Consider the following 72,089-nt stretch of genomic DNA (forward strand, 5'->3'; position numbering starts at 1 on the left):
GCCGGGGTTCTCAAACTGGGGGTTGGGACCCCTGAGGGGATCATGAGGTTAGGTGGGGGGTCGCAAGCTGTCAGCCTCAACCTCAAACCCTGCTTTGCCTGCAGCATTTATAATGGTGTTAAATAGATTAAAAAATGTTTTTAATTTAGAAGGGGGGCAGGGTCATACTCAGAGGCTTGCTATGTGAAAGCGGACACTAGTACAAAAGTTTGAGAATCACCACCTTAGAGAGAGAGATGGTAGTATACAAGCCTCTGAGTTTGACTTCACTTCTTACCTAACTTCACACACACCCAGCTCTCTCTGCTTAAAGGGCCATTTTGCCAAGTGATTTAAAAGTCAGTTTGTATTGTGATTACTTTATGCATATGGTCTTTTTGGACCTACCAGAAAACTATGGGCAGCATCCACTTAAAAAAAAATATATATATATATATACACACACCTGGGCTGCCCTTGACCTCATCTAACATCTGCCTTGGTGCTCTGTGTACAAAATCACTAAGGGCCCTGTGAGATTTAAAAGGAAAGATGATGTAGTGATTTTAGGTAGTAAACTGCAACTAGAATCCTGACCCCCACTTTACTCATCTCAGGGCTTCTACACAACCACTTCTGTCACTCAGGGGTGTGAATAAGCCACCCCCCCCCCCCAAGTGAGGTAAGTTACAGTGACCTAAGCATAGTGTGGACGGTGGGGGAGAGCTTTGCCCGGAAACATAGCTACCCCCCTCTCCTGGAGATGGCTTTATTATGCCAACAGGCGCGCTCCAGGCTGCCTTAGGGCATGCAACCCCTGATCCCCACCCTGGGCTGGGGGAAGCGCCACTCTGCCTTGGAGCAGCAGGTACCCGGCCACGTGGCACCACGGGCAGACTGCCTGCCCGTAGCCTTAGCCACGACACCGGTGGCGGGTCAGCACGTCACGACAACCCGGCCGGGCTGGTGCTGCGGGCCCCACAGGGGCCATCGCTATATCGTCGGAAACAAAGGCCCCCACCACCTGCCCGGAGACGCCGCTGCACTAGTGCGCCGGGAGGGGTCCCTCGCCTCACCACTGGGCTCTCACACTGAATCGGCCCCGCCCCCTGCCTATCTCACGGCCGACTCCGAGTCGCTGTGCAGTGCGCGCGCGCAAACAGCAGTACTCATGCGCTGTGTTCAGTCTCGTGGCGGCTGTCCTTTCTGCGCACGCTCTATGTGACGCACACCCAGCCCCTCCCCCAAGGCGGGCGGACGCACGCACGCACGCGCAGCGTGTCTGGCTCCGGGCGCTGGAGCTGTGGGGGGAGGGAGTCTGGCCAGGACTGCCCCGTGCTCGCTTCCTCCTGTAGCGAGGCGTGTCGGGAGTCGGGGCTATGGCGGGGGGCGGCCGGTGACAGACACCCGAACCGCCGCCGCTGCTGCTGGGAAGGGGAGCCCCATGGCCGGGCGGCGGGGCGCGGGCGGAGCGGCCCCCTTGGCGGAGGCGCCGGGCGGCGGGCCCACGGCGGAGCCGGCCCGGGAGCTGTTCGAGGCCTGCAGGAACGGGGACGTGGAGCGGGTTAAGCGGCTGGTGCGGTCCGAGAACGTGAACGGCAGGGACACGGCGGGCAGGAAGTCCAGCCCCCTGCACTTCGCCGCAGGTACCGGGCGCACGTCTGCTCTGGCGGGGCCGGCGCCTCCCGCCCGGGCCTGTGTGGGAGCGAGCCCGCTCCCGGCTGTGCCACGCACCTGGCCCGAGCCCGGCTTGCGCCTGGGTGCCTGGGGACTGCCCGAAGCGCGAACCCCGGAGCCTGGCCCTGTCGGACCCCCGTGATTGCTACTTGTGGCGGGGCTCCGCTAGCTGCCAGCGNATCAACCCAGAGATAGTGATCGACTGGTCAATCCTGGAGCCTCTACCAGTCGATCGCAATCTCTGGAAACTAAAAGTCTGGTGGTGCATCAGGTCTAAAAAAGGCTCCCTGCCTGCTCTGGCCCTGTGCCGCTCCTGGAAGTGGACAGCATGCCGCTGACTTCTTGGGGGAGGAGGGGCAGAGGTCTCGGTGCGCTGCTCCTGCCTAAGCACCGCCTCCGCAGCGCCCATTGGCCGGGAATGGAGAATGCGGCCAATGGGAGCTGCGGAGGCGGTGCTTGCAGACGGGGGCAGCATGCGCGCCATGTGCCTCGCCTCTCCCCAGGGGCTGCAAGGGCATGCTGGCCGCTTCCAGGAGCGGCGTGGCAGGGAATCTGCCTTAGCCCCGCTGTCCAAGGTAAGTGCTGCCCAGCAGGAGCCTGCACCTAGCACCCCAAGCCCCCTCCTGCACCCTAACCCCCTGCCCCAGCCTGGTGAAAGTGAGTGAGGGTGGGGGAGAGCGAGCAACAGCAGGAGGGGGGAATGGAGTGAGCAGGGCAGGGAAGATCCTAGGTTGCACTTAAATTCAGAAAGTGATCTTGTGCATAAAAAGATCTGAGACCACTGATCTAAGTCTATGCTTACTGGAGATCATACATTTTTATTCTTTTTCCTTACTGTTGTTACTGTTCCATTAAATTAGTGCTTTCAAATATATGACCATTTTTTTACATCATTTGGTAGTGTTTGGCTGGTCAATTGACTAGTTGCTTCTTGACCAGTCAAAGGCCCAGCCCTAATGAAGTATATATTCTTTGTATATTTCTGATTATCTCTGGGGACTATGAATGTTCTTATTTTTCATTGGCCAAGTGAAGCAAGGTCTAATATGCAGCTCCATAATGTGTGTGTAAATTGAAATACCAGAAAAGCATGAATCACTGGAAAATCAGGGCACCCAGACTGTCTGGTGCTGCACGCAGAGGAAATCATTTTGCTGCCTCCTGATGCTGCTTGCATCTCTCAGAGGTAGCAGCTTAACTAACTTGCTGCATGGAGATCATGGTCTTTAGCCTGGGCTCTATCAAAAATGAGAGCCTTCGAGAGGGTTTTTGGGGGTGGGGGAAGCAGGGACTGGAGTGTGAGAGTCCACACTATGGGGCTTGTAATGATATAGTTGTAGTTGTGTGTGTAGACAAGTTCTTAGTGACTTGCCCAAGCTTGCAGAGGAAGTCTGTAGCAGAGCAGAGAATTGAACCTAGTAGTTTCCTGAGTGCCATGGGCATCTTAGGCACTCAACCATCTTTCCTCCCTAAGCTTGTCAATGTACTGCACTAATGTTACCTGATATTTTCAGGTTACAACGGTTTATCCTAGCATTTCTAACCAAGACAGCTGTAGTTACACGATATACTTAGGTATAGTATCAGTATACTCTTTAGCATTACATGTAGGGTTTTTAATACATTGGTTTCAATAAAAGTATTGCTGTAGCAGAGAACTCAGTTGTGGTTTCTTCTATAGTAGTTTCCCTCTTTAATTGTCTTGTTTTTCTAATTTTAATCTTGGCCTGATTCTTTTAATGCCTAGTGGTTTATACAGAGTCATCTTTTTGTTTTAGGTTTTGGTCGGAAGGAAGTAGTTGAATATTTGCTTCAGAGTGGTGCCAATGTCCATGCACGAGATGATGGTGGCCTCATTCCTCTTCATAATGCCTGCTCTTTCGGTCACGCCGAAGTTGTCAATCTTCTTTTGCGCCATGGTGCAGATCCTAATGCTCGGGATAATTGGAACTATACTCCTCTTCATGAAGCTGCCATTAAGGGCAAGATTGATGTCTGCATAGGTATCTTTCAGATTTCCCCCTCAACTGACTTCTGTGTGAATTAAAACCATGCGAAGCCCAATTCTTCATTTTTTTTTTTTAATCAAGCTCTGCCCATCACTAAATTCTAGTTTGTCAGGTGCACACTCACAAAAATGAAAAATTTACTGTGAGCTGAAACTTGACATATAAAAATCTGTTGACACATACCTATAAGTTACAGAAATGCAAAAATCCCCCTGCTACCTTATATGGTTCTCTCTTAGGTGGAGAGAACTACATGGTGGGGGAGGGGAAAAGTAGTTATGTGAATTCGATTTATTTTATAAGTAGTATTTTGACCACTAAGTGGTCTTTCTCTCTTCCCACATTCTGTCTATCCTGCCCTGCTGCTGTGCCTCATAACACATGGAAGCAACAGAAACTTCTTTAACATAATGACTTAGTTCTGGTCTTTTGTGCCCGTACCCCCTCTAAATTAGTCAGAGGCATCAATCAGTCTTCACCCAAACCAACAGATTAAATTGAATTTGTGTTTTAACTAGGCAGTTATGAGAGCTATGAAGAGTATTAAACAGTTAGTAAAGTGGTCAAGTAGTGAAATATGTGTCTGAGCCCTTATCTTCCAGTTGTCTTGTCCAATTTGCCAGAGGCGGTTTTGATAAGTTTACCTTGGCATAAGAGCATGTCTGACACGTCAGGGATATTAGTTATGACATAGGTGGCCTCAACATATGTAAAGTTTGGGCAAGGGAGTCAAGAGAGTCCCCAACTGGGCCATTGTGTTGATGGGTCTTGGTGGGATGACAAGCCATATTTCAAAAGCCTAGTTTCTATCAGTGTTCTTTCACATAAAAGATTTTGCTACTTTATAGTACTGCTGCAGCATGGTGCTGAACCAGCCATCCGTAATACAGATGGACGGACAGCTTTGGATTTAGCAGACCCATCTGCAAAAGCAGTGCTGACTGGTAAGTGGTGTTTTTTTAATCTGTAACTGATAGATTATGGCTACCATTGCTCCTATTCCAAAAGTAATATGCTGTTCTGGATTTTTCTTAAATATTAGTTTAATTTCTGTTTGTGGCCAGACCCCAAGTATAAATGACAGAACCTATCAGAATTTCAAGAGCACAAAGTGCTAATTATTTTAAAGAGGGGAAATAGCTGGAGACTCAGTGTTCTCTAAATACTGAAAGAAGAGAATAAGCAGAAAACTTTAGATTATAAAAACTTTTATCCATGAATTGTATGTTTTTGATAGGTAAGGAAATCATTTTCTTTTCACTTTCAGGTGATTACAAGAAGGATGAACTCTTAGAAAGTGCCAGGTATGTATTAAATGTAGAAAACAATTTGCACATGGCAATATTTTCAAAATAACCCACTTTTTAATAACACATACAAATTAACTTTAAGATTGCTTTCTGAGTACGTACTAGGCCTTGGACAGTCATTTTTGGGTGAAATTAATAAAACAATTATGGCACCCTTACCTCAGGGCCTTGTCCTAATGGAGTCCCAGCAGCTAGCTCAGGGCTCCTTCTCACTCTCCCCAGCTTCTGACAGCACTGCCCTGTCCAGGGTTCTGTCACTCCATCAACCACCACACTCCTACAGCTCCAGAAAGGAACTAAACACCCTCTGCCCCTAGAGCTGTTTTCATAGTTAGGCTGCTGGGCCCTGATTGGCTGTGTCCCACACAGCCACTCTAGGTAGCTTGGAGGAGCCTCCAGCAGGGGGCCTCAGAGGGTCTGGTATACCCCCTCATAGGTTCTGCTTAAAGTGAAGAACCATAGGGTTCTTTGTTAGGCAGTGTTGATGAAAACAGCCAATTAATGTTAGACAAGATGTGATGCACAGTAACTACTGGCTTGTAATATGTCAATGTTCATATTGTATCATTTGAAATCCTTTGTAGAAGTTGTTTTTAGTAGATTTGAAACATTCCAAATAGCTGTTTTGTTGTTTGTTATTTGTGCAGCACTGTAAATACTGAAAGCAACTAAAGTTGTTTTTATATGCAGTATCAGTTGGCCAAAATGTGTTTAAACCATCTTTTTTTCCTAGGGGTGGTAATGAAGAAAAGATGATGGCTCTTCTTACACCATTAAATGTCAACTGTCATGCAAGTGATGGCAGAAAGGTATTTTAGCTCAAAGCCTAGACATTTTGTTTTGAAATGTTAACATTTATATTTAAAACTGCCATTTGAATCAGATTTTTGGTATGTCATATTCAACTTGTACTTAAAAAATTGTATGTGAAGACAGAATGTACCTATGTGGCAACTGTCAGATATGTTTTCTTCGTTGCTTAAAAAGAAATATATCCACTACTTTTTGCATTTATCATCTGCATCAAAGAGTAATGGCAGAACAACTTTCTTATGTTGTCTGACCTTTTTTGCAGCTGTGCTGATGTCATACTTACAACAAAGGCCTTCCTTCTTTGATCCTAATAATTGCCAAGTGAGTTGAAGAGTTGTATCCACGCTCTTCTTTTGCACCACCAAAACTTGGTCCCCAAAACTTGGCACTGGCTCTGACATTACCTCTTCTTACAGTAGAGTTAACGCTACATTTACAGGGCCTGGACTTATTTCTGGCAGGGTAAGGGTATCTTGGCTAAAAGTGCCAAAATTCCCATCCAAAATTTTTTGAAATTTCTTCAGTTTGAGCCCATAGCTTTCCTGAAGGTTCAAGTCACTATCTATGGCCCTGTCTTATTAGATATTTGCATGGGCTCATTCCCTTAAGTTTCTAGGTTTTCCCCAAGCCAGTGTCTTACATGTTACATCCTGCAGTTGGATATCTGAAGCTCTCCAAAACTTTTAAGTGTCTGAGCATCAGTGCTACTACTTCTCCCTCCTTGTGGAGTATAAATCTGGTCCAGCTGTGCAAACCCCTCAAGTTGATGAACCTATCCACTTCTTGAATGAAGAAGATAAAGATCTCTGTGCAAATCCTGTTGCTTCAGGCCTTTTGCTGGGTACTCCTCTCTAAAAACTCTCATGCCTATTGACTGGACAGCTCATAGAGCAGTCATCTGCCTTGGGAGTTCAGGTGGAGGATAAGGTGAAGTTTTTCTGTTTGTTCTGCATGTAATCACACTCTTCTCTCCAGCAGTTAGTCGTCACTGTGGCTTATTTCTAAATTTAACTTCTTACTTGGTAAAGAGAACTGTTCATAATCTGGCAATATACTGGTAACAGCCAAGTCACAGTTGGAGCCTCAGGGGGAGGGCTTTGGCATATCTATGGAAGGACTAAACTGGGAGGAAGTGGGAGCTGGCTGCAGAGCCCAAAAATCTGTCACAGTGGTTGTCGTTTACTTGAATGTATTAGTGGTGAGTAAAACCTTGCAATGTGTATTGATGGTAACTAGATGACAGAAAAAAAAAAAGTGAGCAGGTAAGGAAAAAATGTCCTTTGCACAAATACTTATTAAATAACTCTTAAAACATTCTCTCTACTGATACAAATATTTTGAGGACTTAGATAACTTTATTAGTTGTATTCCTTTCACATTTCACAATGCTTGATTAGTTAATAATTGAACTTATAATTTTGGTGCATTCTAAATCATTCTATCTTTCCAGTCAACTCCATTACACTTAGCAGCTGGGTATAACCGGGTTAAGATTGTGCAGCTGTTACTACAGCATGGAGCTGATGTACATGCCAAGGATAAAGGGTGAGTTTTCTTTCACTTGTGTTTAGAATGTATCAATAATGCACTTTTACATGTAATAAAGAATTCTAATGTTAAAAAAAAAACTTGACCTGGATCAAATGCCAGAAAACTCAAAGTTGAAGCAGATGTACCATCTCTAACTTTATAACTGTGACCTTCTAATTTTTGGTCACAACCTTATGAGAAACCTGCAAAGCAATAAAACTAATACCAAATCATCCATAAAACATATTCATTCTAAGAGGTGAACTGCCAACCTGTATATCTCCAAAAGACTTTAAAAGGCTTACATTTTAAAAAAATGCTTTCATACCATACCTATCAAAATTCAGTACACATCTGTGGTTGGTTCAGCTTTCATTTTCCTTTGAAGACTCCCTTTCACTAAAAATAGTTTTCTGATTGGATTCCCATGATTTCTCATTTTTAAAAGGCTATACTCATAGGAATAAACATCATTTTTGTTTCCCAGATACTGAATTTGGATAATGTATTACTCCTGAGGGCATTGTGCACCAAAAAATAAAAATTTCTACACACAATATTTTAAAATTCTGCAAGTTTTATTTGTCAATACATAAATGCAGAGGCTTCAGCATGGCAGTGGGAAGCACAGGCCACTGTGAGGCTGCACCCAATCCTGACAAAGCACAAGGCCTGGGCCTGCCCCAGAAATACCCTAGGGCCATGCCCCTCTGCGCCAGGCGCACCAGGTGTGCGGCAGGTCGGCTCAACCAGGCAGGATTCAAATGTCGGGGAATCCAGGTGTGGGGTCAGAGGATTCTGTGTGGGACAATCTGGGTGCAAGCAGTGTGGGAGGGTCTAGGTCAAGGGTCTCAAACGCAAATAACCATGAGGGCCACATTACTGACACCCCCCCCCCCCGCTGCCCTCGGCCCCGCCCCTGCCCCACATTTTCCCACCCCTTCCCTGCCCCCATTCCAACCCCTTCCCCGAAATCCCCACCCCAACTCTGCCCCCTCCCTGCCCCCAGGGGGTGCAGGAGGGGTGTGGGCTGTGGCGGGGGCCCAGGGCAGGAAGTTGGGATGTGGGGTGCAGGACGAGTGAGGGGTACAGCAGGGGGTCAGGATGCAGGAGGGGTGCAGAGTACGGCAAGGGGGTCGAGGTGCAGGACGGGTGCGGCATGGGGCTCGGCAGTGGGTTGGGGTGCAGGAGGCGTGTGGGGTGAGGCTGGGGGCTCGGCAGGGGGTCGGGGTACAGGGTGTGGCTGGGGGCTCAGGGCAGGGGGTCGGTGCAGGGTACGGTAGGGGGTCGGGGTGCAGCATGGGGCTCAGGGCAGTGGTTGGGATGCAGGAGGGGTGCAGGGTGAGGCAGGGGGTCGGGGTGCAGGAGGGGTGCGGCATGGGGCTCAGGGCAGGGGGTTCGGCTGCAGGAGGAGTTCGGGGGGCAGGATCTGGCCCGGCGCATACCGGGGGCAGGGCAGGCTCCCTCCCTGTCTGCCTGCCTGCCTGGTCTGCCCTGCCCCCACGCCGCTCCAGGAAGAGGCTGGAACGTGGGGAAGGGGGGCAGAGGGGCTGTGTGGTGCTTCAGGCACCGCCCCCAGCAGCTCCCATTGGCTGCGGTTCCCCATTCCCGGCCGTGGGCCGTGGGTGGGTGCTGTGCCTGAAGCAACACACAGCCCCTCTGCTCCCCACGTTCCAGCAGCTTCCCGGAGCGGCGTGGGGGCAGGGCAGGCAGGCAGGGAGCCTGCCCTGCCCCCCGGTGCAGGTCCGGCCGGAGCCGCTCTAGGTAAACACTGGGGGAAGGTGGGGAGGCTGCGAGGGGCTTGCAGGCCGCAGAAAATAGCCCCACGGGCCACGTGTTTGAGACCCCTGGTCTAGGTGGTGGTGGTGGGGGATCTGGATACACAGGGAGGAGCGGGGGGTTCCAGGTGCAAGGAAAATGGGACTCTGCAGGGGCTTCCAGGTGAAGGTTGTTGGGGTTCAGTGGAGGGGTCTGGATGTGGGAATCTCAGCAACGGGGATCTGGGTGCTGGTAGAGTGGGGCTTGGTGGGGTGGGGGTCTGGGTGCAGCTAGATGTTGGTCAGTAGCGTGGGGGTCTGGATGTGGGGGCTCAGCGTTGGGTACATCAGGGTGGGACATCAGGGTGGGAATTTGAGTGCAGAGAGCTCAGTGGGGGGTAGTCTGGGTGCAGGGATGGGGGTCTGGAGGCAGGGGGTCTGGGTGCAGGGGGCTCCAGATGCAGGGGTTGAGGTTCAGTGGGGTTGGGGTTCAGATATGGAGGGCTAGGGGAGTTCATGGATGTACCAGGTAAGGCGTGGCAGGGGTATCTGGGTATGGGAGGTCCGGATGCATAGGAGTTGGGTGGATGGGGGAGCAGCTCCCTGTATAGTGACCCTTCCCTGCACAGCTTCCTGCAGCTGGGGGAGGTTTCTGGGGGTGGGTCTGATACAGACCCAGTCACTCCTTGCAGGGCAAGAGGAAGTCCTGTCCTCTCCTGCCTCCAGCCCAGTCAGGACTAGCAGCTGAACCCCAGCCCTGCAGTGATTTACCTCGCTGCCAGGTGCTCCGGGTGCCTGAAACGTTGTACCTGTGCTGCTAGGGAGTGGTGCGTGACTGCTCTTGCAGCTTCCCCTTGCTTCTCTGTCAGAAAGTCATTTTTCTGCAGGGAAGCAAAGAAATCTGCGGGGACCATGAATTCTGCTCACACACAGTGGCACAAAATTCCCACGGGAGTAATGTATTTCTAAGCATTCACTTAGCATATAAGGGACTTTTGCTATTGCTAAGTATAGAATTGCTAATTGAAACATGGTAAGTTCATACAAATTTACAGAAAATATTTAATCTCTAGAAACCTTTTTTTAAAATTGTGAATAAATAGGCTGAAATTATAGAAAATAGAATCTTAAGTCTTTATTCCCAACATATCACTTCAGGGTGCATAGAACAGCTGCCTGATCAAAGGGTTGCAAGGCCCTTGTAAACTTGAAACCTTTGTCAGTCCTCCCTTGCTATCCTTGCAATGAGATTGAGTCTCCCTGGCTGTCTGAATTACACTAGCCAGCCACCAGAACAGCTCAGGATCAGGAGGGAGCAGAGGTGGTTTAAACACCTTAGTTTTCCCTCCCTGTGGAGGTGAGGTCTGTGCTGTGTTCTTAGGTGTATAGTACAGGATCTTGCTCAGTGATATTAACACTAAACCAATCAGACTTCTTTAGAATGCTAAAGAGATTGTGCAACAAAACTTTTTAGGGATAAAGGAAAGATTACTGTCTTCTTTGAAATAACTTCTCCCAATACAGTGCTTTCCACTTAGTGTAAGTACTGTTTAATTTAATAAAATCTCTGGAACCAAGTCACTTACAACAAATACAATGCAATTTCCATGTGATTATGGAATTCATTGTGCAATTTATTGTGATTATGTTAAGTAGACATTGATTTCAATAACTTTGGAGGTTATTTTCTCATATCTGTTTTCCCCATCTCTTTTCAGTGGGATAGCTGTTTTTTTTTAATTTTTAGAATTGTTTGAATGCTACATATTTTTATTTGTAATTTACTGAGTTTACATACTTCTAATCCAAGCATATATAATCATGTTCTTTCCCCCCCCCTCCACCTGCTTAGAGATTTGGTGCCACTTCACAATGCCTGTTCCTATGGTCATTATGAAGTAACAGAACTTCTAGTAAAGGTTGGTATTTAATTTCATTCCTCTTTCAAACTGGGTGAGATTCTTCTATTGTGAATTTTTCCTGGTTTTTGAGTGTCACTTATCTTTTTGTATTTAAAATCGTTTTTAAAAAAAAGACAGTAAGGTTTGATATGTCAATTTGATATATGTACACTAACTTCACTCTCCCGCCCAGAATAAGTTAGAAGCATGACCTGTAAAGCAGCTTATAAAAATGCACTGTCTCTTTAAAACGAACTGTTCATGTCAAGATGAAGTTGCAGTGGAAGTCAGCAATTGGCTAGGTAAATACCTTTCACTTTCAAGTTACGGAGGTGTCATGATGGCTTGTAAGATTAGTGTAGGGCTAGGATTATTAGGGTTTTAAAATATTGTAGAAATACCAACCCAGTAGTTCTAGCACTCTAGATGTAAACAGAGATTTAGCAAAGCTTTTTAAAAAATTGTCATCTAAAGAGATGATTTGTAAGCCTTGTTCCAGCCCTGTACAAATTAAGGCACCAATCCTGCAACTGTTTGCATGCAGGCACAACAGTACATATCTGTGGAGTCCCATTAAAGCCGCTGGGGCTCTGCATTGACACAGTGTGCAGTGACACAAAAATTTGCAGAATTGGGTCTTGAAAAGAGTGAAGTTCATCCGTCTCAGACACAAGTATTACTAATAAATGAAATGACACTGTCAGTTCACTTGCAAAAATATTTAACTTAATGTAAATATTTATTTTTTATAATAGTCTCTGAGTCTTGAAAATATTCCCTCGGAGCCTAAAACTAGATTTGTTAAAGTAACTATCAATCAGACAGAGATAAAGGGAAGAAAAAAGAAAAATTGCGTAGGAAAAAAGATTAACCGTAACTACTTGTGTATATATATTCTGTATATACTCCAGACATAACGTTTAAACAATTAGCAATCTTTACAAATTTTATTGTATCTAGAGAATATAAAAATTTAGTGAACTGAAATGTTGAGAGATGGCTCTATATCTGCAACAGTTCTGACATTTTGAACTTTTTTCCTAACTTCAGCCACTGATTAGTTTGCAGGGTTATTAAAAACATCCTTTTGGTCTCCATTTCAGTGGTGCAGAGTTGGGGCCTAACTACAGAATCCTTACTACCCCTTGTGTATTATCTGCTTGCATGGAAATTTTATTCTTACAAACACTCTTTCCCTCCCTGCCGTCCTCTTTTGTACCCCATATTGAATGTTTGTTGGCACTTCCAGTTTCTTCAGTAAAATGAGAGAAGAATGTGCTAGAAGTGCTGGCAAGACACTTCTGCACGTGCATACACAAACCCTCTCTCTTCCAGGAGAAAGCAGAGCATGAAGGGTCCATGAAAAAATTCAAGTTGTAGTTGAAATTGCAAATATTTAATTAATGTTGAATCCCTGAAAAAGTCATCAGTCTCATGTGGAAATGAACAGTAGCACCTTCACTCTGACCCTGTGTCATTGCACACAAACCACTCCTCCCCACCTCCCTCAAACTAGGAGATAAATGTATTTACTTTCATTGCATCAGTGACTCAAAATATCAGGGGTGGCATGGTAGTTACCAGAGGTGTTTTTTACCAGTAAAATTGTGGTTGTATCCACCCTAGGAAAAACTAATCCCAATTTAAGGCATTTTCTGTTTTAAAAACTGCTTCATAATTGCACTTAGATTTAGCTATATATTCAAGTTGTGGTTAATAAGGTAGGGTTGTACAAATGAAAAGTAAAATTGCAGTAGGTGTAATGTAATTATAATACTGAACATCGGAATGTCTGCATTTTAGTTTGGTATTTTCTCAAGGAAGCTATACATGTCATGATTCATATTTCAGTTTTCAGTGTTATATAAACATTAAAAACATTTGATTATATGAAACGACAGTAATGCAGAGTTGTAGGCTTGAAGCATTAAGCAATCAGAAACATGCAGAATTGCAGACTACCAATCCAGGTCCATTTGACCATGCTGCATTGTGTATCAGAAGACCAACTTTGATGTAGTGGATAGATGGAGCCTATTCCTCAATTTTGAATGGATGTATCCAAAGTTTGAAAGATTTGTTCTGTGCTTGCTGAAACTTGCTGGACACTGATGCAAGTATTTTTCTCAGTTTAAGATAGTATTTACCAGTGCCCTGTCCTACACCATAGGAAATAGTCAGCGTTGCCAAAACTTGAAGTGGTTTAACTGGATTATCTTACTCTTGTTGTTAGGCTTATTGTCTGCTGCTAAATTGTAAACTGAAACATTGAAACTGCATTCAGTAGTTTAAAATACACTTAAGCAGGTGTGCACTGTGTTTACATTATAGAAAACCGTTCTTGCCTTCTTTAAGAACGTAACTAGACCACTAGGAAAAGATAGGTTTCCACACCTTTTCCGGAATACACCATTTTGTATATCAAATGTGGTGTTGTATTGTGAGACTTAACATGGATGCTTATATCTGGGTGTACAAACCTTTTAAGAACCAAACCAATACTTAGGGTCATACCAGATGGTGGTAATAATGCTTACATAATACAATAGAACCTCAAAGTTACAAGCACCAGAGTTATGAACTGACCAGTCAACCACATACCTCATTTGGAACTGAAACTACGCAGTCAGGCAGCAGCAGAGACTAAAAAAAAAGCAAATACTTTTTGCTGCAATACTGTGTTAAATGTAAACTAAAAATAATAAAGGGAAAGCAGCATTTTTCTTCAGAGTAAAGTTTCAAAGCTGTATGAAGTCAATGTTCAATTGTAAACTTTTGAAAGAACAACCATAACGTTTTATTCAAAGTTACAAACATTTCAGAGTTACAAACAATCTCCATTCTCAAGGCGTTCGTAACTGAGGTTCTACTGTATGTACATGTAAAAAACCAGAAATTTCAAAAATTCCTTGACTTCACAGGCAAGCAATATAAAGAGGATTTTTGAAGTGTTTTTTATGAAAAATTACATTGAAATGTCTCTATCTTAGACACAGATGTTATGGTTCTGTGGAAGGCACAGGTCTGGCATCAGACTTAAGGCTTAGTGGATGACTAAAAATGCATTTGCATGTTTAAGATTTTTAGGTTTAACCTTAACTTAGGTTTAACCTTAACTTGGCATTACAGGATTTTTTAATACAATATTTTAAATATTTTTCCCCTTAAATAACTGATAACTATTTAAAACCTTAATTTAGCTTAGATTTTTAACTGGAGATGTTTTTTATAGTTTAAAATTGCAGGTAAGTATAGAAGTATGTACAGAATTACTTTAAATTTTTAGAAGAAAAATATGTAACTCAAGTAGATACAAAATACAGACTATTTTGTCCTGGGCATACAGACACAACTGTGTTTCTAATCCCAAACTACTACATTTTGATGATTTGTAGGGGAAAGAATCTGCAACTCATTTTGAAATATATGTATTTTAAAACTAGTTAAAAGTTCAAACTATTAAATAAGAATTTTCTTGCTGCGTTAGCAGATTTATGTTGGTTGACAATTTGTGACAAAAAGTGCTTCTCAGCATTTGAAGGCAAGTGACAGGATGAGGATTAGTGTTGCAATAAACTTTTTGTTAGTATTTTGTTATGTAACAAAAATGTTAATTTTTAAAAAATGTGACTCTTAGAGTAAATAGAAGTTGCCTTGAAGCAACTGAGTTTATAAACATTTTCTTGTGTTCACAGACTGATTTATCATTTTGTCAAAAACTGTCAACTTCCTCTTGGGAAATGGTAGCTCTTACTTAGGCTAAAGAACCATTCAGTTATGTAGAGAATAATGATGGAAGGATGATAATATAGTTGTGATAATAGTGAGAGGAAGGATGATCCAGTGGTTAGAGAGCTAGCCTAGAGTTTGGGAGACTTAGGTGCAATTCCCTGCTCCGACACTGGCTTTCTTTGTGACCTTGGGCACATCACTTAGGGCTTGTCTACACTTAAAATGCTACAGCAGCACAGTTGCGCCGCTGCAGCACTTCAGTGTAGACCAGGGGTCAGCAGCCTTCGGCATGCGGCCCATCAGGGTAATCTACTGGCAGGCCATGAAATGTGTTTAGGTTGACCATCTGCAGGCACGGCCCCCACAGCTCCTAGTGGCCACAGTTTGCCATTCCCAGCCACTGGGAGCTGCAGGGGGCCATGCCTGCTGTCAGTCAACCTAAACACATCTCGCAGCCCGCCAGCGAATTACTCTAATGGGGCGCGTGCCGAAGTTTACCGACACCTGGTATAGATGCTAACTGGAGAGGTTCTGTTGTCATAGGTAATTCACCTCCCCAAGAGTTGAAATTCTTCAGTCGACTGGGACTTAGGTCATCCTAACTGTGCCACTCAGGTTTGGATTTTTCACACCCCTGAGTGATGTCATTGTGCTGACTTAATTTTCTAGAGTAGACTAGGCCTTTAGTTTCTTTGTATCTCACTTCCCTATCTATAAAATGGGGATAGTAATAGTGCCCTACCTCACAGGTGTGTTGTAAGGATAAATTCATTACAGATTATGAGGCACTCTGATGGTATGGTAATGGGGGCTGTATAAGGATTTACAATCGATATTTCTGGAAAAATATCTTGGAAACTGTATGCATATATATACTTATATATTTATCTTGCTGTCTGCTTTGTTGCAATTAATAATTGCAATTTTTCTCTAATGGTCTGCTTTGTTTTTGTAACTTTCCCAGCATGGAGCATGTGTGAATGCTATGGATCTGTGGCAGTTCACTCCTCTGCATGAAGCAGCTTCTAAGAACAGGGTGGAAGTGTGTTCTCTCTTGTTAAGTTATGGTGCTGATCCAACGCTGTTGAACTGTCACAATAAAAGCACCATTGATTTAGCCCCAACACCTCAATTAAAAGAACGATTGGCATGTGAGTATAAAGTGAATGTGAAACTGAATAGGATAGTTGGCATTTCATAGCTCATCTCCAATTGATCAGTTGTTTTTCTTTGTAATATGTGCCTTAAGTTTCATAAACAGTATCACACTGATATCAAGTTTGGGAGAAAGTGTTTACATTTTGCAAACAATTGTGTAATGCCTACCTGAAAATATTATCCTAAAACATGAAATAGTTTCAAATATATACAACTAACAGGCCCTTTTGAACCTAGATTTAAAAACAGATTTTAGTTACTCTTCAACAGTCTTGTGGCTGTAATGGCTTGTGTAGATTTTTCATTCCTGGAATCCTGTTTTCTTCCTGCTGCTTCCCCACTTCTCCCTATGATCTTTCCAAAAACTTATTCACAGTAACACCATTTTTCTCTTCAGCAAAGATCATTTGAACAAAAACAACAACAACAACAACAAAACAGCATAATTACTTAGAACTCTGAATACGTTTGTTCTGAAGATGAAATGCTACCGCTTTCTCTCAACTTCTAAAGTGGAGAATTGAGACATGAGTTCTGTCTGGCATAGCTAAGGAATCCTCATGCTCAGCCTATGCATGGACAAAGTAGTAATTTTCTGGAGTATATAGAGTGCTGGGTTACATCCATATAATGAGCCCGTTTACAGTAAATTACTAGAAATGGCTTTCTAAGGTCTCTCCCATGCACTGAAAGGAGCATTTCCCTACTAGAAGCAAACAATCCCTTTAATACTTTCCAGACCTATAAAGAATATAATCTTTCTTTTCCAGATGAATTCAAAGGTCACTCCCTGCTACAGGCGGCACGAGAATCAGATGTAGCTCGCCTCAAAAAATATCTTTCTTTGGAAACAGTGAATTTCAAGCATCCTCAAACTCATGAAACAGCATTGGTAATATTTCAGATGTATTAGTGATTTAAGATGTGTGGAGGCTAAACTAAATATGTTCGGCAATGCTTTAAAACAAATTCCAATTTCTGAGAACTTGACTTTGATAAAGACTGGCAAGTCAACTCTAGTGTATAAGAAATTATTAAGTTAACACATCTAGAGTATCCTTTGTAATTTAAACTTTTCACATTCCTGTCAAGTCTTGCAGGATAGTTCGCTGCTACCATATCAGCGAAAGGTTGTACCCAATTTGTCTATTTTCTCTAGGTCGTGTCTACCACTGTTTGTCATCTTTCTCAATCCACTGAATACTTGAGTTTCTAAGTTTTCTTCTACATATATTAGCTTACATTTTTTTCAGGTTGAAACACACTTACTGTCTGCTCCTATTTCTAATCTCTTCTAATGGCTTTTGTAGTTCTATCCTTGTAGGTGGTTTTTCACTTTTCAATGTAATTTCATATGCATGTTTCATCAGTGAATTGAAAGAATAAAGATAAGCTCAGTCTAATGCCAACTGCTGCAGCACTGCAGTAGGCAGCTTTCTCTCTGCCTCTATTCCTGACACAGCCATTTATCCTAATTTTTTTTTTGCTTAGAATCCAGCCAGTTTTCAATCTATATGAAAAGTGTTTGGCGCCTTCATCTAGAAATTTTAGTAATTGTTAAAATAAGTCAGACTTGTGTGGCTTGATCATTACAAACTCATGCTTGATTCCCACTCTCTTGCTTTTGATTACTTTATTCTGATAGTTGTTATATGTTGAGGGAGAGAGAGAGGAAATGGCAAACAAAGTAAAAGGAAAGAGAGATGAGGAAAGAGAACAGAAAATGCTATTGTGTAATATCCTTTATGTGGCCCATGGTAAAAAATTCACGGCCATGAAAAATGCATCATGGACCATGAAATCTAGCCTTTTGTGTGCTTTTACCCTATACTATACAGATTTCACGGGGAAGACTAACGTTTCTCAAAGGGGTCCTGACCTAAAAAGGGGTTGTGGGGGGCGTGTCACAAGGTTATTTTGGGGAGGTCGTGGTATTGCCGCCCTTACTTCTGCACTGCCTTTAGAGCTGGGTGGCCAGAGGGCGGCGGCTGTTGGCCTGGCACCCAGCTCTGAAGGTAGCGCCCCGCCAGCAGCAGCGCAGAAGTAAGGCTGGCAATACCATACGATGCCACCTTAATTCTGCACTGCTGCTTTCAGAGATGGGCAGCCAGAGAGTGTGGCTGCTGACCGAGGGCCTAGCTCTGCAGGCAGCAGCTTAGATGTAAGGGTTGCAATATGGTACCATGCCATCCTTACTTCTGCACTGCTGCTGACAATGGCTCCCGGCGAGCAGTCATCGCTCTCTGGCCACCCAGCTCTGAAGGCAGCGCTGCTGCCAGCAGAAGTAAGGGTAGCAGTAACTCAAACCCCCTACAATAACCTTGTGACCCACCTCACAACTCCTTTTTGGGCCAGGACCCTTACAAGTACAACATCATGAAATTTCACATATAAATATCTGAAATCAAGAAATTCACGATTTTTTAAAATCATATGACCATGAAATTTGAAATTTAGTAGGGCCCCAAGCATGACCTAGTTACAGTTCCTGAAAAGCGTTTTTGCCAGAAATACTGGATTACATGGTCCAGATTCAATCAATGTAACTCCCTTGCCTTTTTCTTGTTCAAGGGATGAATTTAGTCTAGTAAAACTATTCGAATATTAAGAGCCTGAAACTAGATTTTCTAATATATTTATATAAATAATAATTAAATAAATTTTGTTGCTAGCTATTTGAGTGATTTTATAAGTTCAACCTCCAAACCTAAAACTGCTGTTACTATACTGATTCTCAAGTCAAAGAAATAAAATGGGTAAAATCCTGGCTCGATTGAAGTCAATGGCAAAACTCTCATTAACTTCACTGGGGCCAGGATTTCATCCAATATGTACAAATTATTGATCCATCTCTGTAATTAACATAGACTTCAAGATTATCAAAGTCCTAGGTACTGTTATACCAAACTTTGTCCGCCTCAGTTAAGTGGGCTATACTAAGAATCTTCTCTCATACACTAATATTAGAGTTTTTAGTTTGTTTTTCTTTGGCTTGGTATCAACCTTGGTATCCTTTTTATGGGTTATCAATCAAACATAGAAACATAGCTCTTCGATAGTTATAGACCCCATACTTCAACCCTGGTTGGTAGTTGTAATTTTCTATTCTGGAACTGTTAAGATGGAGACAGACCAGCTTGTGGTTAATTGTTGGGGTGTAGAAGTACAGGGGGTCTAAAGGTAAGATGTAGGGTGAGAAGTCCAGAAATCTTTTTTGTATTCCCTCTGGTCCAGATGCCCATGTGACATTAAGCAAGTCACTTAATCACTGTCTGCCTATTTCCTCATCTGTAAAATGGAGATATTTGTTTTACCATGAATATTGAGACTAAGGCCCAGATATTTAGACATTGCTGCACTCAGCATTGCAGCACCTAAGTCTCATGTTCAAAAGGGATTTAGTCACTTAGGAGCTAAAATCTCTTTGGCCGTCAATGGGTTTTTGGCTCCTAAATCTCTTTTGAAGATGAGACCTAGGCTCCTAGATCAGTTAGGTGTGGCAACTCTGAGCACAGCAACACCTGAATACCTTTAAAAATCTGGGCCAGATTCCTTGTTTTAAAGCACTTCGAGATCAGTTTCATTTAAGTGCTCATATACCTTTCATGTATTTATGTGCCATAACTAGAGGCATAGGTTCTAGAAATTAATATATTAATTATTAAATCCCTCAGGAGTAGGATACTATGTAAGCTTAAAAGTACTGAAGTCTGCTCTCTGGCTGAAGTAATCAGTAGGACTGTTTTCCAAGCTAATCTAAGCATAAAAGGACAATCGTATAATAATAATTGTTCTATTATTGCAGCAACATCCCGAATGTACAGTGACAGTCTTCTTCAGCTATTTAGTTGGACAGAACTCATTTCATTGTAATAGGATATTGTTACAGGATAATGTCTTCCACTTTAAAAGTGTTTCTCCCGAACTCATGTATCAACAACAGTAGATTTGCAGTATCACATGTTTTCCACTGGTGAGAGAGGACTCTACCCTTAAGATATTTTCTCCTCTCAAATGTATCTTCTTGTTACCAGTTTTTCTAACTGCAGTTGTATTAAGCTAACAGAGGAATATAGAACATGTTATCTACCTGTTTTTTAATTTACTGGTTCTGTGTTCATTAATTTCCCCAACATTATTATATTATACTGGAAGTCAGAATAGATAGCCCCTTCTGGCCTTAGAATCTACAACTTAGTGTTAGAAATTTAGTTAAATGCTGTGTTGGAAAATCATGGTACAAACCCACATGTAGGTCCCATTGAAATTAATAGTACTCTGCATAGGTCTGTTCTAGCAGTTCCTGACACAGGATCTTGCTTTAGTTTGCTGTTCATTAGCAACTAATAAAATGCTGTATATAACAAGAGCATTATTAATGCTGCAATTTTGAAATATTTAGCACTGTGCTGCTGCATCTCCTTATCCCAAGAGAAAGCAAGTCTGTGAATTACTTCTGAGAAAAGGAGCCAACATCAATGAAAAGACAAAAGAGTGAGTGCTACTGATGGATGCTATTGATTGTTCAGGATAATTTTATAGCATACAACTTAATTGTAATATTTATTTTTTAATAAAGCTTCTTGACACCTCTCCATGTGGCATCAGAAAAAGCGCATAATGATGTCGTTGAAGTTGTTGTGAAGCATGAAGCTAAGGTATGACTTACTTCCTGTATTTCTTTGGCTAGAATTATCTATAAGATTTAACATTGTAGCACAAAGTTGACAGACGGCAGTTGTAAATTCAGTATTGTGCATAGAATTAGTTTTTGTAAGTATACATGTTTACATATGCAAGACAGAGATGATACACACACTTGTATAGAATTATGTATATAGACTTCATACATTTGTAAAGTTTTAAGACACAAAACCCTGTAGTTTGACTAATTACTACTACTTTCACTAAGTATGGAAAAAGATGTATTTGGTGCTTAATTATAAGCAATAGAATTGTGAAGGTGTTTTACAAAAAACACAAAGAGAGGAGGTGGCAAATAAACTAGTTAGAAGAATAGTATGTAAGAGATCTGGGGCTTAAATTCAGAAAGATAAAATGGAGAAAAATTTAAATGGTGTCACTGGCAATAAAATTAAGATCATGTCAAGATGTTGCACAGCTGCACTGCATTTTGGTCAAGTTTTCACATAGAAAGTATGGAAATAGGGTGTGCCACTTACAGTAATCACATTGAACAAGACAGCTAAAATAAAGACTTAGGATTCTGATTTTTGGAACTTGATTACAGGCTGACTGCTGTAGGACTTCTGACATGGCTATTGAGAGAAGCAGAGAAGAATAGAAAGCTACTTGTTATAGGATTGAGTTACTGAATTTCTTAATTAGTTATTAGAAAAATTCAGAGGTTCTCAAATCAGAATAGCCAATATTAGCTGATGTAGACAAAGTTGTTCTGTACATCTTATTTAGTAGTTAAACAGTGACAGAATCGTAGAAGATTAGAGTTGGAAGAGATCTCAGGAGGTCATCCAGTCCAACCCCCTGCTCAAAGCAGGACCAACCCCAACTAAATCATCTCACCTAGGGTTTTGTCAAGCTAGGCCTTAAAAATCTCTTAAGGATGGAGATTCCACCACCTCCCTTGGTAAGCCATTCCAGTGCTTCACCACCCTCCTAGTGAAATAGTTTTTCCTAATATCCAACCTAGATCTCCCCCACTGCAACTTGAGACCATTGCTCCTTGTTCCATTATCTCCCACCACTGAGAACAGCCTAGGTCCATCCTCTTTGGAACCCCCCTTCAGGTAGTTGAAGGCTGCTATTAAACCCCCCCCCCTTCTCTTCTGCAGACTAAATAAGTCCAGTTCCCTCAGCGTCTCCTCATAAGTCATGTGCCCCAGCCCCCTAATAATTTTCGTTGCTCTCCGGTGGACTCTCTCTCCAATTTATCCATATCCTTTCTGTAGTGGGGGGGCCAAAATATGGCCTCCCCAGTGCCGAATAGAGGGGAATAATCACTTCCCTCGATCTGCTGGCAGTGCTCCTACTAATGCAGCCCAATATGCCGTTTAAATTCCTTAAACTTCAGTAACATACTGAATATTTGCTTATCTGCAGCGTAGTAGGAATGTATTACTGCAGTTGAGAATTTTTACAATTTCCTTTTTCAAGTCATTTCTAATGCATTCTAGGCCACATTTTAGTGGTCTAACATACCTTCAGCCTTACTGAACTTGTATTAATAAAGCAGTAAGATTTTCCTTTTGAAGCTGTGGTACTTGCCAAGAGCTGTTGTTAAATGCTGAACTTCAAAGAAAAATGCATCCTCTTTTAGCCTAGATGCTGTGTTCAAGAGCAGACTAAATATTTTGTGTTCCTTTTTTAAGTCTTAGCATTACCATTGTCAATTAAATGAACTATTTGCCATGTGGAGTGAGAATTGCTACTCTAAGCCATCTTCCCTAATAACTCTCAACCCACCATGTTTATTCCTCCCTAGCACTTCACAGAGCACTCTCTGGGTGGCTCCCCTACCCGGCAGAGGTGTGTCATATTGAGGCTTCCAGCTATAGGGCAAACGGGTGAAGAGTGGGTCCCCCTTTATGGTGGACAGGGTAGTCATTCAGGGAATGTGCCCCTTTTGTATCTTGAGGCTTTCTGGTCTACTTTGGCTGATATGAAAGGGAAGGAAAACAGGCTTCCCTTGCATGATGTTGGTTGAAGCAGAGCTCCAGACTCCTCCCTGGTATTGGCTCTTTAAACTCCATGTTGAAGCTAAAGGTATGTCTACACAACAACGTAAGCCTAGGGTTAGTGGGACTAGAGTCAGTTGACCCATGTCAGAGAACCCTGGCTTGAATGTTAACACTGTATTTTAACCCTAGGCTTAGAATTTTCTGACCTGTGCTCGAACCTAGGGCTCTGGCATCCACACTGCAGTGCACAGATCTCAGTCAAAGTAACCCTATCCCAGAGTGGGTAGCACCCCGCTTCCCATTGTCAACATTCTAGCCCTACGAATGTGTTGCACTGTGGGAAAACACTACTGCCCACCTTGTTTCCTAACTGTAGTGGTGCCATTGATGGGACTCAGGTGCCCATAAGGAGTCCACGAGTACATAAACTTCATAACTAGCTCCTTTGGTGGCTGTCTCAGGAGAATGACTGCAGTTTGAGGAGACTTTATACTGAACTACCATCTAATCTGAGAATTGGGCTCTCTACCTCTAGGCTGAGTCACATTGTCAGGAAAATGCCCATTTGCACCTGTTCTCAGGATAATTAGGATATCAGTGCCCACGACTTTCAAACTATCAAAATTAAACTTTGAAATTCTTCATTTTTAAAATGGGATGTTTAGCGAGGGTGTTTTTGGTTGGTTTTTTATTTATTTTTGTCTGTTTTGATATTTGACGTAAAAAGTAGGTTTCAGAGGAAAATTGCGCATACATCCCAGCCTGGCTGCTGCCAACTGCAGAGCAGTGAAGTGCATTCCCCAGGGCTTGGGTTGCAGTGTACTCCAGCACCCTCCTGAGATCCCTTATCCCTGCCCCTGCTGCACCCTGGGGGGCAGGGATAAAGGATCCCTGGGTAGATGTGGGAGAGTTTTGAGGCTGGCTTCCACTCTCTGCCCTCACAGCACACATTTCCCAGGCACCCCTGCCCAGGATGGCTGGGGGGGGCCAGGAGCAAGGGCCAGAGAGTGGAGCAGGAACTGCCCTACAGGGAGGCAGATCGGCAGATCTGGTTTAGCATGGCCAGGGGAGGGATGACCCTCAACAGCCAGGAGCTGCCTCCCACCTGTCAGCTTTGCTCCTGCTCCGAGCATGTTCCACGCAGCAGCAAGGAGGAGCTGGAGCAGGAAGTGGGAGTGCACTTGGCCAGGCAGTAATGGCTCTTCTGCTACCGGGAACTCTGGGATACATCTGGAGGACTTCCAGGACCAGAGTTAAGCAAGGGTGGCATGCACACAGGAAAGCAATAGGGCTCAGACCCTCCATCCCTGCAAGGTCCTGGGACCCTAGATCTGAATCCTGGATTAGCACAATTGGTGTGTGGACACAAGCGTAGTTAAGCTTGAGTCCAGGCTCAAGCCTGGGTTTACATTGCTATGTAGACATACCCTGAGAGGACTGCCAGGTTGGAGTGGCTGATGGGGGGGGAAACATATGGAGACTGAGTAGTGTGTTCTCCTCTAGTGCTAGTGTAAGATGCAGTAGTGGAGTTCCTCTTACAGCAGCTTCTGTGGCAATGGCAGGCACACTCTTCGCAGAGCAGCTGTCTGGGTTAGCAGCAGGCTCAGTACCAACTTAAGTGAGGGCTAAAATTGTTAAGCATAGCTGCCCTTAAGATTTGGTGAAGGAAGGGTCAGCAAAATAGCTTGTGCCAACACCTCTAGCTACCAATTATTCCTGTCCATCGTTCTGACTGCTTTGCACAGGCATTGCCTAAGGATTTTGGAGAGGGTTAGTGAAATAATTTTCTGGGTAAAACCCCAACTTTACTGATTCATTTTAAATAAATGTACTGGAAGTTAAGGGTTGCGGGATCCTTAGGTCTCTGCTACCCTTTTTCTGTAAAATAAAAGCCCAGCTGCTTGTTGTTTTCAACATTCCCGACTGGCTTACATTTTTCATATTTGCTAGGTTACCTTTGCAGGGCTGGCCCACAACACTTTGGCACCTGAGGCGGGGAGCTCAAACAACGCCCTCATGCCTCCTTGCTTGGGCCAAAACTTTGAAAGGTCTCAATTCTGCCTTCTTCCTGTTCTTCTCCTCTGATGGTACTGCTCTGCTACCTACCCCAATAAAGGAGAACTAACAACTTTAAAATGCCTTGTTCAGAAATTTTAATTAACACTTAACTTTCAAATGCCTGAACAGCAAATGTAACTTTTCTTGTCTGCATAGTAAACACTGGCATTTTTATCTGTTTGAATAATCAAAGTGGTGCTTTCCGTGTCGTCTTGGTTGCAAAGATTTGAACTGCTTCCTGAAGGTCCACAGTCTGGGCCAGCTCATGCTCTATTGAGATGGTTGCAAGGCCGACCAGACTCTCCTGTGTCATTGTGGAGTGTAAATGTGTTTTTATTAACTTCAGCTTGAAGAAGCTGCGTTCTCCATTGGCAGCTGTTACAGGAAGTGTTAGAAGTATGCGCAGAGCAACAAAAGCATTTGGAAAGAGGGTGGTCATCTTATTTGTGCACATATATTCCAGAACAGCTTTTGGAATTGATCCTGCTGAAATGTATCTTGAAAGGGCTTTCAGTTCATCACCTAAATCACTCACATCAATATCGCGCAGGTCATGATGTGTCAACACTGTTTCTAGTGTCCTGCATTGTTTGTGTAGGTCTTCTTCAGGTATAGTGAGGAGTTTTGGAATATCATGCAACATCCCAAATATACTGCTGTGTTCCTGGAGCTGCATGAAACATTCTTCAACTGACTGTATTGCACAATCTAGCACCTGGTTAAAGGATTCAACTTTGAATTGTTGTTTAGGGTCTCATGGGATTATCCCATACCTCGTAATCAAAATGTCTTATTCAGTGACTCTTGTATTCTTGAATGGGTGGGAAAATAGTTTCAGTGTGAAATTCCTCTGCCAACTTCTGTGCACTCTTCAGAACATTTTGAAATCCCTCATCTGACCAGTAAGACTGTAGTTATGACTTTGCTTTGTCCAGTTGTTCCATTGCTCCAGATATATCAAGGTCAACACCTTGGAGTCTCTTGCTTACAACATTTATTTCAAACAGTATGTCATGTCACCACACTAAGCCACACAGAAATTTGAAGTGATGTATGTTTCTGGTGATTCCATTTCCCTCTGCCACTGTTCTCCCATGAATAGTTCCTGTCATAGCAGCATCCTCCATAATGGCAACTATGGCATCATCTATCTTCCCAGTTTGATGTTTGATAGGCTTTATCGCCTCCACTCAACTTTCTCATCGTGTGGCACTCAGTGGTTTCAGTGTCAGAGAGGATGTTCCCAGATGTTGCTTCAAAATTTGCCATCAATGAGTTGATGCAGAGAAAAATACATAGATGCTTTGAATTACATTAAAAATTCAACAGCTTCACTAGAAACTGATGCTGCATCACTGACCACCAAGTTCAATGAATGAGAACTGCATGGGACAAAAAAAGCTCAAGGGTTTAACTCTCACATCCATGTCTGCGCTCCTCTGTTCTTTCCTCTCTTGTTTGCACCATTATCGCTATCGCAATTCTTGTATCTTCCAGCTTTTTAAGAAGCACATTTGTCATACCAGCTCCTATAGTATGAATGTCAATACATTCTAGAAAATGCTCTCTGACAGTCACCCTTGCAGGGATATTTTCACTAGGTTCTGTTGTTGTTGTTACAAAACGCACCATTAAAGTCATTTGTTCCGTATGGCTGATGTCAGGTGTGCAGTCCAGAATAACACAGTAATATCTTGCTGACTTCAGATCTGCCACAAATTGTCTTTTGTTGCCAGTAACTGTGTGATCTCATTTTGAATTGTTTTTTCCAAGGTAGTGGGGTGTGTACATTTCTTGGGTGGTGACTCTTCTTAGATGCTCCTGGAGTACAGCATCAAACTCAGCCATCAGCTTCACAATTTTAAGGAAGTTTCCATTGTTTGGCACATACAGCTGATCTGAAGTGCCACGCAGTGCTAGGTTTTGGGCAGCAAGCATTCTCACAATGGCAATGAGCCTTTTCAGAACATTTTGCCAGTAAAGAGACTCTGATGCAGTTTTCTCATGATGCTGATCATCTATGGTTGCCTTTAACCTTAGTCTCATCTCAAGCTCTTTCCACCTATGGAATGCTCTCTGGTGATTTGCTGCCTTCTCATGGCATGCCAGATTTCTAGCCAGATTTTTACAGTCCTTTGTTCCTGTAGAACCCATTGTGGCTGGAACATTAGACTGGAAGAGTTTGCAACAAAAACGGTATGCAGCATTCTGGGTTTTTGAGTACATAAGCCATGGCCTCTCCCCATTGTCACCATTGGGGATTTCACGCCAGTAATGTGTTGGATGGAAACTTCTATTTTCATTGTCTTTGGGGAACATGAAGTTTTTCACTTGCTGTGGCCCATGCAGTACAAGGAAGTCCCTCAGGCTACTGCTCAAGTGGGTCCACGGTCCTGGATCATCTAGACTTAAGGAACTAAACTCAGCAGCAGCTATTTCTTGCACTTCCACCACACGCTTCGCTGATCTACACTTTTCTTCAGGCGTGTGCATGGTTACATCCATTGGAGATGGAGATATGGATGCTGCAGTAGCTGCAAGGTCACCTGCACTCTGACTAACTGGAAGATCAGGCATCTCCTCACACTCGCATCCTCACTGGGGACGGAAGGCTCACTGTGAACGCTTGTATCTATGTATCTCAGGAGAGCTCCTTCCTGCTTAGATAGAAAAGCTTCCTTTGCTTTCTTTCTTTTTCCAGAGGAGTGTTTTCTTCTTTCACTCATGACTGCTGTTCTGTGCCAGCTATAGTGGCTCTCAACCCTCAATTGAAGGGGACAAATAAGCAGGCTGGTAGCAGGGCCTGAGTGAGGGAAAATATCAGCATCTTAAGGACCTAACTGGCTCCTACTACTTCAGTTGACTGCTTGTTCTCCTCAAGTGGGTTCAGGGAAACAGCAGGAAACAGGAAGCTCCCCGAGAAGCTGGTTTTAATCAGTCCAGGCTCCTCGGGGTGCTAGAGAGGTACATAAGAGGCGGCTCCTCCTCTCTCTCTCTCTCTCTCCCTGCAACTCCTGCTGCTTTCTGTTATTCCCTCTCACCTTTTCTCCTGCCTGCCTGTTATGTCGCTTGTGCCCTCCTTCCTCCAGCGCAGCACTCCACCATCTCTGTGCATCTAGAGCAGAAAGAATACATATGCACCAGCAGCAGACACAATTTTCTACACTTTGGGTCCTAGTGGCGCCCCTCCCCACAATCTGGCACCTGAGGTGGCCACCTCAGTTCGCCACATGGTAAGGCAAGCCCTGTACCTTTGCATGGAAATGAGTTACAAACTTTTTTTTTTATTAAGTGAAAATCAAGATTCTCCTTCACGGGTCCAGAGGTCAGTTCTGTTGACATAAGTGCTCATTGTGAATTTCTACCTGGTCATTTGTGAAAATAAGGTCCTTGATGTTTTTAAATCCTGTAAAACTACATTCTTAAGATTCTATGTTCTCTTTAGGTTAATGCATTGGACAGTCTTGGTCAGACTTCTCTGCATAGAGCTGCACATTGTGGCCATCTGCAGACATGCAGATTGTTGTTGAGCTCTGGATGTGATCCCTCAATTGTGTCACTGCAGGGTTTCACAGCTTTACAAATGGGGACTGAAAGTGTGCAACAGTTACTACAAGGTACTATGTTTGTTTTAGGAAATAAGTCCATTTAAAAAATGGTGTCATGTTTTGTTTCATTTGCTACATCATCAGCCATTAAGAAATAGCAATATTTTATATGCTTGTGTCATCTGCTAACTGCTTCTCGGTATATTTAGTAGACCTGCCACTTCCAATCAGTTTGGAGAAACACTGAAAAGAAATCTCTTAGGCTAAAAGTGAGGATCAATTTTAACTATTTTTGTTTTGCTTTTGTGACCAGAGATAGATAGATATATACATAGCTTGGAGATTTTTTAGGTGGAAAAAAAACATGAATAATAAATTTTATAAGCGAAACATATAAGCTTTTTAGGAATAATTGAAATTCAAAGACTGAATAAGGAAGTTTGACTGGTTCTGCAATATTCCAAAGTACAATGCAAGGGGCAAATTAACACAATTTTGGAAACCTATGAATTAGAGGGTATAACCACAAGTTAAATTTTGGGGATTATATGAAAAGCCATACATTGACTAGAATTTCCTGATTTACTTAAGAGCAGCCCTTGAAGTACTATATAGTAGTCTGATCTTAAATGTTCCTTTAGTTAAATAAACTCTAAAAATACGAACAATTACTTTCTTTATAGCCCTATTTTCTTTTGTAGAAGGCATCCCATTAGGTAATTCAGATGCAGATCGACAGTTGCTGGAAGCTGCAAAGGCAGGAGATGTGGATACTGTAAAAGTAAGAATATGCAGTTTTAATATTTACTATCATGCATATTTTGTCAAACTACATTTATGTTGCTTAAAAAGAGGGAGAGCCTTTCTCAGTCTGAGTGCTGTAGACTCATGATCCTGGTCCTGATTCCTTTCATACTGCACAAAAATCCCCTGGTCAGATTTAAAGAGTAATATTGGCCATTTTTCTGGAGTCTCATTCAGTTCTTCATTGAAACGAAATAGTACTGACAATAGTTACAGGTTTAAAGAGAGGGAAACAGGTGATTCTCTTTGCTCTGTCGGAGATACAGGATCTCTGAAAAGTAAAGCCTTTATGTAAAAACTCATTGGCAAATTAAATGTCATGTACAGATTATAATGAGTATTATTAAATCTTCTGGTTTTGGTAAACACAAGTAATTTTTCAAATCAGATATGCAGAACAGTATTTTATGACCAGTGTCTACATGCTTGTTTTTTGTTATATGTATAGTAATGTATGTTTTCGTCTGTTTCACAGAAGTTATGTACAATTCAGAGTGTGAACTGCAGAGATATTGAAGGGCGTCAGTCCACACCACTTCACTTTGCAGCAGGATATAACAGAGTGTCTGTGGTTGAGTATCTTCTTCAGCATGGAGCTGATGTTCATGCAAAAGATAAAGGGTGAATATTCTTCCCAGTACTTATTATACAAGTACTTGAAAGCTGTTGTCTGTGTTTTGTGGTAGTTATGAGTCCTTGAATTTTGCTGACTGATTCGTGTTCTGTCTTACTTCAGATACTTTGTATTTCTTTGGAAAATCCTTCCTATATAATGCTATAAGAAATTCTCACTCACGCTAGTGCTATAGGACTTTAAAATATACCCACTATATAGTCTACAAGACCTGAATCATGTACTTTAGGCCAGTCAAAACACACAAGTGAGAAATAGTGATGTGTATATATAGTACAGAATATGCATTTTAAACATCAGCATAAGTATCACACTATAGTAAAGCTATAGTAAAGAACAGAATTATCAGACATGTAGATGAACACAATTTGTTGGGGAAGACTCAACATGGTTTTTGTAAAGGGAAATCATGCCTCACCAATCTACTAGAATTTTTTGAGGGGGGTCAACAAGCATGTAGACAAGGGTGAGCCAGTGACTTAGATTTTCAGAAAGCCTTTGACAAGGCCTCACCTAAGGCTCTTAAGCAAAGTAAACTGTTATGGGATAAAAGAGAAGGTCCTCTCCTGGGTCAGTAACTGGTTAAAAGGTAGGAAACAAAGGGTAGGATTAAATGGTCAGTTTTCAGAATGGAGAGAGGTAAATAGTGGTGTCCCCCAAGGATCAGTACTGGGACCAGTACTGTTCAACCTATTCATAAATGATCTGGAAAAAGGTATAAACAGTGAGGTGGCAAAATTTGTAGATACAAAACTACTCAAGATAGTTAAGTCCCAGGCAGACTGCAAAGACTTACAAAGTGATCTCACAATATTGGGTGACTGGGCAACAAAATGGCAGATGAAATTCATTGTTGATGCAAAGGAAAACATCATCCCAACTATACATATAAAATGATGAGGTCTAAATTAGCTGTTACCACTCAAGAAAGAGATCTTGGAGTCATTGTGGATAGTTGTCTGAAAACATCCACTCAATGTGCTACGGCAGTCAAAAAAGCTATCCCTTTCCTAATGATTCCCAACATTGTTAGATAATAAGACAGAAAATATAATATTTCCTCTATAGAAATCCATGGTACGCCCACATCTTGTATACTGCGTGCTGATCTGGTCGCTCCATCTAAAAAAAAAAAAAAAAATTGGAATCAGAAAAGGTGCAGTAAAGGGCAACAAAAATCATTAGGGGTATTGAACAGCTTCCATATGAGACAGAATAATAAGATGGGGACTTTTCAGCTTGGAAAAGAGACGACTGGGGGGTGATATGCTAGAGGCCTATAAAATCATGACGGGTATGGAGAAAGTAAATAAGGAAGTGTTATTTACTCTTCTCGTAACACAAGAACTAGGGGTCAGCAAATGAAATTAATAGGCAGCAGGTTTAAAACAAACAAAAGGAAGTATTTCTCTACACAATGCACAAATCAACCTGTGGAATTCTTTGCCAGAGGATGTTGTGAAGGCCAAGACTATAACAAGGTTCAAAAAAGAACTAGAGAAGTTCATGGAGGATAGATACATCAATGGCTATTAGCCAGGGTGGGCAGGGATGCAAAATCATGCTCTGAAGTGTACCTAGCCTCTGTTTGCCAGAAGCTGGGAATGGGCAACAGGGGATGGATCACTTGATTATCTGTTCTGTTCATTCCCTCTGAAGCACCTGGCATTGGCCACTGTTGGAAGACTGGATGCTGAGCTAGATGGACCATTGGTCTGACATAGTATGGCCTTTCTTAGGTTCATATGTTCACAGTTATCCTCACTGATAAAATTAAGGCCACTTTAGTTGTCAAAAGAAGTAATGAGCATTTTTTAGCATTGGATTTTTAAAGATTTAAAGCCATTGAAAGGCAAACATGCATTCACAAAAGATACCTGTACACAATGGCGAAATTAAATATTAGTCTTATAGCGTCTCTAAATATATAGGTAACTACCTATTTTTCATATTTTAATGGCTTGATTTCTCTTCAAAGGTTCAAAAAATCTGATTGTTTTCAGAAAAGTTGTAGCATATTCATGGTGTAATAAAGTTAGAGCTGTTTTTGACAGAATGATGTAAACCTAAAATGTAGCATATATTAAGAGAAGTTTGCTTAATCTTGTTTTCAGAGGTCTTGTCCCTTTGCACAATGCTTGTTCCTATGGTCACTATGAAGTAGCAGAACTGCTTGTTAAACATGGTGCAGTTGTAAATGTTGCTGATTTGTGGAAGTTCACTCCCTTACATGAAGCTGCAGCGAAAGGAAAATATGAGATCTGCAAACTTCTATTACAGGTACTCTACAGATTGATAGGAGGTTAATTGATGGAAATAAGTATGTCTGTTTAATCCGAAGTGTGGGGCAGGGCTTCTGTAAGAAATTGGATTTTATTCAGGTCAGGTTTCCAATCAATGGTTATTAAACATCTGAATTTTTAAATTAAGAAATATGTTTTAAGGGTACACTGTCCTTCCTCTCACAATGTGTGGACTTTTATTCTGTTGAATACATGATAGCTTTTCTCTACACAAGTTGAATGTGAATGGAAATAAATTACCAATGGGGTATATAAGTTATCTAAGAGCTAGAAATACTTACTCTGATTATTTCAATTTTTGACAATTGCTAAAGTGAGATGAGTACTTAATTTCTTCTGGGCTTTTTATATGCTACAGCATGGTGCTGACTCCACAAAGAAGAACAGAGATGGAAATACTGCTTTGGATCTTGTTAAAGATGGTGATACTGATATTCAAGACCTACTTAGAGGAGATGCAGCTTTGCTAGATGCTGCCAAGAAGGGTTGTTTGGCCCGAGTAAAGAAGCTTTGTTCACCGGACAATGTAAATTGTCGTGACACACAAGGAAGACATTCAACACCACTACATTTAGCAGGTTAGTGCTGTTAAATACTAAACAATTAGCCCTAGTCCATACTTAGGTCGACATATGGCAACTTAGGTCGACATATGGCAGCTTAGGTCAACCTAATTATGTCAGTGAACGTACTACAACATTGCTGCCACCGATGTAAGTGTCCCACTACACCGACATAATAACTCCACCTCCATGAGAGGTGACGGGCTTATGTCGGTGTAGTTAGGGTGATGCAGTGTCCATGTAGACACTGTGGGTTACTTACATCGCTGTGGACAATTCCATGGCTCCATGCTGGAGCCATGAAATTAACAGGAAAGCCGCTCACAGCTCGGGCTGTCACTCTGGGGCGGGTGGGAGGGGGCTCCAGCTAGAGCCCAGCTGACCTCAGGGTCCTGGCTTCCTGCTGGGAGCCTGGCTGCACCGAGCACAGTAGCCGCCCGAGCTCTGGGTGCAGAGCTCCCCAGCTAGGAGCCCGAGGTAACTGCCTTGCTCCCAGTGGGGTTTGGGGGCAGCCAGGCTCACAGCAGGGAGCTGAGAGCCTTGGAGTGGGAAGTAGCTGGGCTCCCAGACTCTCAGCCCCCCACACTGCCCCTCTTCCGTTGGTGGAAGCGTTATTGGTGAGGTGTAGTGTGGACCTGAGCCACCATAATTAATGTGGTGGCCGTAAATTGACCTAACATAGGTTGACTTAAGCTTTTAGTGTATACATGCCCTTAGTTGACTACACTACCAAGTTTTGTCACCAAAAACTGACTTTGTACGCTCTTGCTGTTTTACCGCCAACACTACAATGAGATTTTTGTCTTAAAAAACGCCCAGTTTTGGCAACAAGAAACTTCCACCCACATGAGAGATTTTGTCTTTTCCCCTCCCTTTATTGTTGACAAAGAGCCAGTGTAGACGTTGCTGGCTGTTTTGTTCACAGAACTGGCTTCCGCCAGTATCCCACAATGCCTGTCCTGATTGCTCTGCTCAGTGTTTTGATCTCTGCTGCCCTGCAGGCATGCGTCCCTCCCCTTTCAAAGCTCCGCGAAGTATCTGTGTGCTACTCCATTTGGTGAACAAACAGAGCAAGTAACTGGAATGCTCCTGTTCTGCTGATGCAGGGCAAGGGGGACAGACTGCTGTGCTGCTTTGCCATTTCTCAACATGGAGAGCTCACAGAGCTACTCATGATGCTGCTCTCGGCAGCTAAGGGGGCTGTGGGAGAATTCAGAGAGAATCCCAAGATATGCAGCGATCAGCTCTTCCTTCCCACAACACTGCACCGTGGGATGTATACCCACGGTGCATTGCTCACCCTGTCGATGATGGTGTCCCCAATGTGGATATGATCTGTCGACAAAGGGAGCAAGCGTGAACACTCTTTGGCGATTTTTTGTTTTGTCTACTTTTGGGTGTAGACATAAGTTTTGTTAACAAAACTTGGTAGTGTAGACAAGCCCTTGGTTAGATTCATTAGAGTGGAAATGTACTTCTGTGGCAGGATAATCCTGAAAGCCTAGGAGACTCTGAGAGGTGTGAAGAGGTCTATTCATCTCAATGTGGTGATCTCAACTGAATGAGAACACCTTATGGAGATGAATAAAGTGTACCAATAGCTTTGAGATGTATGAACTGCCCCATTAATGTCCTTGGATGTTCCCGTTTCCCCCTTCCCTGACCCCCAGTGTTGGAGAGTCTTTGATATGCAGTGTGTTCTTGATGCATGCTCCTGGCATGCCTGTTCTCCGCTTCTCACCCAGATGCTTGCAGGGAGAAGTCTTTGACACCTCCCGCTCCCCCGTACTCCCCATCCCGACGAGGTCCCTCAGATCCCAGCTTACATGAGGCAGGTAAAGAGAAATTCTGACACCCAAGGGGGGCTGGTGCCCCCAGATCACATGAAGGGTGGTAGGCAAAGGGACTCAAACACTCCCAGAAAGATAAGCCCCACCCCCTTATCCCAGCTCACATGAGGGGAGGCCAGACCCCCACGTATGGGCAGTGGCCTCCCCATTTCTGGCACACATGCGCAGGCAAGGAGAGAGACCCAGACCTCCAAGGAGAAATAGCTCTTCCAGATTATGGTGCACACATTGGGAAGCGAGAATGTGGGGCTGGCAGGTGCCCTTGCTCCTCTTCATCAGTCTCCTTACCACTCATCTCCATGTCCCCCTTCCCAGTGTCCGTCCCCTCCCATCTCATGTAACTCTCAACCCTTCACCTGAGTCCCCCAGCCCCTCTCTCCTCCCTGCCACTCATCCCTATTTATCTCTTTCCTCATAATTCCTCCTCTACTCATGGCAGCAACATGCCTTGAAACCTTTTCCACATTTCTGCCCTAGGGTGGGACTGGAATTAACACTGGCTGGGTAGGTGTTTTGCATTATTTTCAGTGGAATTGAGCCTATAGGTTGCCATCAGTTAAGATAATCACCATTTCTATACAGCCTAATCATGAGGAAATTTACGCTGCTCTTTGCAAAGATAGTGAAAACTAGCTCATGAAGATGGTGGCACTCTGTTCTGCCAAAGAAGCAGAGGAGAGCACTGTGAGGAGCAGGTGACTATGGGAGGGAAGACAGAGAAGACAAGAAGGGTGAGATGGGAGAAGTATAAGGAAATAGAGGCAAGAAGGAGAATGTGAGGAACAGTAAACTGAGGAGATAGGGAGAGCAAATATTAAGGGAGCAGATGGAAGACATGAGATGTAGGTAGCATGGGGGAAGAATATGAGTGGGACAGGGAAGACCAGGAGGGAGAAGCAGGATAGTGATGGGGAGAAGGACAGAGTGGCAGCTGGATAAGTGGTGTCTTCTCCAAGCAGGCAAAGGAGAGGTTGGCACTTTGGTCCCTTTAAAATTGACCTTTGAATCCGAAATGTTCATACCCAATTTAGGGGTGGGTGACTTGCATCTAAAGGCTCAAAAATCAGTAGGCAAACAAAAATGCAATTTGTTTCTAAATTGTATTATATTTAAGCCAGTCTCATTATTTTTGAATGCTTGTATTTGACAGTATTGTTTCTGTCACCCTTCCTTAAACCCCTACACCGCAATCTCCATTTGTCCTCTTCTCAGTGTTGCAGCCCCTGAACTCTACAGGATGAGGCAGAACTGGCAGGCAAACTCCTCCAAGCTTTCTTACTGGGCCAGCCTCTGCATTCTATAAACTTCTCATGGCTTACCTCAGGAGGGTCTCCTATGACAAGTTCATTGGCCCAAGACTGTTACAGGCTGCCATTCCAAGGGGCAAAGGGGTGAAGAGAAAAGCAGGGCTTGTGTGGATTTGCATGGGGATGTTACAGCTAATGCTTAAACATTCCCATTTTTAAAAAACTAGGAAGTTAATGCACAAATTTTAGTAGATGTTTGCTATATGCAACACAAAAGCAAGGTGTAAAAAAGTATGCTGCTTAACCGTCTGGTGATAAAGGAATAGAGGGTATATTCTGTTGGTGGCTTAACTTTTCTTTATCTTGCTTTTTTGGTTTGGTGTCAGGTATGTTATCTGTAGTAATCTGAACTGTTAACCTGATCTTGTGAAATCTAGTGAGTTTTTAGTGAGACACCAAATCAGGATTCTCACCTGTAATGAGGAATTTCTATGTCCTTATTGACTTGCCTTGCCGCCCCAATTTCTCCTTAAAACCAGGCACCAGCAAGGGGAGACAACATGTAGCTGATACCCCGCCAGGACAATGACTTTGCTAATGTGGGGCCAGCAGAGCTGGCAGATTGCAAGGGGTTGACAGCTCGGTGGGATTCAGTAGAAAAGGTGAAGGAAGGTGGAAGAAAACATGCTGGAGAACAGAGACAGAGATGGGTGGGATGAAAGTGGGCTGTTTTTGTCAGAGGAATGGAAGCAGAATTCCATCAGAATGAAGATGCTTACCTGAAGTTTTCTATTTAATTGCTCACTCCATTAGAAATATAACTCTTGGTAAATGGAGAATTTAGATTTTCCAACATCAGTGCTGATTTGAAATCCTTTTTTTTTTTTTTTAAATCTAAATACTCAACGCCAAATGTCTAGGTGCAGACAGTTAACACCTTTATTTTCAAGTAAAGATGTTGAATTGGAGTATGTGCTTGCTTAAACATTTGAAATATTAAAAAAACATATAGCACTGGAGTACTCTTTGCAAATTGATTAAGTGACATTTATTGTGGAATTGAATACACGGGATTAATTTGTTCAATAGCTGTAGTAAATGGTTTCACACAGTAGCACAATTTGGCTATTTATTTTCAGACTTTTTCCCCTCAGAGGTGATTTAAAAATAAAAAAAATTGTATTTAATCATAATAATTATTCTGGTGACAGTTTTTCTCTTCCTTCCTTCCTTAACTGCCTGTTAGCTGGTTACAACAATTTGGAGGTTGCAGAGTACCTGTTACAGTATGGAGCGGATGTGAATGCACAGGATAAAGGAGGGTTGATTCCTCTACATAATGCTGCATCTTATGGGGTAAGAATCTCTAACTTACTATCTTTTGGAACAAATTGAAACTTCTGTAAAAAGTTGTGCTATGATGCTTTTATTTATTTATTTATTTATTATTTATTGGCATTAATTGTGTAGCCTGACAATCTCTAAAAAGCTTTTGTCATTGTGTTATAATATCACCTCATTTGGAATTACTTAAAAATTATAACTGCAGATCAAATTCAACTGACTATTGCAGAAGTGAAGTTTTTAAATTTGTAAAATTACTGTTGGAAATTATGTTGAGAGAGGTCATTCAAAAACTATCGTAAAAACAAGCAGCCTAAAAGATGTCCTGTAAAACTGCTTTTCACATGTGCATACTAGTAGAATTTCACTAGTAAAGGTTTCACTTACAGTTCTGTGGGTGATCTTGTGAGATTTCAGACATCTGTGAACCCAGAGCAGGAAATAAGGCCCTTCTGCGTTTGGATGCAGTCTGGGCTGCTTTCGGATTCAGGGATGTGAATTCAAGCGCTCCTTAAATTCAAAGGAGTTTTGTATTTGGGATTCTGGTTTGGTCTATTTCTGTTTTACGGAAGAAAATGACTTAATTATACACAGGTACATTATAGTTCAGAATAGTCTCTTCTGATATGTTAGTGTTTATTTTTGATCTTATTGTAATTTAGATCAATTCTAGGAAAATCCAGAATGAAGTTACAAAAAGGGTTGATTAATAATTCTGAGAGTTTCGGTATATTAAACTACCATCTCGGAATGTAACAGGATATTTTATTTTCCAGCATGTAGATGTAGCAGCTTTACTTATAAAGTATAATGCGTGTGTGAATGCTACGGACAAATGGGCTTTCACACCTTTGCATGAAGCAGCCCAGAAAGGAAGGACACAGCTTTGTGCCTTGTTATTGGCACATGGAGCTGATCCTACTCTGAAAAACCAGGAAGGACAAACACCATTAGACCTGGTCACCGTAAGTGATGGGATATTTTGAGAAATTTGTGCTTAGCTGCAGCTAGTGGTTGCTCGCCTGGTTTATATAAGATGCTTTTAGACACTTTTATTCAAAGTACAAATTTGGAGTTAGTGCATAATTTATGAACTCTGGTTTCTTGGTTGTCTAAGCATTTTTGGTTATGCAAGCCAGTACACCCGAATACATCTTTTCTCTGTTCTCTTGCACAACATTACTGCAAAGTACTTCTGACTGCCTGATGGAGAAAGAAAACAAACATTGATTTGTTCCAGAATTGACATTTATCTATTTTTAATTTTATTTTGGGTACTTGATCTACCTATTTTACTGGCTAATATATTTGACCGCAAAAAACTGCATTAGAGGTGAAATTTAGTCTAACTTTATTAAAACCTTCTCATTTTATAAAATTTATAATCAGGCTATTTAAGGTTTTGTTTTAGAGTATTATAATACAATCAAAAGCTTCATATTTTCAGAGTAATACTGAATGGATCATCTTGCTTCAAATTGGGATTTCTTGTTTCTAAAGTAAATTAGTAATGAGTTTTGTTTGACCTTGTGTTTATCTGGAAAAAAGTTACAAATATCAAAACATTCATGTATTGCACTTTTAATTTAGAACATGTTTTTTTTAAAATCTTATTTAAGTTATGTTTTGTTTAAATGAAAGATTGCTTTTTAATTGGTTGAAATGTTTGCATTATACTTACACATTTGTTCACTATGGTTTGGGCTTAATTTTCTCAAGTATTTAATTCCAGAAAATAACTTTGCATGGAAGGCTTCCTCCATTTTAATAAACTGTCTTTTGATATTTAGGCAGATGATGTTAACGCGCTGTTGACAGCTGCTATGCCTCCTGCTGCATTGCCATCTTGTTATAAACCTCAGGTTATAAATGTATCTCAAACCACCGGACCTACGGCTGATTCCCTGTCTTCCGTTCCATCCAGCCCATCCAGTCTGTCTGCTGCCAGTAGCCTTGACAACTTATCTGGTAGCTTTTCTGAACTCCCTTCAGTTGTTGGTACAAATGGTGCAGAGGGAGCAACTGTTTTAGAGAAAAAGGAAGGTGAGGCTTTCTTTTGTTCTAATTGTAGGTGTGAATTAATGACTCTTGAGCAGTTTATATAAATAAAGTTAAATAAAGCATTATTTTGTTGAAAAATAATTTTCTTTTTCAGTATTTTTATCTAATTTAGTGAGTTTTGTGGGTACTCTTCAGCTCTTACTAGAATTTTCAATTTATGCATTAACCACCTTCACCTTCTGTTATTATCTCTGTTTCCAACTGTGGCTTGATAAGGAGCAGATAGCCAAAAGAACAAAAATTTTAACTCTTGGGCAGGAGTCTTCAAGCATTTTTTCCAAATAGACTCTTACTGATAAATCAGGTTTTAAATAGAAATCAAATAAATACTTATTGGAATGGTCTTATACACAATGAAATGGTATCATAGGTTCTAAAAGATTTGCAAGACTGATGATTTATGAACAAGGTTGCTTTAATAACTTCTGTTCATTGCTTAAATATGCAGTAGTAGTAGCTCAACACTTACTTTTTTTGGAGGCCAGGACCATGTATTTCTATTTTTATAAAGAACCTAGTGAAGGGGTAGGCAACCTTTCAGAAGTGGTGTGCCGAGTCTTCATTTATTCACTTTAATTTAAGGTTTCACGTGCCGGTAATACATTTTAACGTTTTTTAGAAGGTGTCTCTCTATAAGTCTATATTATATAACTAAACTATTGTTGTATGTAAAGTAAAAAAGGTTTTCGAAATGTTTAAGAAGTTTCATTTAAAATTAAATTAAAATGCTGATCTTATGCCGCCAGCCTGCTCAGCCCGCTGCCAGCTTGGGGTTCTGTTCACCTAGGCCGGCAGTGGGCTGAGCGGGGCCTGCGGCCAGGACGCCAGCTGGCAAGGGGCCGGCAGCCGGGACCCCAGACCTAGGCGGGGCTCGGGTCACAGTAGAGAGCTGGGTGTGTGTGTGTGTGGGGAGGGGGGATGCAGGGCAGAAGGCTGGGTGTGGGGGGGGGGGGTCAGGGGTGAGGGCAGAGGGCTGGGGGGGGTGGGGGGCTGGGGGGGGGGAGGGGGTGTGTGGGGGGGGGGGGGTCAGGGCAGAGGGCTGGGGTGCTTGGCTTTTGGGGGTGCTCCCAGCCCCCTGCCCTGACCGGCTCATGGCAGGGGGCTGGAAGGGATATGCCTTGTTCCATCCCCTTCCCCAAGGTCCCATCCCTACCTCTTCTNGGGGGGGGGGGTTCAGGGGTGAGGGCAGAGGGCTGGGGGTGTGGGGGTGCAGGGCAGAGGGATGGGGATGGGGAGGGATCAGGAGGGTGTGGGGGTACAGGGCAGAAGGCTGGGGGGGGAGTTCATGGGTCAGGGCAGAGGGCTGGGATGTGTGTGGAGCTGCAGGGCAGAAGGCTGTGTGTGTGTGTGGGGGGGTCAGGGCAGAGGGCTGGGGTGCTTGGCTTTTGGGGGTGCTCCCAGCCCCCTGCCCTGACCGGCTCATGGCAGGGGGCTGGAAGGGATATGCCTTGTTCCATCCCCTTCCCCAAGGTCCCATCCCTACCTCTTCTCTGCCTCCTCTACGGAGCAGCGAGCATGCCGCTGCTTGGCTCTGCTCAGCTCCTCCTCCCCTTCCCCCTCTCAAGGGCCATCAGCTGATCGGCGCAGGGAGAGGAGGAGGGGCAGGAAAGCACCATGCTGGGGGAAGAAGCGGGGGAGGGGAGAAGCTTGGCTGCCGCAGGACCAAGCTTCTGCCTTCTGCCCCCGCAAGGGAAAGCAGTGGGCGGGGAGGCTGAGTGGGGCTGGTGGCTGGGACCAAGGCAGGCAGCAGCGTGCCATTCAAAATCGGCTTGCGTGCCGTGTTTGGTATGCGTGCCTTAGGTTGCCGACCCCTGACCTAGTGTGTTCTAGGTGCCACCAGAAACAGTAATATGTAATTGTCGTCTTAGTAACTTAAATATTTTTCTTAATGTTACCAATCTCTTAAAAATTCTTGTATTTCCCCTTATTGCAGAAGTGTAAGTATGGAATATACTGTGTTTTAGATAATGAGTGTGAAAGTATCTTATATATTCTTTATATTCAGTTTCAGGTGTAGATTTTAGCATAAATCAGTTTGTGAGGAATCTTGGACTTGAACATCTGATTGACGTATTTGAGAGAGAGCAAGTGAGTAGCTGTGTACAAATATTGGGTTAGAAAACTCTACCAGTGGGTTTCTTTTTCAAGTGGGAGGAGGAATAGTACTTGTAATTTAAGACCAACTGGTTAAGTTCCTGTTTCTGTTATCTTAGCACAGGTGATGAAGTCAGTAGGAAGTGAATATCATGAAATTATGTGTAGTAATTATGAAGGTGTAGACTATTCTGTTAGCTTGGTAATATATCCTGAAAGTGAAATTCCCCAGTCAGGGAAGTGACTCTTGCAGTACCACTGGCCTATTTTTTAGGTAGGGTCATGCAAAGTGATGAACAAAAAATGGGGAAGGTGACAGCACTTCTACTATGACTTGTAGCATGTTTTATGTTATTCAAAAGCAAAATTTCATGGTAGGGAAGACAGTAGACACAAAGCCAAGGATGAACTGTTACATTAAAACATTCAGAATGTGACTCTTGTTACCATTAATCTAATTTTAATTTAATATACTTATAAAATATCTTCACTTGTTTTATGGCTTGCCTTATAACTATGGCTTGCTTTAAAACTTCCCTAATTTTACTTCTGCTGCACAATATACAGGTCTCCAGGGGTTGCATATCTGTACGCCACTCTGTTTTATAACCTAACTAAATTGTCATAAATTTTATTTCTGAGGTTATTATTGATCCTTTCCAATGAAATATTTGTCATGAAATTTTTATTAAAATGTATACAGCAATCTAAACAAATTATATTGTGCTTTACTCTAGATAACACTGGATGTATTGGTTGAAATGGGCCACAAAGAGTTAAAGGAAATTGGGATCAATGCTTATGGACATAGGCATAAAATCATTAAAGGAGTTGAGAGACTGATCTCTGGACAGCAAGGTATATTTTTATTGAATTACTGAAGTGGCACTGCTTTAATATAGAGTTCATTTTTATAAACTTTACCAGTTTTGTTCCAAATCATCTCTTCTTAGAAAATGCTGATAATGCAGTTCTTTATACAACAAAATGTAAAATTGTGCTTACTGGCAATATACACTGTCTTTCAACTTGAAGCTCGTGTGAGAAGCTTTCACTAGTGGTATAAATTATCGTGAACACCAGTATTCAGTTGCCTTTAATATTTGACTGCTTTATCATGGTCATTGTCCACGTTTACTTTCATTAGTTGGATTGTAGATTTAGAGAACTTTGATTGTAAGTGTTTTGGGACAGGGACTATTTCTTTGTTCTGTTTGTACCTACACAATGGGGTTCTGGTCAGTGACTGGGGTTCTTATGTGCTACCACAATACAGATTGAAAAGTGAATTATTATTTACTGAGTGACACGGGCTGTGTCCTTTTTCCCAAAAGGATAATTGAAGTGTTTAAATATTTTCTTTAAAAAAAATAGTTGGTATCTTTCCAGTGGAGCTTCAACTTGCGTTGAGTTTTATGATAAAACTTTATTTTGCAGCATTGTTGATGAAAGCACAATCATAGGAATAACATGTTTTGTTGGACTACAGCTGGAGAAAAAAATAAAGAGCACACTGTATTGATTCTGTCATATTGAAACATTTGTTACTATTGTCTCACTACATTTCATAGAAATGGAATATTATTAGTTAGAATTGGTTGGATTTTTTTTCTCTAGACACCATTTGTGGATTCTCACTCCCAAATCTGGACTCTAGTATAAAACAGGCAGAACTCCCCATACTCTAAAGGTTTTTTGGCCCTAAAGGGCAGCAATAGTAATCAGGGCCACAAGACAACCACTTCATCATGTTCAGATATCTCCCTGGAGCTTCAGTAGCTGTCCCTTGAACAATTAGTTGCTGCTTAATTGCCGTCAGTGAAGGCGTTCTGGGTGGGAGCTATCTCTTCAGCTGCCAATCTGTTCCTGTTTCCAGTGTAGTTTTTACACTGCTGTAAGTATCATTTTATACAGTGTCCTTGCTTTCCAATTGGGTCTCATCTGTTATCTTTGAATTTGCAGTCAAACACTCTAGCCAAAGAACATCAAGTGGTCCCTGGAGTCCTGGTCTTGCAGTTTGCGCTGGTTCTTTAGAGATTTTCAGCATTTTTGCCTTAAAAGGCCTTAGCATTGTCATCTCTAGATGTTCAACTCCTTACCTGAATATTTCAGAGCTTTACCTCGAAGCCTCATTTGACTTAACACTCAAGCTGTGAAGCTTTCCTCAGGTCTCTGTGCTTTGCCTCAATGTTCTGGTGCTTTAGCACATTTGCATCAGTGTTTTAGCACCCTTCCCTGGATACAGTGGATCCATTGTTTCAGGATTAACTAGAACTTTCTTTTGGAGCTTCATTTTGATGCTTTTCTTGTTAAGTCAAAGTGTCTTGCCTCCAGACACTTTTATATAATTTGCTAAGTTCCAGCCACAGACCAATGAGCATAGGCTCCCAGCAGAGAGTTCCAGAGGGAAACCCCAGTCAAGTGTTTGCTGACTGTTCAAACATCATGGGCTCCTGGCAGAAAGCATTGCTGGGATGCCCAGTGTTGAGCTGCAGTCAGTTGTTGATGCACATGCAGCTAACTGCCCAGAGCAGTGATGGGGAACCCAGTATCTCGCTGCAGCAACCTGCTCATGTATCCTGGGCAGGCCATTGCATAAGGACTTCTGATATAGAGCACCTCTCTGGGTTCTTAAATCCAATAAATGATTGCCAGTTATTTGCCAACTCATTCAGAATTCTTGGCATTATCAGAATTGGTGTTGGCCTCCATATCACGCTGCAGTTGTTTGTTGGTGTATTTGGAGCTTTCAACAGAGAGGGTCCTGAGAATAGCCAGCATCAGACTTTGGCTTCCTGGGTTTGGAGACTGCCTTAAAGTTCTCTTACTGCTCTGCAGCATGATCTGAGCTAGAAACACTTGCAGACGAAGGTAGTAAATACTGTAAAAAAACCGAAGAGTAGCTCTCCGCACACACAGAGTGCTTGTGTAGAGGTGAGAGCTTATGCTTCAAGAGTCGGCTCTCTTGTGTGTGTGAAGCCCTGATCTCATCACCAGCAGTTTTTGGTGCCTTCTGCACATAGAGTCTGGTTGCAACCATTGTTTCAGTCCTTAGATTTCATGCTGAACTACTTTCTCACCCTGACCCCATAGATAACTGGATTCTGTGGCAGCTCCACCAGAAATACATCAGCCTTATGGCTCAGGATGTTTGTGGGCCACAAGGATATGCTAGAGCCAGAAGATGGTCTCCTGCCCACATCTGTATTTGTAGTTTCCAAAGCGCATGAATTGGGCACATGCAATTCAGAAGAGACCATTGGATCAGTATGTTCTAAACCTTTCTGCATACTTTCTTCCTAGAGAATGATGGATCAGGTCCCCTTCTCAAAGGAGAAATGGGAGGTCTGAGGAAGAAGGAACTGCTTGTGACAGCCAGAATAGGCCACATTAGCAAGGATGTCTTATCTACTTCAGAGGTGCTCTGATATGTCTAGATACTAATTCTTATAGTAATAAGGGCCCTGACAAAGGTACACCTCATTCTATCCCATTTTAAGGACCCTCTCTGTTATGGTATGACTTCTGAGAGAGAGGAGTGATACTTGCCTAATGTATTTGAGCAGGTGCTCTAATGCTCAATGTGAGAAATCTTATTGGTAGATGGGAAAAGAAGTCTTGCAGAAGTCACGCATACTTGCGCCCCCCGCCCTCTTCTCCCCTTAGAGTTTAGATGGGCTTCTGTTTAGGTCACAGATACCTGTACTTTAAGTCTTTCTGCTTCTGAAGCATGATTTTTCCGTAAAATGTTAGGTGACAGACCTGTTACTTTAGGGATCCTTTACTCGGTACTCAGCTAGGAGATGACTGACTGGAATGTTTCAAGGTTGGCAGAGGTTTCAGGTGGTGCACAATCACTTGTGGGGATGAGGGAAGTTGGCTTATGGCCGTGGCCACCACTGCTACCATTAAGGACCTTTAGATTCTGACTGTGTTTAGCTAGGAAGCTGAGGCCAAGAAATGAGTATCCTGCATGATATCTTCAGAGGAGCAGAATTACAAAGGCAAATCAAAATATGTTTTAAAAAACTAAAACTTTAAACTACTTAAGATCCCAAAATCATGGCAGAAGTGAGGCTTAAACTGAAAGTTAATATAACTTTGTGATTTTAAATGTTCCCCTTTTCTTGACCTTTGTCTCTGTATGGCATCTTCTATCTTTTCATTCCTGGGAAATTGAGCTATGCCTGTGTTTTTAATCTTTGTTCTCTGCGTCTGAAAAATGTGCGTTCATTGTATTTATAGGTCTTAACCCATACCTGACTTTGAATACTTCTGGTAGTGGAACAATTCTTATAGATCTCTCTCCCGATGATAAGGAATTTCAGTCAGTGGAAGAGGAGGTATGTTTTGCTGCCTAGCATCTCAAATTCTTTTTGGCATTGTCACTTATGGGTAGACGCATGAGTTCCAGTAGACTATTAATATAAGACTGAAATACTGCTAAACATAATGGATTAAAGCTTGCATCAAGACACTTATTCCATTTTCCTTTGTCAGTGCTGTCCCACTGTTATAATCCATGCTTGACATGTCCACAATTTAGCATACAATAGAACCTCAGTTATGGACACCGGGAATGGAGATTGTCCGTAACTCTGAAATGTTCATAACTGTGAATAAAATGCAGTTCCAACTCCAGCAGTTCACACTCCAGGCCAGGTTCCCCCTGCGTGTGGGGGTGAAGTTAGGGGTGGGGACAGGCAGCCCAGGTGTGTCTACCTTTAAGATGCAATACAGGCACACTACAGTATTTGCTTTTATTTTTAATCTTTTTGGTCTCTGCTGCTGCCTGATTGGTTACTTCCGGTTTCACATGGTGTTCGGTTGACTGGTCAGTCCGTAACTCTGGTGCTCATATCTTTGAGGTTGTACTGTATGTCTACACTGCAAACTGGAGGTATAATTTCCAGCTTTAGGAGACATACCAGCACTATCTCTAATTGAACTGGTATATTAAAAATGTAAGTGTAGCCGCTGCAGCAGGTTGTGTATCAATCCAAGGCACTAGGTACGTACTCAGGCAGCTAGCCCCTTCCGTTGCTCTTATTGCTGTGGTTGCATGTCTGTTTTTAGTGCATTCACTCAGAGCTACCACATTTGTGTCTTCTTGAGCTAGAAATTACTACTCCAGCCCAAAGTGTTAAGTGACAAGACCCTTTGTTTCTCTTAATATCACTCCTTCTAGTAACATACTTGAGAGGTCTCCATCTGAAGTGAAATTATTTCTGCAGCATGGAAATCTTCACTACAGTCATTTCCCTACATACCAGACCCAGTTTCTAATCAATTCTCTCTCTACTTTCTGCCCAGTATTTTAATAATTGCACAGCATGTGATTCTAAGTAGATGTGATCAGTTAAAGAGTGTAAATTAATAACTATCACCGCATGTTCCACAAAGTATTCAGAATCTCTGAAGTTTTGTAGAAAAATCTGTGCTAATTTTTAGCTAATAGGTGTCTTGTTTTTAAGAATAGAATCAACTCTTTTGATTATTACAAAGAATATTGGAATGTTTGTCCAAAATATACAGCCTTAAAACTCTTATTCTTCAGATGCAAAGTACAGTCCGAGAGCACAGAGATGGTGGGCATGCTGGTGGAGTGTTCAACAAATACAATTTTCTGAAGGTACCATTCACATTTTTATAGTTCTTAAATGATAGCTATGCGCTCAACCCTTTGGTTCATTTTCATTGGTTGGTATGACTATTAAAATATGTAGATTTGCTGCTAAATATAGACTTTACATTAATTTTGATGCTTCTTTTTGCTAACCAGGAGGATACACTATGTCTACACATTTATTTAAGCAATGATATAGCTCAATGTACGTTTGTTCTGATTCTTAATTTTCATATTTTATTATGTTAGAAAATGATCATTTATTTACTAGAAGATAATTTTATATTTGAGACATCTGTCAAGCTGCATTTGGATGGAAATTGGAAATATATTAAAATGCATAAAAACGCCATTTATTTATTAGTTAAATAAAGCTGCCTTTCAATGTGCTGGATACATAAGAGAAAAAAGTAAGCTTATTAAAACTTGTTTTGCTTCTAAAAATAAAGTTTTTAACCAAAGGAAGTATTAACTGTAGTTAGTGAATTGACAGATTATTTCTGGTCACCATGCATCAGATTTTCAAAAGGATTTTGGCAGTTAAAAGATGCAAATAGGCACCTTATGGAATTTTTAGAAGTGACTATGAAGGTTAGGTGCCTGACTCCTATTGAAATCATTGGAGTGGAAATCAGTGGGTATTAGGTGCCTATCTGCATTTTTAGGTGTTTAAAATCTGATCTCTTGTCCTGCAGGATTTTAGAATTAGTAGATCTTCTCCTCTCCCGCTTGCTTTTTATTCATAGATTGGAAGAGGAAAACATGCTTTCTGCAGTCTAGCATCTCTCATATATGGGATAGTCATTTCCTGTCTGCAGTTTCTGGGGGCAATTCAGCCCTTGTAATGACTGAAAATAATATAGCTATGTAATGCAGAACATGGGCATTGTGATATATTTAGAAAACTTCAGTTGAACTCAAAAATTAAAGATGTTTTCCCCCTGATTCTATATATAATTTAAAAAGCATCATCCGTTAACTCATTAAGATTTGAGGAAGGCTCACTGATACATTATATTACTTTATTTATTTAAATAGTTGTAATTGTTTATAGCAAGGTAGGGCCTTAATATAGGTTGTAATTATTTAAAATTTAATTTTAAATCTGTTTATTTTTAAAAAAAGAAATATATTTAAATTAAATTTAAAAAAAAATCAAATTTGTTTTGGAAAAAATCAGTTTTTGTCCACCAGGACTGGAGGGACAGGATTTAGAATGAGACTGAGAACAGAGATGGAGTGGTGGTGCAGGGTCTTAAAGGTGGTGATAAGCAGCTTGAATTAATAGGGAAAGTGAGGAAGCTAGTAAAGAAATCTAAAGGGGGTTAGCAGTACTTTGAATGGAGGGAGAGAATTATTTTATCAAAGTTTGGATAGATTGGGGGTTGCAATCTAAAAAATCCCTTTGATCTAGTTCGTTTAAACTTTCCAAAAAATTCTTAAGTTGTGACTAAGCCTGATAAATGTCAGTCTAAAAACTTTAGAGAGATCACTGAACAATGGTTTAGAACAGAATGGCTTGGTTAACTTAAGTTTATGGTGGTGATTTTACTCACTATATCATGCTAGGAGAAGAATTGAATTGAATTCCTTAGAATCTGAGAGAGAGAATCTCTTTTCTTTAAAAATTTGACTACATGTTCCCAGTTTTGGAGTGGATCTATTGTGATATACCCATTGTGCATCAAAATGTCTGTCAAATGATAAAGCAAAAAATTGAAAGGTCTTGTCTTCAAAATAGAATTTGAATTCTGATTTAATTATTTCAGATTCAAAAAGTTTGTAACAAAAAACTCTGGGAAAGATACACTCACAGGAGGAAAGAAGTTTCTGAAGAAAACCATAACCATGCTAATGAAAGGATGCTGTTTCATGGTAAGAACTTTGAAATTTAAATTTTCTTCCATGCTGTTAATCTTGGTGGGAATATTTTTGTTGGTGCCAAAAATTTAGGCAAATATGCTCTATAATGAACAACTGGAAATAAAAATGTAGATCAGAGTTAAGTTTTTCATAATTTTGATAAAGCCTGTTACTAGTATTGCATGTTATCACAGAGGTGACAAATATAGCTATATCTATTCTAATTCCCATTTTCAGTTGCCTTATAATTTTGAACCCTTTGCTTTTTTTGCTTTAAATTTTCCTGCCTTGTCTTTGCCCAAAGAAAAGTATGGATTTTTTGGGGTTTTAGTTTAGTTTGATCAAAAATAGAAAAACAAGTCAACAGATTCAGTTTGAAGGGGGTAGGAGTGAGGAAACTTTCTTACAATTTGTTTTACCAACTCTGACCAAGATGGATTTTACATTTGGCATGTTAGCTCTTGTTCAAAAGTGTCTTCTTGAGCTCCAGTGAAGTTAAGTTTTGATTTGACAGTTATAACCTATTGAAAATTGTTCCCTGCATGTGCACAGTGACTCACTAAATGGCTAAGTTAGCTGCATAGTAAGAAACTCAGCTGCACATTCACTGAAGTAAAATCTGCACAACTCTCTACTGCAGAGCTTATAATTTGGTGGGATAAGGTGGTCCAGTGGTGTCAGTTGTAAGCATCTTGGATTTTTTTATTTAAAAAAAAAAAAATAGTTCAGACTAATCAAAATTCAGAATGTGAATTAAGATTGCATGTCCAACCTTAATTCTGCCCCTTGTGGATATGCATTACGATAGTTACATGATTGCAAACTTTCTCTAATACAATTTAACATTTTCTTCTATAACCACAGATATACATGTTTGTATGGTATCTTAGATATTTTAATTCTTGTAAATTTACACTATTTCATAATGGTCTTCCATATTTTTGACAGATTTTTTTTTTACATAAATTCCTCAGAGAAGATAAGTTTGTAGCCATGCAGTTTGCAATTTTTTCCCAACTAGTAGCACAGTCTGCCTTAGCTATAACTTGGGATCAGAAAGAAACTACAACACTACCTTGGTGACAGACTTATGATTTATATATGCCAACAAACCTTTGCTATCACTCCTGTTATACTTCATCTGTAGTGTGTTGTGTAAGAACAGTTTGTGTGTTTGTCATATAAAATCTTTTAATGAATTCTGGCTGTCATAAACAGATAGTTACGGGTTAATGCCTCTTTTACGTGTAAAGGGTTAAGAAGTTCACCTAGCCTAGCTAACACCTGACCAGAGGAACCAATGTGGGGATAAGATGCCTCAAAAGGAAGGAGGGAAGTTTCCTTTGTTTAGAGTCAGTTTCAGTTTTGACCGTGGGAAAGCCCCAGAAATCAGCCTCTTATCAAGTAGTGAGTATTAGTGAAGGGAATAAATAGGTTTGTTTATTTTCTTTGTAACTTGTCTTGGGCATTAGGGAATAATCAAATTGGGTATTTTTTGTGTAACTAAATTTTTTCCCAGGGGAACATCCTCTGTGTTTTAAATCTATTGTCTGTGAGATCAGCTGGTATGCTATCTCCCAGAGGGTTTTCTTTTACCTTTCTTTTCTTTAATTAAAAGTCTTATTTTTAAGAACCTGATTAATTTTTCCTTGTGTTAAGATCCAAGGGGATTGGATCTGGACTCACCAGGAATTGGTGGGGGAAAGGGGGGGGGGGGGGGGTGGTTAAATTTTCCTTGTGTTAAGATCCACGGGTTTGGATTGGTGTTCACCAGGAAATTGGTAAGAAGTCTCTCAAGGCTACCCAGGGAAGGGAGTTAGTACTTGGGAGTGGAGGCAGCAAAACCAGGTCTAAGATGGTAATTCAGCTTAGGGGTTCACATGCAGGTCCCCATATCTGTACTCTAAAGTCCAGAGTGGGGGTGAAACCTATATAAGACACCAACAGTGTATATCTAAAGCTGTAGAAAAATGTGACATAGCTCACAAATAGTATGTGATCTTGTAATTAAAGATCATGGTCTTGTTCACATACAAAGGGGTCAACTGCTGCTGATGCAACTTTGTCATTTCCCAACTGAGTGCTTAACAGTGTAACTTTAGTGTTTCTTTCATACAGGCTTTGGATGGGCATAATAATAACATAGAAATTATCATACTAGATCAGACCAGTGATTTGGTATTCTGTCTCTGAAAATGGCCAGTATCAGCCCAGAGGAAGGTGCAAGCAACCCTTTAATGGTATAACCCATCTGTAAGGGAAGTTCTTCCTAACCTGGTCACATAGTGGTTGGATTATGTCTTGCAGCGTGAGCACTTATATCCCTTACAATTCTGTATCTATTTAACGTGATAGTGGATGTTTACATATATGTTCCCCTTTTTTAATCCTGCTAACTTCTTAACGTCAGTGATATCTTGTGATGGTTCCACAAGTTAATAATGAGTTTGTATATTTAAAAAAAAGCTATTATTTTTCATTTTCTATTTCACGTCTCCTTGTTCTTGTATTACACAGAAGGTAAATAAGAGTTTTTGATTTACTTTCAGTATAACATTTCTTATTTTACATAAGTCTCAATTCTGTCATGTCCTCTCTTGTTCATCTCCTCTCTGAACAAAACAGTCCTAATAATCCTAGAACTACCTTTATATTTACATGTAATTTTAAAAACCTTTTTACTAAAAAGGTGCATCTTTGTGAAACTGAATACGTCGGGTGTCTCTAGAGATAAGTGCTGCAATGCAGAGCACCTTCCAATTTGAATAGGTAACTTAAGATTAAATTTCATGATCAATACTCAAATAACTAAACATTGCTTTGCAGAGGCAGAAGTGGTTAAAAATATTTACATAAATCAGATCATAGGTACTGGAACACTGCCGCAGTCCCTGACTTGAAGTGGTTTCCATCATATACAGGGTTTACAGTTTAGTTCAAATTGTTCCTGAACCTCTGAATTAGATGTATTCAAGTCAGCAGGGCCTGATAAAATTCATCCTAGGGTACTTAAGGAACTAGCTAAAGCAGTCTTGGAATGATTAGCAATTATCTTCGAGAATTCATGGAGAACTCCAGAGGACTGGAGAAGGGCATATGTACTAGTACCTATCTTTAAAAAAGTGGGCAAAGAGGACTTGGGGAATCAAAGTAATCAGCCTAACCTCAATATTTGGGAAGGTACTAGAACAAATTATTAAACAGTCAGTTTGTAAGCACTAGAGGATAATAGGTTGGTAAGGAATAACGAGCATGAACTTGTCAAGAAAAAAGCATGCCAAACCAGTCTAATTTCTTTTCTTGACAGAGTTAGGATAGGAGAGAAGCAGTAAACATGATGTATCTTGATTTTTAGTAAGGCTTTTGACACAGTTCCACGTGACATTCTCATAAGCAAACTAAGGAAATATGGGCTAGATGAAATTACAAGTAGGTGGGTGCACAACTGGCTGAAAGACAGTACTCAGAGTAGTTATCGATGGTTCGTTGCCAAACTGGGAAGCCGTATCTAGTGGCGTTCCACAAGGGTCAGTCCTGTGTCCAGTACTGTTCAGTATTTTCAATAATGACTTGGATAACAGAGTGGAGGGTATGCTTGTAAAATTTGAGGATTATACCAAGTGAGGAGGGGTTGCAAGCACTTTGGAGGATAGGATTAGAATTCAAAACTACCTTGACAAATTAGAGAATTAGTCTGAAATCAGCAAATGAAATTAAATAAAGACAAGTGGAAAATACTTCACTTATCAAGGAAAAGTCAAATACACGACGACAAAATGGGAATGACTGGCTAGGTGGTGGTATTGCTGAAAAGCATCAGGAGGTTATAATGAATCACAAAATGAAATAAGAATCAACGATATGATACTGTCGCAAAAAGGGCTAATATCAGTCTGGGATGTATTAAAAGGTGTGTTATATGTAAGGCATGAAACGTAATTGTCCCACTCTACTTGGCACTAGTGAGGCCTCAAATGGAGTACTGGGTGCCACACTTTAGGAAAGTTGTGGCCAAATAAGTCCAGAGGATAACAGAAATGATAAAAGGTTTAGAAAACCTGACCTGTGAGGAAAGGTTAAAAAACTTTGGTATGTTTAGTCTTGAGAAAAGAAGTCTGAGAAGGGACCTGAGATGTCTTCAAATAGGTTAAGGGCTGTTACAAAGAGTATCGTGATCAGTTCTCCATGTCCACTAAAGGTAGGACGAGGTATTGGGCTTAATCTGCAGCAAGGGAGATTTAGTTTAGAGGTTAGGAAAAGGTTTCTAACTATAAGGGCAGATAAGTTCTGGAATAAGCTTCCAAGAGAGGTTGAGGAATCCCTATTATTGGTGTTTTTTAAGAACAAGTTGGACAAACACCTATCAGGGATGGTCAAGGTTAGTTTGTTCCTGCCTCAGCACAAGGGGCTAGACTGGATGACTTCTCAAGGTCCCTTCCAGCCCTACATTTCTGTACTTTTAAGAATCCTTCTCCTTACCCTCAGTTGTTGAATGCGATCAGAGCTGCTGTGCAGATACTACAGCCTTAGGGTTGAAGGAAGCTCTGCAGCTCTAGTGCATCCACAGTGTTGGAAAGAAACAGAATCTGTGAGCTTCTCTACGTTGCCATGGAGGCTGGACTACAGGGGTGTGAATAGCAGTGCACACCGAAGTGCTGCACTGTAAGTCCCCCGAGTAGTTACATTAATGTGAACTAGGATCCTTTTAGTTTGTGCCCACAGTATCCATACGGTAGCATTATGGTGCAGCACTTCGGTGCACACTGCTAGTGTGAATAGCAGTGTGCACCAAAGTGCTGCACACTTGGGTTGCCAATCCTCCAGGATTGTCCTGGAGTCTCCAGGAATTTAAGATTAATGTTTAAAGATTATGTCATGTGATGAAGTCTCCAGGAATATGTCCAACCAAAATCCCCATAGACCAAACTATCCAGGGACACTTGTAGGCCTAAGCTCTACCGAAAGGGTGTCCAGTGTCTATGCAGCTTTTCCTGTAAAGACAGGTCAGGAATTGTCCCTAGATATCCAATATTTTGTGAAAGTAACAATGTACATTGCTGTAATACAGTGGATATTAAGTGTTTGCTGTGGCAGACTGATACTGCATCACATAGTTGCTCTGACTTGTTAAAAATGTATCGATTTCAACAAATGTTACTTTGCTGGTAAATCTTAGGGTTTTTTGGCAGGGGAGGATATAACACTCAATAGGCTCTTGAAATGATTTAATAATTAATGATTACGTAAAAACTGTAGGTGATTAATTTAAATGTTTTTCCTTACTAATTTACTTCTAGGTTCCCCGTTTGTGAATGCAATCATTCATAAAGGTTTTGATGAGAGACATGCATACATAGGTGGAATGTTTGGAGCTGGGATATATTTTGCTGAAAACTCTTCCAAAAGCAATCAGTATGTATATGGAATTGGAGGTGGCACTGGATGTCCAGTTCACAAAGATCGATCTTGTTATGTTTGTCACAGGTAAGTTACAATACTTTATACCTGAATCATTCATACCAAGAAATCTGATTTTTCAAGTGCAGCCTGTGTTAGAGGCAGTCAAGTCCCCAGCAGAATCTTTGAAGAAAGACTATAGCTCAGTAGAGATGTCTGCCTATGCACTAACAGTTAAAACAGATAGTACTGCTATATGAGTTTTGGTTGCCACCTTTTAAAGCTGTAGTGCAAACTTAAAAGAGCCGGGGAGGGGCAATGGAGATAGTTAAAGACATTGTAAGACTTACCTCCTTTCAGATCCCAAAACCCAGAATTGTGTAGCCTGGAAATGAAGAGAGAGGATTTGCTAGAGATTTTTAAAAGTATGAAAGATACAGTAAAAATTTATCAATAATTATTTTTCTGCCAGTCAGTGCATAAACAAGGAGACTTCTAGAAGAGCACAGTACTTGCATATTATGTGGTTCACGGCGGGGGAGGTGTCCACTAGATGAGTCGAGATTATGATCATCCTGTATTTCTTTCAAGATGTTGACCCCACGTTGTAGGTTCAGATCTTGATCCTTAGTGCTCTGAGGAAGCGCAAGGTAGATTTGTAGAACATCCCTTCCCACGAGTTTCTGGGTTTCTAAAAGCATTCTTCTTGTGTCTCTCTGGTTTCCCCTTGGAACCTAAATGTCATGCTTTAGAAACTTAGCACCTCCTTGTGAGCTGAGAGGTTTCAAAGATTTAAGCTTTCTCACTGTTCAGTGTTCCCGTTGGCGGTCACTTCAACCAGAAACGGTGATGAAATTGCAGCCTTGTCCTACCATTGTCCCACTGGCTTCCAAAGTGGTAGTTAGGACTTGCTTTAGTTTCCTTCCTAAGACTTGTGCCCCTTTTCATTTGAAGCAAGGTAAAACTCTCCAAGCTTCTTTGATAGCCTCAGCCGAGGAAGAGAAAGATATGACACTCGAGATTTGAGGAGGACTCAGGATTCCCTTCAACGGATCAGACAAGAGGGACTCACTTCTTGCTCTATGTGAAAGGTTTGAAAAGGGGCAAGAAGTGTCTTGAATGAGCACAGCCCAACAAATGGGCTCCAGTATTTAGTTGACCTACAAAGCTGCTGAGACTCCTTTCCTGGACTTACTCCACTTAGGCAGTTGCTGCTTCCTGGACAGAACAAAGAGAAATGTCATTCGAGCTATATGAGCTACCACCTTGACCGGCCCATTTGTCATCTGGTCAGCAAATGCATTTTTGTTTACAGTGTATTAAGAGCTGTGCTGCCATAGGAGCCACCTTCCTTTGGGGAGGAAACAGGAAATTGTCTTCCTATTCTTTGGTCCTCTCTGTTGCCCCCACCCTCTTCCCAAGTTAGCTGTAGGTCTCCTGACCGTCCCTTCCAAGAGTGGGAACACTGGTGGTTCCTCTTTTATAGTCTGTACTGTTGCTGGTTGTGCCACGGAAAGCAAATGACCAAGGAAGTTGAAATCAAGCATATGAACTTCAGTGATGTGTGAAACATAATTACATTTCTTATCCAAGTATTTAGATAACAATTGGAGATACATAAGGAAATGTGTCCTTGTATCCCTTTTTATAAAACAAAAAAAGCAACCACATCTAATATACTGACAGATTCCGATACGTGGTGGGTTTAATTTGAGCTAGGGTTTGTAGTAGACCTGTTTGTAGTTGGCCCTGGTAATAGTTTGAATACTGTGTCCTTCTCTGAGACAGAAACACAAATTTTAGTGTTAGGAACTACTACATACTTTTATGTAGACTTCATCTGTTTGTCTGAGTGACATATACTTTCCCAAAAAATAAAGAACTGAGGTTACAGTCTTTGAGTTCACTATTAAACATTCTATTTCCACAAACGATTAATATAACATGCATTGTGTGTAGTCAGAAAAATCTCTGGAGGTTGGGGAAAGGAACCAGGACTGAAAAAGGGGAAAATAACATTATGGATAAAACTTCAGAATTTGTGGAATATGAAAAATGACTAAAGAGGTTTAAAGTTACTGCTCTCTCTCTCTCTCTCTCTCTCTCTCTCTCTCTCTCTCTCTCTCTCTGAATAGAGCTTTTGAATGACCAAGAAATGTTTTTCCTACTTTCCAAACATTTTTGGTTGTAAAAGTTTTTCTTTACTATAGGCAGTTGCTGTTTTGCCGTGTAACATTGGGCAAGTCTTTCCTGCAGTTCAGTGCAATGAAAATGGCTCATTCTCCTCCAGGACATCATTCAGTTACTGGTCGACCTAGTGTAAATGGACTGGCTTTAGCAGAGTACGTCATTTACAGAGGAGAACAGGTAATGGGTGGTTTTTTTTGTTTTCTTGTCAAGATATACTTAATTTTAAGAAGCCCAAATGCCATTTTTCACTGGTATGCCATTGACACTGAGCCTCTTTTCTAGATTTATTGGGGTTTATCTTTCAGTGCATATAAATAAAACCTACGCTTTTAAAGTTGAGAATCACAGGTCCTTATTTACTGAAAACTTCTGGCAGATATTTTGCTCTCCCTTCTCCATGACATAGATGTTACACCTTTTGCTCAGATGGCAAGAAATCCTGTAAAATGTGTGTTCTGAATTTGCTAAGAAAATTAACCTTACTGAATCATTTGCCTTTCAGGCTTATCCAGAATATTTGATTACTTACCAGATTATGAAACCTGAAGCCACCATGGAAGCTTGAGGCAAATTGCTTTTGGAAATCAACAGATCTGAACATGAAGAGACCATCTTCTAAATTACACTGAATTGATGAAAAAATTTTATCCACAGGCATTGTGGTAGAAAATGTGAAAAAAATCTAACATTTTGACTTGATAAAGCTTTAATAATGTACAGTGTGTTTTCTAAAAGTTCAAAAACTTCCTCTTTTTCAGCACTTTAACAGATACCATTCCAGGTAAACTGGGTTTGTCTGTACTAAATTATAAGCATAAATTAACTTGAACTATGCTTTTTATATAATACTACATTGAAATCCAGCAGAAACTATAATATTCCACACAGGAATTCATTTTACTTATACTGTGTTCTTTAAAACACTGCATTTACACTGAATACAATTTCATTTGTAAAACTGTAAATAAGAGCTTTTGTACTAGCCTGGTATTTATTTACATTGCTTTGTAATATATGTGTTTTAGAAGTGCAACCTTGTACAAAGTATTTTTTTCCAAACATTGCATTGTTCATCTATGTTTCATCATACACGATAAATAGGAGAAGACTTTGATTCCAGGGTTTGTCTTTTGGGAAGGGGGAGAATACATTTGATTTTAATTAACCAGTTTAGAATTATACAATGCTTGAACAATTATTCAAAAGATACTCCTGTGGTTTTATTTACAAAATATGCATTCCAGAGATTCATGACCTATGAAAGTAGTAGGACACTCCGTTTGATTATTGAAGTATTTTGCCACTTGTTTACCAGAATTTCACATTTCATGATCATTCAATTGTCTTCTAGAATTTGTATTGGACTAGATCTGTAGTTAATCAGTAATCTTATTTCAGGGCTATTAGATCCTGTGAATTATGGCTAATACATGATTTTCCTTGAATGTAGGTGGAAACTTTACTTCAAGGAGGTCTTTCTAGACAGGTCCCTAACACTTTAACATAAGGAAGTTGAATACATAATGTCTAGTGAGAATGAATAAATTGATTTATTTTCTGGCACATCATGGTTAGTCCATATAAGTTGTGGGTGCACACAGAATATAAACATTATGGGGTGGACATCTTTAGGCCATTTCTGTCTTTCTGTTTATGCTTCCTCCTTGTTTATGCTCAGGCTGGTAGCTTCAGCAGTAATAGAAGTTTGCTGCTGCAGTGCTTTGTGCTGAATGAAATTGGTAGGCTTGTAGGATCGTAGGCTGTTGCATTCAGCTTGATAGATAAAACACTTGTGCATGAGCAGAAAGAGCTAGGCAGCTATTGGCTACAGTTGTCCCATGACTATTTCTTGGGGGAGAAGAGAGCAAAGGAGATAAACCACCTGATCAAGGCACATTAGATAAATGAATGCACTGCCCTTTTGTTCATCCCATCGTAGTTCATCTGCATTCTGTTTTTAATCCATCTGCAATTTTTACCTACATATTTAAAAATGTAAATAAAATGCAGACATATTATAGTTGATACCATGGGTTTAATTTTAAACTGAATAAGAGCATATTTTAATTGGTTATATTTCTACATCTAGACTCTGTCCCATAAGTTAATTTGTTTGCAGGTCGTATGACCATAACATGGTTTTACATGTAATAATTAGTCAAGACTACTAAATTGTTTTGCTGATATGGTGATAATGTAATTATTCTGTACATGAGTAAGTGTACTGAAAAGTACAAAATTATATGAGTCTGAGAAATAATATCATAAAATCTAACTCTAGCAGAAAGCAATATTGACAGTGAATAAAAGGTGCTTTAATTTAAGGTATTTTTTCCCAGGATGTTGCCCACTCCTTGGTTTACTGTAATGCTGGAACTGGTGGTCAGGCAAAATCTGGTAAATATGATTAAAACATTGATATTTTAGTTTCATTGCTAAAATGAATGATTACTTAATGTCTTGTAAAATACTGTGGTAAGATAGCATTTAAGTGGCACCACAATGTTTTTGTCTGTTTTAGTTTTTGCATGATATACCTTGCATTCTGAAGGTGGAAATTGTAATTGATAGTCTTGACTTTTGAGGTGAAACTTTTATCTTTTGTGCAATTAGGTCTGCTTTACTCATCTTGAAGTGTCTTACATGTACTGTACCACATTCCATACCCATTTAACACTAAATAAATTTAAATTCACTGGTTTTCTGGTAGCATCGTAGTAATTACAGGCATAATGTAAGTAAATTGATCAACCTTTCTGAGTACAAGAATGCATATTATCATTACAATAAACTGATTACAGTAGAACATAATTTAGTTCTGAATATGGAAAAGTTCTTAACAGAGATGAAAAGAGTGGAGTATTGGAGTAATTTGCAGCGTGGTATTGAGGAAAAAAATCTAATCAATATCCTTTGGTACGAGAGAAGAATTAAACTAAGATTTTCTTTTTAGAATTCTGCACTTAAACACTATCAGCTGGTCAGAAAAATGGTCCAGGTTGAAAAGGAATAATCTGCCTGATAGTTTGAGGCAGTTTTGTAAAACCTATAATAAACTTCAAATCCAGGAATTCAAAACAATTGCCTATCCTTTACTGTACAGGTGTTTCAGAGCACATTTTATCTAAATGAATAAAGACGGAGCATTGCTTGGATCAGTTAGTGTAACACTGAAAATATATTTTTATTCCAGTAGCAGACACGAATGTGATAGGTGCTTTCCAAACACCAAGAAGGCCCATTCTTATCAGGTGGTGGTGAGCAGTTATGGCCACTAGAGGGCAGGAATGTAAATCTTTACTAAGACTGTAATGTGGAATTTTCAAAAGTGACTTAAGACACGAGTTCCATTGACTTTCATTGGGACTTGTGCTCTTGAAAAACTTAGGTGGGATTTTCAAAAGCACCTGTCACGTCTAGGTTTTTAATAAATATATAAAACAACTCTAGTTTTATAACTCCTCACTTAGTGGTCCCGGTTAATGTTGTTACGTTGCTGATCCATTAGGGAACATGCTCATTTAAAGTTGTGCAATGCTCCCTTCTAACGTCGTTTGGCAGCCGCCTGCTTTGTCCACTGCTTGCAGGAAGAGCAGCCTGTTACAGTTAACTGGTGGGGGCTTGTAACCAGGGTGGACCGGCAGCCCCCTATCAGCTCCCCGTGCCCCTAAGTTCACTGTGCTGCAACCGCCCAGCAGGCTAGCAATCGGCAGTTCTGCTGTCCCTCCCCCCACTGCCATGTGCTCTTCCTGCCCTCTGCCTTGGAGCTGCTCCCAGAGACTCCTGCTTGCTGTGGAAGGGGGGGTGTGCTAATGTCAGGGTGTCCCCCCTGCTCCTGCACCCCACTTACTCCTCCATATAGAGCAGGGAGGGGACATAGACGGAGAGAGACAGAGAGCGTGGGGCAGCAGCTGCTGTCTCAACTTCCTGATCCACTTAAAAAGACAATGCACTTAAGAGTGGGTCAGCTTACTTAAAGGGGCAGTGTGCATCTCTCTCTCTCTCTCTCTCTCTCTCACACACACACACACACACACACACACACACACACACACGCGGTGTGTCTGTCTCTGTCGGCTATGCTGTTTCCCCTCCCTTCTGTTCGTGCTGCCTTGATGAGAGGCTATATTAACAACAATGTGTTAAACTTTGAGGGCTCAGCCGAGTGCTAGTTCATCATTTAGCAGCAAGACATTCCCTGGGAAATATCCCTCCCTCTTCCACCCTCTAACTTCACCACCTCAACCAAGCTTCACAATCATCATAGCTGTGAACAGTATTAAATTGTTTGTTTAAAACGTATACTGTCTGTATGTCTATATAATATATAGTTTTTTGTCTGGTGAAAAAAAATTTCCCCGGAACCTAACCCCCCCACACCCCTTTACATTAATTCTTATGGGGAAATTGGATTCGCTTAACATCGTTTTGTTTAAAGTTGCATTTTTCAGGAACATAACTACAACGTTAAGCGAGGAGTTACTGTAGTTGTACAACAACCTACCTGCAGTTAATGAAATAATATAGCAAATTTTTCTGAAAGCTTTACAAATAATTTCAAGTTTAATTCTTAGTTTAAATTAGAACAATTCAGGAAAATGTTCTTTGCGGTATATAGCCCTGACTTAGATTAACCATACAAACAATCATTAATATTAGAACATTAATATTAGGTACATTAGAGCTAATTTCAGATAGGGTTAGTGTTGCCTGCCCAGAAAAATGAAAAAACAGTGGTTTAAAGTAAATCAAAGTAGGAAGAGGACCCTCACCATTTCTGTCAGGGAAGCTTGGGGACAAGCACCAGCCCATCCTGCTGCTCTCGCGTCAAATTCTCCAGAATTTTCATTTCTGTAGATCATGAAGAGGCAGAAAGAGCAAGGAATGATCTCTGTAACAGGAGGGGAGCTTCCATAGAGTTCTTAGTTTGATTCCTTGCTCAGGAGCTCCAGATTGTTGTGCTGATGTCAAGTCACGGGCCTCTGTAGTTACTAACTCAACAACTTTATATTGCTGCCTGATGGAAACACCCTTCATGAGGTTACTAGCTAAGTACCTTTCTGTGATAATGCCAAGACATTGACCTCTTTGAAGTTCCTGGCTCAGCACCTAAAAGCTTGCTGAGCAAATGTCAAGGTTTCAAGACCCACTGGTTACTGGCTCAGCGTCGCTGATTTCAAGGCACAAGTTTCTTTGAAGTCTCTCGTTCAGAATCTTGAGCTGGGGCTGATGTCAAGGCACAGGTTTCTGAAGATTACTGACACAACAGCAGTTGCTTGCTGGGTTGATATCAAGGATAAGTCCTCTGTGAGGTCACTAGCTCTAACTTGCCTGGATATTCTCACTGTCCCTCTGCAAGCTAGAGATGTTGAGCCAATGTCAGACATAGGCCCTTGTGAGGTTACGTTTATAGTTCCAGTAGCTGCTGGGGCTGATGTCAGTCCTCTTCCTTGACACTATTAACGCAGTGGCTCTAGCTTGCTTGTATGACTGTCAAGACAAGAGTATTGATTGCAGAGTCCGTGGCTCAATATGTCTAACTCACTAGTCTCATTTCATGGTGAGAGTTTTGTGAAGTTCAGCACTTCCAGCTTACTGAGTTTTGGTCAAGGCAGTGGGATGCCTGGCGCTCACTTGCTCATCAGCGTTAGCATGGTGGTCCTGTATTTTTTAACCCAAGCTTGTTTGGCTCTTGATGTTGCTATATACAGAAAACTAAATTAAAAAGGGGAATTGGAATCCTTCATTTAAGTGTTCTAGTATTGTAAAATTAGTGTATTTTTAAGCAGTTAATTGGAACAGTCCAGTAGATTCTCAACCAAGTGCACTGTCTCATTCTATGGGGAAAACTCCCAACTACTAATGCTGAAATACTGGTCTCCAACAGCTGCAGGTTCATCTCTTCAGACAATGCGTTGTCGCTACTTTTATCAGCTATGAGTAGGGCCCTCCCAAATTCACCGCCGTGAAAAACGTGTCATGGACTCTGAAATCTGGTCTCCCTCTGTGAAATCTGATCTTGTGTATTACTATACTACACAGATTTCATTAGGAGACCAGAGTTTCTCAAATTGCGGGTCCTGACCCAAAAGGGAGTTGCAGGGGAGTCGCACTACTGCCACCCGTACTTCGGCATTGCCTTCAGAGCTGGGTAGCCAGAGAGCGGCGACTATTGGCCAGGTGCCCAGGTCTGAAGGCAGTGCCCCACCAGCAGCAGCACAGAAGTTAGGGTGGCAATACTATACCATGCCATCCTTCCTTCTGCGCTGCTGCTAGTGGTGCATCTGACTTCAGCGCTGGGCTCCTGGACAGCAGGCACTGCTCTCCAGCTGCCCGGCTCTGAAGGCAGCACTGCTTCCTGCTGCAGTAAGAGTAGCAGTGCCACAACCCCTCCACCCCCAAACTCCTTTTTAGGTCAGGATCCCTACAATTACAACACTGAAATTTCACATGTAAATAGCTGAAATCGTGAAATTTACTATTTAAAATCATATGACTGTGAAATTGACCGAAATGGACCATGAATTTGGTAGGGCTCTAGCTATGAGACAGGACCAGACCTGTTAGTCGAGGAAAGGCCCTGCCTCAGGCAAATTCACAGATCATATGCTCTAGTTTGTAAACCTGTTTTCTTGTTTTTCTTCCCCACCCTTGATGTTTGCTTGATGTAAGTGGAGTGTTTAGTTTCAGTGTTACCTAACAGGTTTGGTCTGCAGCTGTCAGCTGTCCCTCACTCAGGGTCAAGATGACACTTTAAAATGAAGTAGTATACTAAATGCCTTTCACCAGTAGTTTCTTGCCCGAGTGTGTGTTTTGTTTTTTGTTCCTCCTGAAGGAGGTGGTGGTGGTGACTAATTTAGGAGAGTGCTCCAATAGGGCAGCTGATCCTGTTCCTCTCACCTCTGGTTGCTCTCTTCCCCCTCAAGAACTGTGTTGGCCCCAGACAGCAGTTTCTCCACCATTGTTGTAGCTATCTCCAGGGAACCTGACTGAGTTAAACAGCAGTAATCCTACAGTAGTAGTGCCTGGATCCACTTCAGGGGCAGACATCTCCCTCATATTTCTCTCTTTGGCCCTTCCACCACAATTAGTGACCTCAGAGAGCCTGTTATAACCACCAGTGTTTGGACCAGTTCCTTGGTCTTTTTGCTTTCCTATTCATTCTAACAAAATGGTACCTTCTGAGATCCCATCCCTTGAGTACGTTAGCCGTAGGAGACATTCTTATCCTTACAGTGCTGCATCCTCCCCTTCTACTCCCTGCTGAGAAAGAGATTGAACTCTATTCCAGGAGGAGATGAACTTCACTCCCCATCTCTCTGGAATTATTCCCTTCAAAAGAGTAATGCCCTCCTTGAACTCAGTCCATCCCTCCTACCATGATATGTGAGTCCCTCCAAAGGATTGTTAATCCTCTCAGAAAGGATCCCCAGAATTGAGTGTCCCGGGCAAAGGTTCTAGGTTCTCCACTGCTTTGTCCAGGACCAAACAGAATAGGAAGTGGGAGAGCGCCCACTTTCTTCACACCCTTTGGCGTCTAGATCTCTCCTTCGTAAGAAGGAAAGACCAAAGACAGCAGATCAAAACTACAAAAGCAAGAAAATAGTTACTTAAAAATACCTGTTTGCCTCCCTTACCAGAGGTGATTTCTGAAAATCTAATATGGATTTAATCTTTCTCTTCTGAGGATGAAGAGCTCTCGGATCCTGAATTGAGACCATGGAAGAAACAAGTATCTAAGCAGATAGCTTTGAATTGGTAATGCTACTCAGAATGATTGATTTCTCTTGATATCAAATCTGATGAGGTTTCACCAGTGCAGGACAGTCATGATGTGAAAGAAAGTGAAACTACCAAAAATATCTCCTCAAATAAGAGTGGAAATAGCCTAATAAATATGGAAGCCTTTCTAGTCAGGTGCAGAAGTTTTACACAATTCCTAGCACTAAAGCAGATTCTGCCAATTTGCCTCCCTGAATAATGGCTCAAGGAAGCAGCAATACTGCATCCACCTTAGGCACAGCCATCTTACCTTGGGGATGGCACTTTTCCTGAGTGAACCAAGATGAAAGGACAGCCTGTGGGAGAAAGTAGAGCTTCTTCCACTGCACTTCATACTTCAGCTGTATCCAACTGTTTACAAAGAAAAAGTTCAAAGAACCACTGAATGGGAACTGCTTGCTAGAACAAGGGGAGAGTTCCAGCACAGTTACTGGCAGTAAGAAGGAACTGAGGGGGGGAGAAAGGAGGCTGGCAGCGCCCCTTATACCAGCGCATATGTGGGCCATTCTAGAGGTCGCCAGAGCTAGTCCCCTACGGAAACCACTGAAGAAAAACTTCTGGCATCATTGCATATGATGAGCACACACAGCTAGAATGGAATAGACACTCTAAGAAGAATTTCCGTGACACAGCTGGAGACAGGCTTCCCTGACATCTGTAGATAATAAGACCCTCTTGGAAATTACTGCTAACATAGATGGCAGAATCTCTACTGGGAATTTTATTCTCTTGCCAGATTTGTTCCAATGTTTTAGATCCAGAATTTCCAGTTGAGCATTTGGAGATTGGGAAGAATGTAAAATAGATTTACCATTGCTCCACTTTAGGTATACATTCTATGGTTCTATTTGCTAGTAAGTAGGAAATAACTTGTTTAAAAGAATTGGAAGAAATTGTGTTGGAAAAATATCTAGGATGAGAGCTTCTCTAGAATTTGATACCATAGCCTGACAAAATCACTTCCATTACCTTTTGGGCAGAGGAAGAGACTATCTATCACAAAGAAAATTGTATCATTCATCTCCTATTCACCATGAGGAGACCTGCCTTTGGATTATCTTGGAATCATTCATCTTGTATTCTTGGCTTGATTCCATCGCCCCTTCTCTTCTTCAAAATCAGTTTGTAGAGGAAAAGGTGAAATGGCAAAAGAGTTGTTTGCTCTTTTAAGATTGTCTGAAGTCCCTCACTTGGTGGCTCAAGAAAAGGAAGGACTAATTTTCCTTAACCTCAGTCACAGTTTAAGTAATTCTTAATTTTCCTCCAGCATAGCTGGATGATGCCGTAGAGACAAAGAAGAAATTTTTCACATGGTAGATTTAAAAACCTTGTTAGTAAGATTTTCAAACATGGTTTAGGCCCAAGTTAGGGCTGCCTGTGCAAAGCAGTTGGATACAGCTGAAGTATGAAGTGCAATGGAAGAAGCTCTATATTTTCTCCCACGGGCTGTCCTTTCATCTTAGATACCAGCCAAAAGACAGAGAAGGGGACACTCCCCCGACACCCATAAGGACAAGGCTCAGGTGGAGTCCAGACCAACTCAGGCTATCTCGCCGTCCCTGGAACCTAGCCAGGTGACGGCCTCACTGATGGGACCTACTCCACCGCACAAGCTGTCTCCCACTCCTGAGAGTGCTAGAGGCACGCGGTACCTCACGGTGCTATCCATCCCGGAAGCCTTGCAAGCGGCAAGAGATATTTTCTCCCTCCTGGTGTCACCTGCTCCGGAAGAGCGGCCCATGGACCCCACCCGTTTCAAGAGGAAAGCCTTCAATGGTACCCCTGCACACGTAATCCCTGAGGCAACATACCCTGGCCCCATCCCACTCCCCAGAGCCATGCCAACAACTCTGGAGCCACATCCTGGAGCATACGCCCGCAAGCATGCGGCAAGTTCCCAACATGGATTGCTGAAGTCCAGGCACCTATCCTTGGGAATCCCGTCACCAGTCACCGGACCCACAGTACTGAGCCACAGAAGCACACCATCGGTCCTCTGAGCCCCGGAGATCACTCCTTAGTGCCCAAGTGCTGCTCACCAGAGCCCCCTTGGTGCTCAGGAGTCCTGGCACCGCACCTTGGAGCCTCGCCGGACCTGTGACACTGGTCACCGGAACCTCGTCATCGGAGCCCCGTTGCCAATCACCACAGCATGATGGATGGTCCCCACGCTCCCAGTCATCGGAACTGGCACACTATGCTCAAAGCAGGTCGCATTACTCCCCAGATTATTAGCAGGTCTATGCACATCACCACTGATCGCCGGATACACAGCATGGTTCAGTGGGTTCCCAGTACCGCTCCCCGAATGGCAGGTGCGAGGCCGCCAGATACAGTGGGGAAGCCTACCCTGTGGTGGCTCTGATATGGTCGCCAGAGGAAGATTATTCCTCCGAGAGCGAGGAGTTGCCGGCCCCCACAGACCTACCACCACCTGCGCAGCCAGCAGGCCAGTCTGCAAGTGGGTGGCCACAAGGTCAATGGCCATGGACCTGGTAAGGGTATAACCCATGGGCACGTTCCCAAGCTGGAGGACCTCAGACTCTAAGATTAGTCTTGGGGGTGTAGAAAGGACCTTCAGCATTAGTGTCTTGCCCTACCCTGAGCTCGAAGGTTGGGTCGGGCCAACGTGCCCAGGAACCACCCCCTCCAGGACATGTGGCTACCCAAGCAGGGGGGACGTACAACCCACCCTTCCCCCTGGGCTGGCCGCCTCCTCCTCATCGCCTGATGAGGCAGTAGCAGGCCCCTCGCAGGCGGTGCCCCAGGATGATGTCAAAGCCCAGGAGCTGCATAGTTGGGTCGCAGCAAACCTGGGATTAAAGGCCGAGGAAATGTCCAAACCAGAGGACTTCCTGTTTGACGTGCTGGCTGCAGCAGTGCCAGCAAAGGTGGCCCTACCAGTCCACGATGAAGTGGTCAGAATCGTAAAGGCCCTGTGGTAGACCCCGTTATCCTTGCCAACTATGTCCCAAAGGGCAGCGCGTAAGTACTACGTCCCTGCAAAAGGGTTTGAGTACCTGTATATGCACTCCTCCTTCAGGTCGGTAGTAGTCATAGCAGCCAATAAGCATGACAGGCATGGTCAACCCAGCTCGACTCCCAAGAATAAAGACGTCAAGCAACCCAATCTGTACAGCAGGAATATTTATTCTACAGCCAGCCTATAGCCTTGCATAGCAAACCACCAGGCCTTGCTCGGCAGTTGTCATTTTAATGTATGACAATCCACAGCCAAGTTTGCTGACTTGCTCCCGCAGGACGTTAAGCAGTTCAGTGCCATGCTGGATGAGGGTAAGGCGATTGCAAGGGTCTCCCTCCAGACTGCCTCAGATGTGGCAATTTCCACAGCCAGAGCCATGGCATCGGTGGTGTCAATGAGATGGGCGTCGTGGCTGCAGTTATCTGGCCTCTCGGCAGAAGACCAACAATTCATCCATGACCTCCCATTCAACGGCTCGGCCCTGTTTCCTGAACAAATGGACAGCAGATTACACAGTCTGAAAGACTCTAGGGCCACTCTTTGCTCGCTGAACCTGTACACCTTGGCCCACGCTAGGAAGCGATTTAAGCCTCAACACACTCAGAGGTTCATGAGCCAGGCCAGAGCAGAACCATACCGCAAAAAGAACAGGGGTTATAGGCACTGTCAAGATCAGCCGTCAGCAGCAGGGGATTATTCGGGCTAGAGCTGCGCCCCTCCTAAAAACAGACAGTCATTTTGAAGGGACGCTTGAGGGCAACCTGCAACCAGGATCTGTCTCACCTCTTATTTTCCCACTATTTGTTACCTTACCTTCCCACTTGGACCACCATAACTATGGACTGCTGGGTCCTCAATACGATGGCAGCAGGGTATACCCTACAATTTTGTTCTATCCCCTCCTTCCCACCCCTCTTCCCCGTCCCTCTTCAGGAACCCTTCTCACGAGCAATTGCTCGCCAGGAGGTACAAGCCCTCCTGCAGCTGGGGGCCGTGGAGGAAGTTCCTGTAGAACCAAGTGGGAAAGATTTTTACTCCCAGTACTTTCTTATTCCAAAGGGAGCCTATGCCCCATCCTGGACATGCGAGATCTCAACAAAGATCTCCAGAAGTTGAAGTTCCATATGGTCTCCCTGGCCTCCATCATCCCCTTCCTGGAGACTGGTATGCAGCCCTCAACCTAAAAGACGCTTACTTTCGCATCTTAATATTTCTCGGCCACAAGAGATTTGTATGGTTTTTGGTCAGTCAGACACATTATTAGTTTGCAGTGCTTCCATTTGGCCTAGCGACAGCGCCAAGAGTGTTTACAAAGTGCATGGCAGTAGTCGCAGCTTACCTCAGGTGTCAGGGAGAGATCTGGACCCCCCTCCCCCATCTGGATGACTGGCTCATCAAGGGCTCCAAAGGGCAGGTGCAGCGCAATATCAAGGTGTCATGCCCTGGGCCTGTTGATAAATGAACATTGGTCACTGTTCAGAGGACACAGTTCATCGGAGCAGTTCTCGACTCTACCCAAGCCAGAGCATTCTTACCACAAGCCAGATTCAGAGCAATGTCAGATCTGATTGCCCAAGTCACCACACATCCACTCGCCTAGCTCGGGTCTGTCTGACTCCTAGGGCACATAGCTGCATGCACCTATGTAGTCCAGCACACAAGGCTGCGGCTGAGGCCCCTTTAAATATGGTTATCGGTCTATTCCCCAGTAAGGAACGCATTGGACAGGCTCCTCACGGTCCCACTCTGGGTACTCATCTCCCTCCAATGGTAGTACAATCCAAATCCAGTGATGGAAAGGGTTCCGTTCGCAGTTCCACGGCCCACAGTGTCCCTGATATCAGATGTGTCCGACCTCAGCTGGGGAGCGCACTTTTAGTGCCCTCAAACTCAAGGACTATGGTCGCAGGAGGAGCTGTCGCATCACATAAACGTCAGAGAGCTCAGGGCCATCTGCCTGGCATGCGAGGTGTTCCTTCCCCATCTATCTGGTTGAGTGGTGCATGTACTGACAGACAGCATGGCCTCCATGTTCTATGTCAACAGACAAGGGGGAACCCAGTTGTCAGTCCCGTGTCAGGAAGCTCTTTTCATCTGGGACTTCTGCATCCAGTATACTATCCACCTAGAAGTCTCCCACCTCCCTAGGGTTCAGAATGTGCTGGTGGATTGCCTCAGCAGGTCCTCCTCCTATCACCACAAGTGGTCCCTCCATTTGGAGGTTGCCTGGATGTTCTTCGAAAGGTGGGGAGCTCCCCAAGTGGACCAGTTCGCCACCAGACAGAACAGAAAATGCTATCAATTCTGCTCGCTACAAGACCTCGACAGCAGCTCGCTGTCAGATACCTTTTGTCATGGTCAGAGGATCTCTCGTATATCTTTCGGCCAATCCTGCTGATGAGCAGGATCCTTTTCAAGACCAAGAAGGACAAGGCACGAGTCGTTATGATTGCCCCAGCCTGGCCTCACCAGCACTGGTTTGGCACTCTCATGGACTTGGCAGTGGCAGCCCCATGGACTCTTCCCAGCCATCTGGACTTGCTGTCTCAGGATCATGGATGGTTTCTAAACCTGAACCTTGCCTCTCTCTCCACCTCACGGGGTGGATGCTGCGTGGCTGAGCCCCGAGGAGCAGGCCTGCTCCACTGAGGTCCAGCAGGTTCTTCTGGAAAGTAGAAATTCCTCCACTAGAGCTACCTACCTCACAAAGTGGAAGTGCTGCTTCTGCTCAGCTTGGCGAGGTGCGTCTCCAAGATTAAAGCTCTTACATCGGAGCCCCCATACAGGGTGTTATACAAGGATAAGGTCCAGCTGCATCCCCATCCTGCCTAAGGAGGCGTTGCAGTTCCATGTCAACCAGGACATCTTCCTCCCAGTGTTCTGTCTAAAGCCGCACGTGTCTAACGAAGATAGACATCTGCACACCCTAGACGTCAGGCATGCCCTTGTTTTCTACCTGAAGCATACTAAGCCTTTCCACAGATCGACTCAACTTTTCATTGTGGTGGCTGACAGAATGAAGGGCCTCCCAGTGTCATCCCAAAGGATCTCGTCCTGGATCACTACCTACATCAGTACTTGCTACAAATTGGTGCAGGTGACGCCTCCACCAATAGTAACTGCTCACTCCACAGGAGCTCAGGCGTCATCGGCCGCTTTCCTGGCTCATGTCCCCATCCAGGACATCTGCAGAGCCACGACGTGGTCATCGATCCACACCTTCACAACGCATTAAGCCATTACCCAGCAAACCAGGGATGATGCTGGATTTGGCAGAGCTGTGTTGCAATCGACACATCCATGAACTCTGACCCGCCTCCAGAGGTACTGCTTGGGAGTCACCTACAATGGAATGGACATGAGCAAGCACTCGAAGAAGAAAAAACGGTTACTCACCTTTTGTAACTGTTTTTCTTCAAGATGTGTTGCTCATGTCCATTCCATGACCCACCTTTCCCCTCAAAAGGAGTTCCGGCAAGCAGAAAGTGAGGGAGGGAGGGGGTTGGCGGCACCCCTTACACCGGTGCATATGCGCACCTCTCCAGAGGGCGCCAGAGCCAGCACCAGTGCATGTGGCAAGAGCACACATCTACAATGGAATGGACGTGAGCAACACATCTCGAAGAACAACAATTATGAAAGGTGAGTAACCATTTTTTCCTCTGATTCTTCTAGGGCCAGGTCTATTTCAGTATCAAACACTGCCCTTTGGCTTGGTTTCTTCCTGTGAACTACCACCAAAGTGGTGGTACTTCTGTGTGGTGGTTTTGTGGTGTGAATAAATGTCCAATGGGAACTGTTGAAAAACTCCTTTCACTGTAGATCAAAGTCAGATTTGAACCCCGTTATGCAAAGGTGAAAGCCTGGTGTGAACAATCTTTGTGTCACTTCACCCTCTTTAATTGGGTTCTTTAAAAGCCACTCTGTAAAAGCATGCTTTAAAGGCGCAGATCTCAAGAATGGAGGTTTTCTGGTTCAAACTCAAAAGCTTAGACTGCTAGACATAAAGTTTAAAATGACACTGTGAATGGTAGAAGTGATTCATGTTTCAGAGGAAAATGTAAATTACTCTGCTTTAAAACAGGATAATTTCCAGTCTAAACACTGAATGAAATAAAATAATGTAGTCACACCATAACAGAAACAGTTTGGTATATATTTGAGTTTTAAATATAAAAGGATTGTCTGCTTAACATAAAAAGAACTATGCTAAATTTGTATTTATAGTTGAGGATTAAATAAACTAATTCTCCAGTAGTTTATACTATTAATTGTTAGGATGCAAGATAAATCCATCTACATATTAACAGTTTGAAATCTATAGCTCAGTATGACGAAGACAGCACAAGAGAGACCACCAGTTCTGACAATCAGTCATTCACATTTCCCACTGTTTTGCTCTATTGTAGCAAAATGTGAGAAGCTGCTCTCAAGTCCACACGTACAAAGCTCTTTATTAGTCTTTACTGAGGCATGATCCAGGCATCTATGCTGAAACCGCTAGCCTGAAAGAAGTGCTACTTGATGGCATCTGGCAGCTTGGCTTTGCAGTGGATAGATTTATGAGCTGTGAAAGATGGTCAAATTAACATCCTAGGCATTCTTGATAGGATTAGAGTTTCTGGGACATGCAGTTATTTGCATATTGCCCTGACTTATCACATAAGTATTGTGTTTTCATGGCTCATTTTAATACATGATTTCTGTATTCCCCCCCCCCTCCCTGTACATCTGATCGTTTTCAGTTACTCCTTGCATTCTTAGAGATCCCAGCTCCCAGTATTCCAAGTAGAAATATTGATTTTTAGCCTAACATTTTCTAATTAAAATATTAATGTAAATAGAGAGCACTAGTTATATTTAGTAAACTCTATCCTTATGCAGGGATGGATGCTCTTCAATAGCTGCATGCTCCAGAAAGGTTCAATCTAAAACTGCATTAACCATGCTTACTAGAGTTGGGAAGGGACAGCTGCTGACAGTTTGAATTAACTTTTTCCCCCAAGAATGGGGGGCAGATTAAATGCAAAGTATCTTTCTACATCACATAAACATGATATTTCAAGTAATTACCAGTTTTCAAAAAGTTTAATTTAACCACTTAAAGAAGTCTAAAGAAAAATGCTCCCCACTCTCAAAAAGTACACAGCACTTCCCCAAAAGCTAGCTTGGGTATGACTGCACAAGCTACAGTCACACCTTGTGCTTGCAGTGCAG

General features: G+C 42.3%; 1 protein-coding gene across 3 annotated transcripts; it reads left to right on the top strand.

Moving 5' to 3' along the window:
• The first annotated feature begins 1,288 nt into the window (after positions 1-1,288).
• TNKS2 (tankyrase 2) lies at positions 1,289-58,807 on the top strand. 3 transcript variants are annotated; one of them, XM_034775788.1, is made up of 27 exons: positions 1,289-1,625; positions 3,435-3,659; positions 4,514-4,609; positions 4,933-4,969; positions 5,709-5,784; positions 7,239-7,333; positions 10,928-10,994; positions 15,673-15,859; positions 16,637-16,758; positions 20,269-20,360; positions 20,446-20,524; positions 28,029-28,200; positions 28,815-28,912; positions 29,411-29,556; positions 31,684-31,849; positions 32,231-32,450; positions 36,779-36,888; positions 37,653-37,841; positions 38,667-38,919; positions 40,943-41,025; positions 41,769-41,889; positions 45,277-45,374; positions 46,589-46,663; positions 48,427-48,532; positions 53,818-54,004; positions 56,128-56,284; positions 56,610-58,807. In XM_034775788.1, the coding sequence occupies exons 1-27, from the start codon at positions 1,424-1,426 to the stop codon at positions 56,670-56,672; spliced, it is 3,522 nt and encodes a 1,173-aa protein (XP_034631679.1). In that variant the 5' UTR covers positions 1,289-1,423; the 3' UTR covers positions 56,673-58,807. The 3 variants fall into 3 exon arrangements, with proteins under 3 accessions (XP_034631679.1, XP_034631680.1, XP_034631682.1); XM_034775789.1 differs by having other exon boundaries at positions 28,833-28,912; XM_034775791.1 differs by lacking the exon at positions 37,653-37,841.
• The last annotated feature ends 13,282 nt before the right edge of the window (positions 58,808-72,089 follow it).

Source organism: Trachemys scripta, chromosome 7 (assembly GCF_013100865.1).
Source record: "Trachemys scripta elegans isolate TJP31775 chromosome 7, CAS_Tse_1.0, whole genome shotgun sequence".
NCBI classification, from domain to species: Eukaryota; Metazoa; Chordata; order Testudines; family Emydidae; genus Trachemys; species Trachemys scripta.

Excerpts from the sequence above, each read along its gene's own strand:
- TNKS2 (XM_034775788.1), top strand. The coding sequence starts at position 1,424 with ATGGCCGGGCGGCGGGGCGCGGGCGGAGCGGCCCCCTTGGCGGAGGCG. Across the intron at positions 7,334-10,927 it reads GTACATGCCAAGGATAAAGG|AGATTTGGTGCCACTTCACA; the intron begins GTGAGTTTTCTT and ends CCACCTGCTTAG. Across the intron at positions 28,913-29,410 it reads GAGATGTGGATACTGTAAAA|AAGTTATGTACAATTCAGAG; the intron begins GTAAGAATATGC and ends TCTGTTTCACAG.